Genomic DNA, 72,089 nt, shown 5'->3' with positions numbered 1-72,089 from the left:
GCTATATGCAGCTTCCATTATGTGGCAGGGGTACACAGGCAGTATTGGTGTGGTCAGTGGAGGACAATTGGAAGGAGGGACCGCAGACAGACTTCCTAGGCCTAAAATAATAAAATAGGCTATATGCAGCTTCCATTATGTGGCAGGGGTACACAGGCAGCATTGGTGTGGTCAGTGGAGGACTATTGGAAGGAGGGACCGCAGACAGACTTCCTAGGCCTAAAATAATAAAATAGGCTCTATGCAGCTTACATTAGGCTACAGGGGTACACAGGCAGCATTGGTGTGGTCAGCGGAGGAAAATTGGAAGGAGGGACCGCAGACAGACTTCCTAGGCCTAAAATAATAAAATAGGCTCTATGCAGCTTACATTAGGCTACAGGGGTACACAGGCAGCATTGGTGTGGTCAGTGGAGGACAATTGGAAGGAGGGACCGCAGACAGACTTCCTAGGCCTAAAATAATAAAATAGGCTATATGCAGCTTCCATTATGTGGCAGGGGTACACAGGCAGCATTGGTGTGGTCAGTGGAGGGCAATTGGAAGGAGGGACCGCAGACAGACTTCCTAGGCCTAAAATAATAAAATAGGCTATATGCAGCTTCCATTATGTGGCAGGGGTACACAGGCAGCATTGGTGTGGTCAGTGGAGGACTATTGGAAGGAGGGACCGCAGACAGACTTCCTAGGCCTAAAATAATAAAATAGGCTATATGCAGCTTCCATTATGTGGCAGGGGTACACAGGCAGCATTGGTGTGGTCAGTGGAGGACTATTGGAAGGAGGGACCGCAGACAGACTTCCTAGGCCTAAAATAATAAAATAGGCTCTATGCAGCTTACATTAGGCTACAGGGGTACACAGGCAGCATTGGTGTGGTCAGCGGAGGAAAATTGGAAGGAGGGACCGCAGACAGACTTCCTAGGCCTAAAATAATAAAATAGGCTCTATGCAGCTTACATTAGGCTACAGGGGTACACAGGCAGCATTGGTGTGGTCAGTGGAGGACAATTGGAAGGAGGGACCGCAGACAGACTTCCTAGGCCTAAAATAATAAAATAGGCTATATGCAGCTTCCATTATGTGGCAGGGGTACACAGGCAGCATTGGTGTGGTCAGTGGAGGGCAATTGGAAGGAGGGACCGCAGACAGACTTCCTAGGCCTAAAATAATAAAATAGGCTATATGCAGCTTCCATTATGTGGCAGGGGTACACAGGCAGCATTGGTGTGGTCAGTGGAGGACTATTGGAAGGAGGGACCGCAGACAGACTTCCTAGGCCTAAAATAATAAAATAGGCTCTATGCAGCTTCCATTATGTGGCAGGGGTACACAGGTAGCATTGGTGTGGTCAGTGGAGGACTATTGGAAGGAGGGACTGCAGACAGACTTCCTAGGCCTAAAATAATAAAATAGGCTCTATGCAGCTTACATTAGGCTACAGGGGTACACAGGCAGCATTGGTGTGGTCAGCGGAGGGCAATTGGAAGGAGGGACCGCAGACAGACTTCCTAGGCCTAAAATAATAAAATAGGCTCTATGCAGCTTACATTAGGCTACAGGGGTACACAGGCAGCATTGGTGTGGTCAGAGGACGACTATTGGAAGGAGGGACCTCAGACAGACTTAGTAGGCCTAAAATAAAAAACATTAGGCTCAATGCAGTTTGAATTATCCTGCAGGGGTACACAGGCAGCATTGGTGTGGTCAGCGGAGGACGATTGGAAGGAGTGTCTGACACAGTTAGTACTCCCCAAAAATAAATAGATGTTAATGTCTCGCAAAAGAACAAAACAAAAAAACAAAAGGGTGGCATACTTAGGTACAGGGGTGGGCTCCTCTACTGAGTTTCAGACATAGTTATTTGGCGCTAAGTATTTACTGGTGTCAATATAGGACACTGACCCTGACTATTTTAACTAGCATCATACATGTCAACAAATTGGTATTGTCAGTGCCAGGCATTGAAGGATGTCAGCGCATAGACTAAACATGGGTGGAGCTGTGAGAGATAATTTTGCACGTGGTAGAGCACAGTTTGAGCTGGGGGGGGGGAAACTCTCTTGTGGCCGGCGGTACAGGCCCAGGGCCTCTCATGTTACAACAGTGTGTCTGACGTTGGGTGCGCGCCACCACCGCCAGAGACACTTTATTGTACTATGAGGGACCCAGTGGCAGTGCCATCGACCAAAAGCGGGCACACCCACCTCTTCAGACAAACGGCACTCTAACGGGTGCTTGTGCCAAGTGGCGAGACCACGGCCCCGTGGGGGGAGTTTTCCCATTTAGGGAGGTGTAAACATGTCGTATGCTGGACAAACAGCTGCTGCAAAGTAAGAGATTGGAACACTCAGTAAGACCAGTCCACAAGCAAGACCTTTTTATAGGAAAGCTAGGTGTCAGCCGGGAAAGGTGGGGCAAAATAATTTGAAATCCAGGAGTGGTTCATTTTAATGAAGGTGAGATCATCCACATTTTGTGTAGCCAGACTAGTCCTTTTTTCGGTTAATATTGAACCAGCAGCACTGAATACTCTTTCAGATAGCACACTAGCTGCTGGGCAAGCAAGCTCCTGCAATGCATATTCTGCCAATTCAGGCCAGGTGTCTAATTTGGATGCCCAGTAATCAAATGGGAATGACGGTTGAGGGAGAACATCGATAAGGGATGAAAAATAGTTAGTAACCATACTGGACAAATGTTGTCTCCTGTCACTTTGAATAGATGCTGCAGTTCCTGTCCTGTCTGCGGTCATTGCGAAATCACTCCACAACCTGGTCAGAAAACCCCTCTGTCCAACGCCACTTCTGATTTGTGCACCTCCAACACCTCTGCCCTGTAGCCCCCTGCAGCTCGTGTGAGAACCATCACCGGCGCTGTGTGCTGGGAATGCCTGAATCAAACGGTCTACAATAGCTGCTTGTTTGGTTGCTAATTGTTGTGGATTCTGTTTGTGGGCTCCCTCTGGTGGTTACTGCTGGTACTGGGTGACTTTGGTGGGTTGCGGCCTTTGGTTTCCACCTGTCCATCAGAGCCTGGGTGTTTCCTATTTTACCTGGCCTTTCTGTCATTTCCTTGCCGGCTATCAATGTATTCAGATGTGCTCTGTTTTGTTCCTGCCTACCTGCTCCCAGATCTTTCAGGATAAGCTAAGTGCTGATTTTCAGTTGTTAGGTTTTTTGTCCAGCTTGTTTATTATGTCTCTATGCTAGCTGGTAGCTCTAGTGGACTGAGGTTCTCCCCATGTGCCATGAGTTGGCACATGGGTTCTTGTAATCTCAGGATGGTTTTTTGATTAGGGTTTTTTGCTGACCGCTCAGACCCCTTTTGTATCGTTCTGCTTTCTAGTTTACAGCGGGCCTCTATTTGCTAAAGCTATATATATCATCTCTATGTGTGTGCCTTCCTCTCATTTCACCGTCAATACATGTGAGGGGGCAACTATATCTTTTGGGGTTCATTCCTCTGGAGGCAAGTGAGGTCTTATTTTCTCTGCAGTACTAGTTAGCTCTTAGGCTGGTGCGTGGCGTCTAGAACCAACGTAGGCACGCTCCCTGGCTATCTCTAGTTGCGTTTGTCAGGCGTAGGGCAGCGGTCAGCCCAGGTTCCATCACCCTAGAGCTCGTCCGTTATATATTTGTACCTTGCTTGTCCTGTGCTATCCCTAGCCATTGGGATTCATGACAGTATAGCCGGCCCACAAAGTGTTAATTGTTTGGGCTGAAGCAGGAGAATAAGAAGTGTTTAAGGGATTTTTTTTTTTTTTTTCCCTTCAGAGTTTTGCTGCCTAGCCCTTAATTGCTGTCTAGCTGCTTCTTACCTCCTCTTAACCCTTGAATGGCTCTGATCTTAGCTGTTTAACATGGATGTCCAGAGTTTGGCTTCCAGCCTGAGTAATCTCGCGGCAAAAGTTCAAAACATACAGGATTTTGTTGTTCACACTCCCATGTCTGAACCTAGAATTCCTATTCCAGAGTTCTTTTCTGGAGATAGATCTACCTTCCTGAATTTCAGGAACAATTGTAAATTGTTTCTTTCTTTAAAATCTCGCTCCTCTGGAGACCCTGCTCAACAGGTCAGGATTGTAATATCTTTCCTGCGGGGCGACCCTCAGAATTGGGCATTTGCATTGGCACCAGGGGATCCTGCATTGCTCAGTGTGGATGCGTTTTTTCTGGCATTGGGATTGCTCTATGAGGAACCCAACCTGGAGATTCAGGCTGAAAAGGCTTTGTTAGCCCTCTCTCAGCATGAGGCATGATGAAGCGGAAATATATTGTCAAAAATTTCGGAAATGGTCGGTGCTTACTCAGTGGAATGAGTGCGCCCTGGCTGCAAACTTCAGAAATGGTCTTTCTGAGGCCATTAAGGATATTATGGTGGGGTTCCCTACGCCTACAGGTCTGAATGAGTCTATGGCTATGGCCATACAGATTGATCGGCGTTTGCGGGAGCGCAAACCCGTGCACCAGTTGGCGGTGTCTTCTGAACAGGCACCTGACACTATGCAATGTGATAGAATTCAGTCCAGAAGTGAACGGCAAAATTATAGGCGGAAAAATGGATTGTGTTTTTATTGTGGTGATTCAGCTCATGTTATATCAGCATGCTCTAAACGCACAAAAAAGCTTGATAAATCTTTTGCCATTGGTACTCTGCAGCCTAAGTTCATTTTGTCTGTGACTCTGATTTTTTCACTGTCTTCCATTTCCGTTGATGCCTATGTGGATTCGGGCGCTGCCCTGAGTCTTATGGATTGGTCATTTGCTAAACGCTGCGGTTTTAGTCTGGAGCCTCTGGAAGTTCCTATTCCTCTGAAGGGAATTGACTCTACACCATTGGCTATGAATAAACCGCAGTATTGGACACAAGTGACCATGCGCATGACTCCCGTTCATCAGGAGGTGATTCGCTTCCTTGTACTGTATAATTTACATGATGTACTAGTGCTGGGGCTGCCATGGTTACAAACTCATAATCCTGTCCTGGACTGGAAAACAATGTCTGTGTTAAGCTGGGGATGTCAGGGGGTTCATGGTGATGCACCTCCGATTTCAATCGCTTCCTCTACTCCTTCTGAGATCCCTGAGTTTTTGTCTGACTATAGGGATGTTTTTGAGGAGCCTAAGCTCAATTCGCTCCCTCCTCATAGAGATTGTGACTGTGCTATAGAATTGATTCCTGGCAGTAAGTTCCCTAAGGGTCGTTTATTTAATCTGTCACTGCCAGAGCATACTGCTATGCGGAATTATATTAAGGAGTCCTTGGAAAAGGGACATATTCGTCCATCTTCGTCCCTTCTGGGAGCAGGTTTTTTTTTCCTGGCAAAAAAAGATGGTTCCCTGAGGCCTTGTATAGATTATCGCCTTCTGAATAAGATTACAGTCAAATATCAGTATCCATTGCCATTATTGACTGACTTGTTTGCTCGCATTAAGGGGGCTAGGTGGTTCACTAAGATAGATCTTCGCGGTGCGTATAACCTGGTGCGGATAAAACAAGGTGATGAGTGGAAAACCGCATTTAATACGCCTGAGGGCCATTTTGAGTATTTGGTAATGCCTTTTGGACTCTCCAATGCTCCGTCAGTCTTTCAGTCCTTTATGCACAATATTTTCAGTGAATATCTGGATAAGTTTATGATTGTGTATTTGGATGATATTTTGGTGTTTTCTGATGACTGGGAGTCTCATGTTCTACAGGTCAGGAAGGTGTTTCAGGTTCTGCGGGCCAATTCTCTGTTTGTGAAGGGCTCAAAGTGTCTCTTCGGAGTCCAGAAGATTTCTTTTTTGGGGTACATTTTTTCTCCTTCTACTATTGAGATGGATCCCGTCAAGGTTCAGGCAATTTGTGACTGGACACAACCTACATCTGTTAAGAGCCTACAGAAGTTCTTGGGGTTTGCTAATTTTTATCGTCGGTTCATTGCAAATTTTTCCAGTATTGTTAAACCTTTGACTGATTTGACTAAAAAGGGTGCTGATGTTGCTAATTGGTCTCCTGCGGCTGCGGGGGCCTTTCAGGAACTTAAGCGCCGGTTTTCTTCTGCTCCTGTGTTGTGTCAACCAGATGTTTCACTTCCTTTTCAGGTTGAGGTTGATGCTTCCGAGATTGGAGCGGGGGCGGTTTTGTCACAGAGAAGTTCTGATGGCTCGGTGATGAAGCCATGTGCATTCTTCTCTAGAAAATTCTCGCCCCCCGAGCGCAATTATGATGTGGGTAATCGGGAGCTTTTGGCCATGAAGTGGGCATTTGAGGAGTGGCGTCATTGGCTTGAGGGTGCTAAACATCGTGTGGTGGTCTTGACTGATCACAAGAATCTCATTTACCTTGAGTCTGCCAGGCGTTTGAATCCTAGACAGGCTCGTTGGTCGTTGTTTTTTTCTCGTTTCAATTTCGTGGTTTCATACCTGCCAGGTTCAAAGAATGTGAAGGCAGATGCTCTTTCCAGGAGTTTTGTGCCTGACTCTCCTGGAGATTCTGGGCCTACTGGTATCCTTAGGGATGGGGTAATATTGTCCGCCGTATCCCCAGACTTGCGACGTGCATTACAGGAGTTTCAGGTGGATAAACCGGATCGTTGTCCACCAGAAAGACTGTTTGTTCCGGATGATTGGACCAGTAGAGTCATCTCCGAGGTCCATTCTTCTGTGTTGGCTGGTCATCCGGGAATATTTGGTACTAGAGACTTGGTGGCCAGGTCTTTTTGGTGGCCTTCCTTGTCTAGGGATGTGCGTGCCTTTGTGCAGTCTTGTGAAGTGTGTGCTCGAGCTAAGCCTTGCTGTTCTCAGGCCAGTGGGTTGTTGTTATCCTTGCCCATCCCGAAGAGGCCTTGGACGCACATTTCCATGGATTTTATTTCTGATCTCCCGGTTTCACAGAAAATGTCCGTTATCTGGGTTGTGTGTGACCGCTTTTCTAAGATGGTTCATTTGGTGCCCTTGCCTAAGTTGCCTTCCTCCTCTGAGTTGGTCCCTTTATTTTTTCAGAACGTGGTTCGTTTGCATGGGATTCCGGAGAATATCGTTTCTGACAGGGGATCCCAGTTTGTGTCTAGATTTTGGCGGACATTTTGTGCCAAGATGGGCATTGATTTGTCTTTCTCGTCTGCATTCCATCCTCAGACGAATGGCCAGACGGAGCGAACTAATCAGACCTTGGAAACTTATTTGAGGTGTTTTGTTTCTGCTGACCAAGATGACTGGGTTGCTTTTTTGCCACTGGCCGAATTTGCTCTTAATAATCGGGCTAGTTCTGCCACGTTGGTCTCTCCTTTTTTTTGTAATTCGGGGTTTCATCCTCGTTTTTCCTCTGGTCAGGTGGAGTCTTCGGATTGTCCTGGAGTGGACGTGGTGGTGGACAGGCTACATCAAATTTGGAATCAGGTGGTGGACAATTTGGGGTTGTCTCAGGAGAAGACTCAGCAGTTTGCTAATCGCCGTCGCCGCGTGGGTCCCCGACTTCTTGTTGGGGATTTGGTGTGGTTGTCTTCTCGTTTTGTCCCTATGAAGGTCTCTTCTCCTAAGTTCAAGCCTCGGTTCATCGGTCCTTATAGGATCTCGGAGATTCTTAACCCTGTATCTTTTCGTTTGGATCTCCCAGCATCGTTTGCTATTCATAATGTGTTCCATCGGTCGTTGTTGCGGAGGTATGAGGTGCCCGTTGTTCCTTCGGTTGAGCCTCCTGCTCCGGTGCTGGTGGAGGGAGAATTGGAGTATGTTGTTGAGAAGATCTTGGATTCTCGTGTTTCCAGACGCAAACTCCAGTATTTGGTTAAGTGGAAGGGTTATGGTCAGGAGGATAATTCCTGGGTGGTCGCCTCCGATGTTCATGCGACTGATTTGGTCCGCGCCTTCCATAAAGCTCACCCTGATCGCCCTGGGGGTTCTCGTGAGGGTTCGGTGACACCTCCTCAAGGGGGGGGTACTGTTGTGGATTCTGTTTGTGGGCTCCCTCTGGTGGTTACTGCTGGTACTGGGTGACTTTGGTGGGTTGCGGCCTTTAGTTTCCACCTGTCCATCAAAGGCTGGGTGTTTCCTATTTTACCTGGCCTTTCTGTCATTTCCTTGCCGGCTATCAATGTATTCAGATGTGCTCTGTTTTGTTCCTGCCTACCTGCTCCCAGATCTTTCAGGATAAGCTAAGTGCTGATTTTCAGTTGTTAGGTTTTTTGTCCAGCTTGTTTATTATGTCTCTATGCTAGCTGGTAGCTCTAGTGGACTGAGGTTCTCCCCATGTGCCATGAGTTGGCACATGGGTTCTTGTAATCTCAGGATGGTTTTTTGATTAGGGTTTTTTGCTGACCGCTCAGACCCCTTTTGTATCATTCTGCTTTCTAGTTTACAGCGGGCCTCTATTTGCTAAAGCTATATATATCATCTCTATGTGTGTGCCTTCCTCTCATTTCACCGTCAATACATGTGAGGGGGCAACTATATCTTTTGGGGTTCATTCCTCTGGAGGCAAGTGAGGTCTTATTTTCTCTGCAGTACTAGTTAGCTCTTAGGCTGGTGCGTGGCGTCTAGAACCAACGTAGGCACGCTCCCTGGCTATCTCTAGTTGCGTTTGTCAGGCGTAGGGCAGCGGTCAGCCCAGGTTCCATCACCCTAGAGCTCGTCCGTTATATATTTGTACCTTGCTTGTCCTGTGCTATCCCTAGCCATTGGGATTCATGACAGCTAATATTAGTTCGAGGTTCTCATGTGGCATAATATTTTGCAATTTGCCTTTATAGCGAGGATCAAGGAGGCAGGCCAACCAGTAATCGTCATCGGTCATCATTTTAATAATGCGTGGGTCACTTTTGAGGATACGTAAGGCATAATCCGCCATGTGGGCCAAAGTTCCAGTTGTCAAATCTGCAGTTGTGCTGGGTTGAGGGGCAGTTACAGGCAAATCTACGTCACTTGTCTCCCTCAAAAAACCAGAACCCGGCCTTGCAACGCCACCAATTTCTAATGGCCCAGGAGAAGCTTCCTCATTAAAAAAATACTCATCCCCATCATCCTCCTCATCCTCCTCCTCCTCTTCGCCCGCTAACGCGTCCTCTACACGGCCCTGACCAGACAATGGCTGACTGTCATCAAGGCTTTCCTCTTCCTCGGCTGCAGACGCCTGCTCCTTTATGTGCGTCAAACTTTGCATCAGCAGACGCATCAGGGGGATGCTCATGCTTATTATGGCGTTGTCTGCACTAACCAGCCGTGTGCATTCCTCAAAACACTGAAGGACTTGACACAGGTCTTGTACCTTTGACCACTGCACACCTGACAACTCCATGTCTGCCATCCAACTGCCTGCCCGTGTATGTGTATCCTCCCACAAATACATAACAGCACGCCTCTGTTCGCACAGTCTCTGAAGCATGTGCAGTGTGGAGTTCCACCTTGTTGCAACGTCGATAATTAGGCGATGGTGGGGAAGGTTCAAAGACCGCTGATAGTTTAGCATACGGCTGGAGTGTACGGGCGAACGGTGGATATGCGAGCAAAGTCTGCGCACTTTGAGGAGCAGGTCGGGTAACCCCGGATAACTTTTCAGGGAGCACTGCACCACCAGGTTTAAGGTGTGAGCCAGACAAGGAATGTGTTTCAGTTGGGAAAGGGCTATGGCAGCCATGAAATTCCTTCCGTTATCACTCACTACCTTGCCTGCCTCAAGATGTACAGTGCCCAGCCATGACTGAGTTTCTTTCTGCAAGAACTCGGACAGAACTTCCGCGGTGTGTCTGTTGTCACCCAAACACTTCATTGACAATACTGCCTGCTGACGCTTGCCAATAGCTGTCCCATAATGGGACACCTGGTGTGCAACAGTGGCAGCTGCGGATGGAGTGATTGTGCGACTGCGGTCTGTGGACGACCTCTCGCTTCTGCAGGAGGATGATGAGGAGGAGGAGGGGGGGCGAACGCCAACAGCCAACTGTTTCCTAGACCGTGGGCTAGGCAGAACTGTCCCAATATTGCTGTCCCCTGTGGACCCTGCATCCACCACACTAACCCAGTGTGCCGTGATGGACACGTAACGTCCCTGCCCATGCCTACTGGTCCATGCATCTGTTGTCAGGTGCACCTTTGTACTCACAGATTGGTGGAGTGCATGGACGATGCTGTCTTTAACATGCTGTTGGAGGGCTGGGATGGCTTTTCTCGAAAAGAAGTGTCGACTGGGTAGCTCGTAGCGTGGTACAGCGTAGTCCATCAGGGCTTTGAAAGCTTTGCTTTCAACTAACCGGTAGGGCATCATCTCTAATGAGATTAGTCAAGCAATGTGGGCGTTCAAACCCTGTGTACGCGGATGCGAGGATGAGTACTTCCTTTTCCTAACAAGAGTCTCATGTAGGGTGAGCTGGACTGGAGAGCTGGAGATCGTGGAACTAGCGGTGGTGCCGGTGGACATGGCAGACTGAGAGAGGGTTGGAGATGGTATTCTTGCCAGTGCCCTACATGCAGTGTTTCCTACTACGAACCTGGTGATTCCCTGACTGTTTTGGCCTGGCGACAAAAGCTGCACAGATACTGCAGGTGGTGCGGGAAATGGTGGGTTTACAGTGAGGGAAGGGATGTAGCGTTGCTGACTAGCTTCATTGGCCGAGGGTGCTGCAACCTTTAGGGACGTTTGGTAGTTAGTCCAGGCTTGCAAATGCATGGTGGTTAAATGTCTATGCATGCAACTTGTATTTAGACTTTTAAGATTCTGACCTCTGCTTAAGGTAGTTGAACATTTTTGACAGATGACTTTGCGCTGATCATTTGGATGTTGTTTAAAAAAATGCCAGACTGCACTCTTTCTACTATCGGATACCTTTTCAGGCATTGCAGACTGCTTCTTTAACCGGATGGCCACGCTGTCCTCCAACTGGTTTTGGTTTTGCCAGATTTTTTGCCAGCGTTTTTGGCCAGATACGGGCCCGGCAGATGGAACCTGTTGCGATGTTGATGCCTGCTGCGGCTCCTCCTCCGCTTCAGAACTACTGCCGCCTGCACCCTGTTCCCCCAATGGCTGCCAATCGGGGTCAACAACTGGGTCATCTATGACCTCCTCTTCTATCTCGAGTGCAACTTCGTCGTCGTTCGAGGCCTTGTGTAGCCAGACGACGAACCTGGCTCAACAACTCGAGACTTAAGGTACCTTCACACGAAACGACTTTGTAACGATATCGCTAGCGATCCGTGACGTTGCAGCGTCCTCGCTAGCGATATCGTTTCGTTTGACACGCAGCAGCGATCAGGATCCTGCTGTGATGTCGCTGGTCGCTGAATAAAGTCCAGAACTTTATTTGGTCGTCCGATCGCCGTGTATCGTTGTGTTTGAAAGCAAAAGCAACGATACCAGCGATATTTTACACTGGTAACCAGGGTAAACATCGGGTTACCAAGCGCAGGGCCGCGCTTAGTAACCTGATGTTTACCCTGGTTACCAGCGTAAAAGTAAAAAAAACAAACAGTACATGCTCACCTGCGCGTCCCCCAGCGTCTGCTTCCTGACACTTACTGAGCGCCGGCCCTAAAGTGAAAGTGAAAGCACAGCGGTGACGTCACCGCTGTGCTGTTAGGGCCGGAGCTCAGTCAGTGTCAGGAAGCAGACGCTGGGGGACGCGAAGGTGAGTATGTACTGTTTGTTTTTTTTACTTTTACGCTGGTAACCAGGGTAAACATCGGGTTACTAAGCGCGGCCCTGCGCTTAGCAACCCGATGTTTACCCTGGTTACCCGGGGACCTCGGCATCGTTGGTCGCTGGAGAGCGGTCTGTGTGACAGCTCCCCAGCGATCAAACAGCGACGCTGCAGCGATCGGCATCGTTGTCGCTATCGCTGCAGCGTCGCTTCGTGTGAAGGTACCTTTAGGTGCTATATTGCTTTTCCCACGACCACCTGATGCTCCACCACCACTACCATCATTACCAGCTGACAATGACCGCCCACGGCCACGACCTCTTCCACCAGACTTCCTCATTGTTTGCAAAACGTAACCAAAGCAACGGTATTTGTTACTGTAAAACCAGTTACAAAGGTGAACTCAAACTTATGTAGGATTTATATATCCCTTTGTAGGTGGGTGAGACTGCAGGGAAAATCAGGCCCAATGTATAACAGTACACAGCTTCTGTGGCAGACAGATATGCCACTAACAGGACTGACGCTGATGCAGACACTACCAATAAAAATCTCCCCCTTTTTAGTTTTTCTGGGAGAATATTTAAGAAATGTGGGCCACTCTTATACAGTATACGTTCTGTGGCATAAAATGAAAGACAGATGCCACACACACGATTTGCATTGAGGCAGAATTGCCAATCTTAATCTCCCCCTTTTTTTGAACTTTATTGTGGGAGAATTGTCGAGAAATCAGGCCCAGTATTACACACTAGGTTTTCTGTGGCACAAAATGAGAGACAGATGCCACACACAGCACTGGCACAGAGGCAGAATTGCCAATCTTTATCTCCCACTATTTTTTTTTAATTTATGGGAGAATTGGCAAGAAATCAGGCCCACTGTTAGACTGTATGTTTTCTGTGCCAGAAAATGAGACACAGATGCCACACACAGGACTGCCACTGATGCAGATTTGCCAATTTTAATCTGCACCCTTTTTTTTTTTTTCTTCAGGGAGACTAGTGAATAAATCTGGGCCACTGTATTACAGTATATTTTATGTGGCAGAAAGTGGCTTGAAGAGATATAACGAAAAAAAAAAAAAAAAAAAAAGGGACTGTCCTACAATTACAATCTCCCTGCAGTAATCTCAGAAAAGTATGGCAGGCTGCTATAAAAAGGACTGCTGCACACAAAAGTGTGGACAAACAAACAAGATAGCTGTGCAGAAAGGAAGGAGCAACAGGATTTGTGCTTTGAAAAAAGCAGTTGGTTTGCACAGCGGCGTACACACAGCAATACAGCTATCAGGGAGCCTTCTAGGGCAGCCCAATGAGCTACAGCGCTGAGGGAAAAAAAATGTAGCTTCCACTGTCCCTGCAAACAAAAGGTGGTGTTGCACAGTGGAAATCACTACAGCACAAGCGGATTGGGGGTTAATGTACCCTGCCTAACGCTATCCCTGCTTCTGACGAAGCGTCAGCAACCTCTCCCTATGCTCAGATCAGCAGCAGTAAGATGGCGGTCGGCGGGAACGCCCCTTTATAGCCCCTGTGACGCCGCAGAAAGCAAGCCAATCACTGCAATGCCCTTCTCTAAGATGGTGGGGACTGAGATCTATGTCATCATGCTGCCCACACTCTGCGTCCACCTTCATTGGCTGAGAAATGGCAGTTTTAGCATCATTGAAATGCGACTTTGGCGTGAAAGTCGCGTACCGCGTGGCCGACCCCACACAGGGATCGGGTCGGGTTTCATGAAACCCGACTTTGCCAAAAGTCGGCGACTTATGAAAATGACCGATCCGTTTCGCTCAACCCTAGTGACTATGTCTGTCAGAGCACAAAATGTCCACGACTGGGCATATTTTGGTGACAAACCCCCTCTCTCCCAAATGTTTAACCTGCTACATCTGCAGCCCAGCCCAGATAGTCGAGCATGTAGTCATGGACAGATTTATCCACTCACTTTCTAGGATGTGCAGACATGGGCTGCCCAGGGAGATCCCCGGAATGCGGATTACCTAGTTGGGATAGTGTAAAGGTAATAGGTGTTGGAGAAGTCCTTAAGGAAACCCGGCCTTGTTGCATACTGGGGTACCTGGAAGGAGCCTGACTCTCTAAAGAAGGGTAATTGAGGCATAACTGGGTGGAGTCCCAGGTCCCAATGGGTTACTGAGAGGCTGTGAAAGGCGGCTGGTAAAGACTTAATTTGTTGGAGCTGTCACGGTCCTAGGCACATAGACGTCAGTTATCCTATCTCCACCGAACAGATGGATTGCAGCATAGGGAGGCACTGTTCGTATTATGTCTATCTGGCCTGCAGCGTGGAAAATCAGCTCTGTGATGGGCCATAGGCATGTCCCGTGACAATAAATGGAGTTCTGGCATCTGGACTCTTGCACTCGGGGAACCTGGTGACCCTGGTAAAGGCCACACTCCCCCACAAGTTGATCCCCGGAAGCTTGCGGGCATCTGCTGTATTTACGGGGATACCAAGGACTACCCTGTTGCCAAATTGACTATAGAAATGAACTGTGGACTGAGTCCCATGAGGTCGGAGTAGTTAAAGACCTGCTGCACGCAGTTATAATAGGGCAGGAATAACGGCGATCACATGATCGGGGACCGGAAAATCTGGCTCTGATTATGTTCTCCAGGATCTCAGCTACCTCTGGTAGCTGAAACCCCTGAGATTTTCCAACTCTGGTGGTGTTCCCTGATCGCTGTTTTAAAACTGCAATGGGGGAATAGGGCCCCTTTACGGGCACCGTTTTAATGCATATCGGCAGTCGTTCAGGGGTTAATAGCCTGTCTACACAGGAAGACCACAGTAAAGCATCTGTAAAATAGATCTGTCAGTGTGTATAGGCTGCCATTGTTCTTGGCTGTACGAGTCCTGTTTAGGTAGGACATTTCACTCTCAGGAACATTGTTTTTTAAGCTTGCTTAAGGGGAATCTGTCACCAGAGTTTTGCTACTCTATCTGAGAGCAGCATGATGTAGAGGCAAAGACCCTGATTCAAGGGATGTGTCACTTCCTTGACTGCTTGCTGTAGTTTTGATAAATTCACTGTTTTATTGACTGCAGATCTACCAATTCACTGAATGTTGAGCTCTGTATAACACCATCCACACCACTTATTGGCAGTTTTCTGTGTATACTGTGCATAGGCAGAAAGCTGCTAATCAGTGGTGGGGGTGGGTCATGCAGAACTCAATAATTTGGAGGACTACAATGACCGCAAACTACTAGTCCTGAAGTGATAATCTCCTGCTTATAAACAATGATTTCATCAAAACTGCAATAAGCAGTCCAGTAAGTGATACATCTCTGGAATCAGGCTTTTTGCCCCTGCATCAGGCTACTCTCAGAATAGGTGGCAAAAACCTGGTAGCAGATTCCCTTTAAAAATAATTTCAACCAATGAGCGTTTTGCTGGTACACCGAGTGTTTACACTGGAAGATTATGGTGAACCAAGTGTTCTCAGGAATGCTCGTTGATGATAATCTTGCAGTGTAAATGAACTTTTACAGGTGAGTCTGATATTGGCTAAACAATAGGGTGAGTATTTGCCACTTGCCAGTGTACTTTACTCCTGCAAGCCAAGATGGTACGAGTGTTACCATGCAGTTTAAACAATAACTGTGCCAAGTGCAAATTGAAGGGAACATGTCAGGTGATTTACACTTTCCTGTCTGAGAGTGGCATATTAAAGAGGAAGAAGTAGTAGCATCGCAAGTTTTTAAAATAAAATACTGGAATGAAGTCTTACATATTTAGGATAGTAAATACTATAGGCAAAACACTAAATGTATTTAAATACCTGTAATACATGTTCTAGAGAATATTAAAATGATAATAATAATAATTTATTATTATTATTATTATTATTATTATTTAGGAGGCATCATGAAAGATTCGGAACAGACTCACTAGCCATAGAGTACATGTTAAGTTCTCTTATGCCAAAAATCTGTCATATAAGTGTAATGACAAAATATAACAAGATGTCTCCAATGACTCTACCAGAATGTTACAGCGTATACAAGCCGAGCTCATTCATTCAATCACCTGGTATTATAGTCTTTCCAGATGGTGCTTATAATGATTTATGGATTTACAGTAGGAAAACATGTTTGGCATTGAACTTTTTCTTTTATAAAGAATACATTATGGGAGGCACATCAATAGTATGGATTAGATTATTGTTTCAAATGGTTGCTTTCTTCTTACTCTGCGTGCATATTTCTCAGAATGGTGCACAATAGCTAGCAATATGGAGGGCACACTGTGATATTTCCATGCAGAAGTAATTACAGGACATATCCATCTACCAACCATTAGGGATAAGTATACACAGGGCCGGACTGGCCATCTGGCAATTCCGGCAAATGCCAGAAGGGCCTGTCTGGTCATGGGCTGCCTTGTCTGCTACGTTGTTAACAGAATCGGTGTTCTCAAGATACCCATACTGTTGTTAAGAGTTGTGATGGAGCACAAAGTTGTTGACTCACTTACCCCAGCAGGCCACGGGTATCATTAGAAATATTTGGTCTTGTAGAAAATCTTCCTTTCCTCCATCCAGGGCAATATTAGTAATATATCCCATCTGGTTCATGGGGACGGAGGCAACACGGGCCTGTGTGATTTCAAATGCCAGGTCTGAATTTCAGCCCCAGTCCGTACCTGAGTATATGGGTACATTGGTTCCAACAGCAACAGTGCATGATGCGGGAGGGTGAAGCAGGACAATTGCTAGAACATGGTGAGAAGGTAACTGTACATTGAAGTGTCAAGGGCTGAAGGACCAATATTTAAACCTCTACCAATCACCCTTTTGTGATATACCTTGTTACGGCTAAACTACATAAAAAAGACTTAAAAACCAAACAAACTGTTCTTTAGTCATCCTCCCCAAGTCCGGCGCTCAGTCTGCCACACTGCTCCCAATGTCTGATATTGTCTGCACATAGAGAGCGCTGCAGCCAGTCACTGAGCTCAGTGTCTCTGCCTAACACTTTAAGTCACTGAGCTCAAAGACTGGCTGCAGCCCTGTCGACATGATATCAGCGCAGCAGACAAAAGACAAATGGAGCCAGATACTAGGTGATGGACCTCGGGATGGTAAGAAAGAACAGTTTACTTCTTTTTTTTTAAGGGGGCAAGGGAATTGCCCGAAACGTGAAAACCTCTGTAAGCCAGGACTAGTTCAGACAAATCCAATTTAGACAAATGTTATTCAAAGCTAGTACATAGAGCTACATGCATGAAAACTGTAGAGCAGAGATAGATATACTAAGTTATTTATCATGGACTTGTACAAACTAAATAAAAACTGAAGACAATAGACCCCTTGGTATAACTCCGTAGAAAATCAAAGTCATAGGCAGATCCAGTAGTGGCTCCAGGCACTCTGTGGGAGCCCGATTAAGACTCTGTACAAGATAGAGGTGTAATATGACAGTGTGCATGAGGCATATGCCTTGGACATGTCTATCCTAGTCCTGGCCTGCTTAGGTGACAGGAAATAATTTTGTATCCTAGACACAATTGTAACAAACTCCCAAGAAATATTAGTTCAATATGTTTTGCTATTACAGGGCAAGAACTCCGACGAGAACACTCTACAATGAATGTTTATGTCATAAAGCTGCACATGTATCCCAGTGTGAAGAAAAAGTAAGAATGTGCTCAGACATGATAAGGATTGGAGGGCACAGGCATCAATAAAGAGAGTTGGCCAAACTAATTTGGTGGTGGGTGAGGGGAGATAAAGAACACTTTTTTTGGGAGATGTTAGGAAGATGGGGTAAAGTCATGGGTACCTATTAAGGAGGAGGTTGAATTGCTGATTCTAGGTTTGAGTCCTAGACCAGGTTGCAATATGTCTTTGCTTAAAATATTTTTTGGGTAAGTGGTTGGCATGTTCAACTGACTTCCGTAGGTGCTGTGGTCAATAAATGTGTTGCTCCCTCAGGGATGGTCCACAGGAATAACCGTCATGTGAGAATTTGCCTTGGACAGATTTTTCATCTCCAAGACTGAGATGTTGTGACTGGGGCTCTGGTACTTTGGTACTTCTGGTAAAAAAGGCCATCCATAACTATAACCTCCTCAGTTCAACAGAGCTTCTTGACAGTTTTGTGAATGTTATTTATGTTCATTATATTATCGATAAAGATAAAGAAAAAGATTCGCCTTACCGCTTCAGTATTCTGTGCAACTGGACCAGGGCAAGGTGAACTTCCTCAGGCGGCATTTGAACACTGTGATCTTGGGCACCTGTCGCAATTACTAGGTGCCTACAGCGACAAGATGTTATGTCATGCCTGGTAATCGCAAGAAGTGAAATCGAGTGACTGCTATGAAAGTTCATTTTCAGCCCCACTGAGTCGATACTTTGTAGGACCAACTTTTGCTGCAATTACTACTGCCAGTCTTTTGGGGTATGTCTATACCAGCTTTGCACAGCTAAAGTTTTAAATGTTTTCTCATTTTTCTTAGCAAACTAGCTCTAGCTCAGTGATATTGGATGAAGGCGTCTGCGAACAGCAATTTTCAAATCTTGCCACAGATTCTCAATGGGAGCTAAGTCTAGACTGTGACTGGGCCATTCACACACATGAATATGCTATGATCTAAACCATTCCATTGTATCTCTGGTAGTATGTTGTCCTGTCAGAAGGTATAAATCATATGCGTGCTACCTGATTTTTGACAGGATAACACTTGGACAGCACATTGACCCATGTTATTCAACACAGCTGTTCAGACAAATAATTTTTCTCTCGCTCTGACCAACTGTGAGAAACAAATTGCAGCATGCACTACTTTGATGGATTTATCGGATGAGACTTCACATTTATGGTACATCAATGGGTAGGCAAAAAATAATGGATCCCAGTTTGTACATCCGTATGGCATCCAATGTTTGTGGATTCAACTTGGAATAACACCTGCAATTGTCTCAGGAAGTAATGCAGCCATGCCAAAGCCACTGGATGTGGAGCAATTGATTATTTTGGCCCAGGAGACGTGTGTCCTGTGTGACATACATGATCCCTCTTACAATGAGAAGCATAAAAAAGATGCAGCTTGGTCAGAAATTTGTTAGAACCCATAATATGCCAGCAGCAATTCAGAAATTAAAGCAACTCTTGAAATGGGCTTCTTTTATTTGGTCTATGTAAGTCCAAATACATTTCATTTTCATATCTGCATAAAAAACTTGCACTTTTTTGAACTTTTAATTTTAACATGATTTTTTATTTCCAAACTCAGTTGCTTACGTTTCCAAACATTGATGCAGGTGCCACGAGCCATATCCCTACGAGAAAGAGCAGCACACCAAAAGTGGCCCCATCCCACCCAAAATTATGCCTACATGTACATGCTGAGTTTTGTTTTGCAAGTAATGGACATTCATAGGTAGGTATCTTGGCGTGGGCCAACTCGGCTTGCTCCGACTTCTTTTTATTTGTATTGTAATTCCATTTTTTTCTCTCTTTTTGACAAATTTACATTTTTCAAAGCAGCAAAAACAACAAATCGAGATCATAATCACGTTGTGTCAGCCTCTGCATACTAGTTTAATGTGCATTTGTTATATTTTCTGTGATGATACAAAGACAATGGGCCCGATTCATCAAGACTGGCATTGTTCATTACTAGCTTGATGATGAGATGTGCTGGAGTCAGACACTCCTGATTCATGAAGAGGCAGCGTTGGATGAGTGGTGTGCACCTCTGTGTGCACCTCATTACAAATTCTACTCCAGGCTCTGCTAGAGTAAAGGTACCGTTACACTAAACGACTTACCAACGATCACGACCAGCGATATGACCTGGCCGTGATCGTTGGTAAGTCGTTGTGTGGTCGCTGGGGAGCTGTCACACAGACAGCTCTCTCCAGTGACCAACGATCAGGGGAACGACTTTGGCATCATTGAAACTGTCTTCAATGATGTCGAAGTCCCCCTGCAGCACCCGGGTAACCAGGGTAAACATCGGGTTACTAAGTGCAGGGCCGCGCTTAGTAACCCGATATTTACCCTGGTTTCCATTGTAAAAGTTCAAAAAAAAAAACACTACATACTCACATTCCGATGCCTGTCACGTCCCCCGCCGTCAGCTTCCCGCACTGACTGTGTCAGCGCCGGCCGTAAAGCAGAGCACAGCGGTGACGTCACCGCTGTGCTCTTCTTTACGGCCGGCACTGACAGTCAGCGACCAAAAAAAGGTCCTGATCATTCCCTACGACCAACGACCTCCCAGCAGGGGCCTGATCGTTGGTCGCTGTCACACATAATGAGATCGTTAGCGGGATCGTTGCTACGTCACAAAAAAGCGTGACGCTGCAACCATATCATTAACGAAATCGTTATGTGTGAAGGTACCTTAAGATTTGTAGCATAGTGAATTCTGCCATTTGTCATGAATTTGATAAGCGGTGGTCACAACACCCCGGTCCTGCACCAGCTCTGCCCACTGGGAGCATAGCAAAAAATTATGTGAAAATGCCAAAAGTCACAAAATTTTAGTGCATCATTATGTTAAGCCAAAGTTACGTAACCTTTCAAAGCATTTTATGCCAGAATACTTTTCTAATTGACTTTTTGATGTTTTTTTTGGACAGAGACAAATGTCCACAGGAAGGGACAACAACTGAAGCTATTGTTTCCATCAAGTCTGCAAACCCTGTGAGTCTTGAGGAAGAATCCGCCGTGTTTACACACCAATGTGCTGGCCAAAGTACCACACCTCATGTTGAAGTCAACACCACATTGAAATCGCCAACACCAGCATTCTGGATACAATGGAGAAAGAAAGGAAGCACAATTGTTCATATCGACACTCGGGTTACAATATCTCAGCATCAATGCTAAGGAATATGTGGAGGACACCTTAGCACATAGTTTGGGGCCATATCTACGTAAGGTCCTGGAAAATGTAAGACTATGCACACATTAAGCAATTCTCATATTGTTGGAAGCAGCTACTCTACCCATCGATTCACAAGATTGTTATTTAGCTGTGGAGTTTTGGAAGAAGACAGGACACACTGGTGTGAAACCATATCTGCCCCCCATCAGCTTCTAGTCCTCCAGCTCCTCACATGTTGTATTAAGCGATAAACCCACTATTGTATACACCAATCCATGATCAAGGACATTCTTATCATGTCCAGCACCATGAATCACCTTTTAGTCAACCAAACCTGGGTCCCTCTTATGCCACCCTTCATCCTCTTTACACCCATCAATGCTCATACTCCAAGTACATGAATTCTACATATGGTGGGCCTTCTAATTTACAGCATATCAAGCCCCTAAAATATCCAGCAGACCAAACACTACTCCCCTCTCCCCACCTAGATATTATCATTATTTCTTGTCTGGGTTTTTGGCCCAGATGTTCTTTCATTGTTGTTTGTTATAGTAAAGGACTATGTTTTATTTATGTTGATGATGGTGTGTTCAGTTGTTGTTCAAACCGGAAAAAAACAAGATGGACCTTTTATTTTTTTCACCAATTTTTTGGATAAAGTGGAGTGCCTTGGTCTGACTGAGACCTGCACATAAACATAACAAACAGATGATTGCAATGTGCTTTTATTTAAATTTATCCAAAATTCTGCTCAACTGAGCCAACCAAGAAATACTCATATACAAATAACATATGTACATAGAATATACCAAACAATGAAACATAATTATGCTTGGAAAAAGCGGCATCCTGCCATTGCACTCTGCCTTCAGGGATGAAAAATAATCTGCATACTTTTTTTTTGAACCCTCAAACCAGAGGCTCCAGGTTTAGCTGAGCTGTCCCCAATGATATTTGTGAATGTAAATAACCCAGGAATCGCCATGGCTTCATCCAAGAATATGTCATTTATCCTGACAAAGTTGTGAAGAATGACACAGGCTTGGATAACTGCGTTAATGCTCGTCAAACTGAATTGTTCACATCAATACCTGCCATTTGGCACAAGGAAGCCCGAGGGAACATTCCACAAATCTTCAGCCTCTTGTCAGCCTGTAGTTATAAATGAGCCTCCGGTTGTCCACGCCTCTATGAGGACAAAGCCACAGATCATGTTTGGACAAGTCAGATGCCTCATAGGCCACTGTAAAAAATGGGGCAAGTGGTCCAGGATCTGGGCACAACCCGAGGTTGCAGGATGGCCAGTTGACTGTTCAGAAACTGCTGATGCATTTTGGAACCTGTGAAGATGTGTGAAATCCGCAAATTTTCCAGAAGCCCTAATATCGACAGTTCTAAAGTGGTAGTTGCCAGTATCCACCAAAGCTAACAGCACTACAAAAAAAATAGTTTCTAATTGTAGCCTGAACATGAAGGCATGGTCAGCAGGCATCATGGTGTAATTAGGAATTTTACTGCTAACAGAAAAGCACAATATTAAGAAGCTGAGCACATCTATAATACTCTGTTCACAACTAATTTTGTTTCTTTAGTTAAAAACCTTTTAAAATACAATGGTCACTGATGTATCACTTGCCCAAATTACAGTTTTCTTGTACTTAAAGAGAACCTGTCAGCAGGATTTTGCTAAGCAAACTACAGACACTGTTAGGTTGGTGCAGTTAAACTGATTAAAATTATACCTGGGGTGAAGAAATCCATCTTGTGGTTCTGGTGTAATCAGTGTTAGAATTTTTTAGCTAATGATACGCCCGTGCTCTGGGGCGATACTGAAGGCGGAGTTTTGTCTTATTGCTCTAAGCCATAGAAACCAAGGAAAGACCTGCCCACAGGCCGCCCCAAAGCACAAACATGTTCCTCATCATAAAGAAAGAGCGAGACAGACTGTTTGTGCATTGAGGTGGGCCTATGGGCAGGGGTTTCCTTGGTTTCTTGGTTGCCGATAGGTAAAGGATTATATGGCAATTCACATATCATTAACTGAAAACTTTTAACTGATTACGCAACAACCACAAGATGGATTTCGTCACCCCAGGTATCATTTTAATCAGTTTTACAGCGGGAACCTGACAGTGTCTGTAGTTTACTTAGCAAAATCCTGCCTACAGGTTTGCTTTAACCATTTCTCACTAAGATCCTCTCTTTAAATGCTGGGTGAGATTTATGTGTAGGTTATAGCGGGATAATATGTTGCATTGCACTATACTTGTAGTCAATACTGATCTTTATTTTACATTAGTATATCTGAAAACTGTGCTGCTTTAGTTTTGTGAAATATCAGCTGTTTGTGGGCTAAAGGCGAGCATCCAACAGATTCAGGGTCAATGAACAATTTGAGCTGCATGACACAATGTACCAGCTCTGCGAGAGATTCCTGTGCACCATGACCAGAAACTTTATATTCCCAGCTCAGAACTTTTATAAATGGCCATTACTCTGCAGCTTGCTTGATGGCTAATATTGTCTGTAACACGAGATAAGGAACTGTCTGTGCAAGATATACCTCTGGCTTCTGAAGACATCAGTTCCCTTTGCTGTATACTTTATGGATTCTATTTGCTATTAATACTATATTGGTATATCTGGCTCTATCATCTATTTTCCTGCTTGGATTTATCCCGAAGTAAATAATTCATCCAAGGTAGTGTGATTATCTTTGAAAATTGGATGTGGAGTGTTACAACGATCCGTAAAGAGCTCGATTCCTTTCTTCAAGTTTTGTTTTCTTCACAATTGGCCTTGAAATCTGAATTTTTTTTATTCTTTGAGATAGTGTATTTTCTGCACTTTTGCTACTTTTGTTACACTCCTTATAATTTGGAATTGATGCATCTGTCTCTGCTGACTTCTGCAATCTAAGCGCTGCATCTTCATTTCTACCTTTTTTTCTGGTATATTTAGAGAGATTGTTTAGAGTTAGTTCTTTTTGCATTTATTACCCATGGGTTTTACAGTTTTCCCAGCCAGCTGGTGATCATTCTACTGAACTCTCTTATCTTATTTATTCTGAAAAATAATACATGCAATATTATATTACATTGAACTGTATAAAATCTGCCGCTTTAAACTCAATGCTATCTGCATAAGTACAATTATCCCAATTATCCCAAAGTGTATAAGTACTCTAGAACAGCATGCTATAATGACAGAGCTGATTCTAATAGAAATGCAGTTCATTTTCTCTGTCTCCTCAGTGATACGGGTCATCTTTGCTTGCAATTGTCTTTTAGCAAAGGTAAATGAAACTAATAAAAATCATTATCTACCTTTTTCTAAAGCATGTTATTCTATCATGCACACAATGGCTCCTGCGACCTCATACATACTATGCCCAGAGCGTATATATTGCACATAGCCAGTCCCGTGCCGTGAGACTCCCCAGTGTTCTCCAGCCTACGGATCTTACAAAATTACTTCTTACATCCTGCAGATGTCAGGGCATGCCGTTACTGTTACTGTTTTAATACTGATGGAGAGCCGCAAGATTGTTTGATAAATATACATTGATGGTAAAAATGGACTAAAGTGCAAACTATGAGAAACAGATCATCACATGAAAGATGGTCTGCGTTTTTGCATTAACATGTGAATAATGGTTATGAATAATAAATGGAAAGGTAAAAGCCCCATAGGTAAAAAAGTAAAAAAAATGCAAGAAAGAGATTTTTTTTCTGTTCAGACATACATATACATTTCAAACAATTGTTGAAAACATATAAAATAATGCACCAAAGTGACCATACAGGCAGCCAATAGAGCAGCTGATGAAAGAGATAACAGTTAAAGGGTTATTATTATCATCAAAATTGCACATAGGGGATAAGGATAACTTATTGCTGGGGTCTTACTGTTGGAATCCACAGCCATCCCGAGAATGAGAGTCCGGAACAACGAGAATACGGTTCTACAGTGCCCCATCTTCAAGAGAGAGGAGGTGCACATGCTGAACCTCCATTTTGTGTTTGTGGGACTGCGAGAAAATGCCAAGTTTATTGATTTTGCTTTTTCTAGCAGTCGCACAGACCATGAATGTAGCACGTGTGCTTCTGGTTCATTCAAGACGGGTGTTCTCCAAATGGTACCCTTGGATATAATACATCAGCGCATAACTCACTGTGAAATAAGTGTATGGACAACCTGATGTATAAGAAAAAACAAACAAACATCTGTATGCTCACGTCTGGATTGACCATCTGCCCTAGCGGGCAAATTCCTGATATGCTGCTGATGACACAATGGGCCGCATACAGTGTCGGACTGGGGTGCCAAGGGCCCACCAGTAACCAACTCCAGGGTCCCACTTTTTAGCTAATGTAACATTATGCTCAATCTCAAATGTATATAACAATGAATTTGGTAGATTGTTAAATGCATAAGTACTGCTCATATAAGAGGGTGATGGCTCACTTCTGCATTGGGACCCACCAGAGGAGTCTCCTGTTCTCCTGTGGGCCAGTCCAAGCCTGGTCGCATTACTCATTCGTGAATTGTCTGACTTTTATATCCACTGTGGATATAGCAAGGATACTATGAAAGGGGGAGAGCTGATATAAGGGTTTGTAATGCAACACAACTATACTCAGCTGCACTGCGTCCATGCCCCAACACTGTCTCATGCAGGAGGTTAGACCAGGAGATCAGAACTGTATCATTACATCTCACACACTGAAACCTACTCTTCACAATGGTGAGGGTGTGTTCTTCTCAGGGGCGGATTATAAGAGGGTCAATCTGGGCGGTAGCCCAGGGCCCAGTGGTGTGGGGGGGCCCTGGGCTACCGCACAGATTGCCCGCCGGCCGCCGCCATCAGGGCATTACTGCCCATGCCCCTGTCAGACTGGCGTATCATTTATGGGCCCGGTGGGTAGAGAGAGGGGGCCCGCATCGGGCCCTGTCTCATCTGCTCACCGGGCCCCTACCGGCGCTGCGGCGGTTTCCTATTGACGTGCGGGCGCGCGCCCACACGTCAATAGTTAACAACAGCCGCCAGCCAATTGGAGGTTGGCAGCTGAAGTCGGCCACAGGCGCAGCAGCGCACACGTCACCGGCGTCTGACATCATTGTCAGTCGCCTGCGAGTGCGCGCTGCAGGAGGGAGCTCGCCGCCTGGAGTGCTTGTCAGGTGAGGAGAACTCGGTTTGTTTTTTTTTTGTTTTTTTTATAACCTTGGCTAACGACAATCCAGGCGGGCCAGAATGCTGGACAGTCAGTGACACTGTCTGACTGGGGGCAATATGCTGGAGATGGAGGAGACACTGGGGCAATGCTGGAGACACTGGGGCAATGCTGGAGACACTGGGGCAGATTGCTGGACACACTGGGGGAAATGCTGGAGGACACACTGGGGCAGATGATTGCTGGAGACACCGGGGCAATGCTGGAGAGACACTGGGACAATGCTGGAGAGACACTGGGGCAGATTGCTGGACACGCTGGGGCAGATGATTGCTGGACACACTGGGGCAATGCTGGAGACACTTGGGCAGATTGCTGGACACACTGGGGGCAATGCTGGAGGACACACTGGGGCAGATGATTGCGGGAGACACTGGGGCAATGCTGGAGACACTGGGGCAGATTGCTGGACACACTGGGGGCAATGCTGGAGGACACACTGGGGCAGATGATTGCTGGACACACTGGGGCAATGCTGGACACACTGGGGCAGATTGCTGGACACACTGGGGGCAATGCTGGACAATTGGACATACTGGGGCAGATTGCTGGACACACTGGGGGCAATGCTGGACATACTGGGGCAGATTGCTGGACACACTGGTGGTAATATGCTGGACACACTGGGGGTAATATGCTGGACACACTGGGGGTAATATGCTGGACACACTGGGGCAGATTGCTGGACACACTGGGGGCAATGCTGGAGGACACACTGGGGCAGATGATTGCTGGACACACTGGGGCAATGCTGGACACACTGGGGCAGATTGCTGGACACACTGGGGGCAATGCTGGAGGACACACTGGGGCAGATGATTGCTGGACACACTGGGGCAATGCTGGACACACTGGGGCAGATTGCTGGACACACTGGGGGCAATGCTGGACAATTGGACATACTGGGGCAGATTGCTGGACACACTGGGGGCAATGCTGGACATACTGGGGCAGATTGCTGGACACACTGGTGGTAATATCTGGACACACTGGGGGTAATATGCTGCACACACTGGGGCAATGCTGGACACACTGGGGCAGATTGCTGGACACACTGGGGGCAATGCTGGAGGACACACTGGGTCAGATGATTGCTGGAGACACCGGGGCAATGCTGGAGAGACACTGGGACAATACTGGAGAGACACTGGGGCAGATTGCTGGACACACTGGGGCAGATGATTGCTGGACACACTGGGGCAATGCTGGAGACACTTGGGCAGATTGCTGGACACACTGGGGGCAATGCTGGAGGACACACTGGGGCAGATGATTGCGGGAGACACTGGGGCAATGCTGGAGACACTGGGGCAGATTGCTGGACACACTGGGGGCAATGCTGGAGGACACACTGGGGCAGATGATTGCTGGACACACTGGGGCAATGCTGGACACACTGGGGCAGATTGCTGGACACACTGGGGGCAATGCTGGACAATTGGACATACTGGGGCAGATTGCTGGACACACTGGGGGCAATGCTGGACATACTGGGGCAGATTGCTGGACACACTGGTGGTAATATGCTGGACACACTGGGGGTAATATGCTGGACACACTGGGGGTAATATGCTGGACACACTGGGGCAGATTGCTGGACACACTGGGGGCAATGCTGGAGGACACACTGGGGCAGATGATTGCTGGACACACTGGGGCAATGCTGGACACACTGGGGCAGATTGCTGGACACACTGGGGGCAATGCTGGACACTCTGTGGCAGATTGCTGGACACACTGGTGGTAATATGCTGGACACACTGGGGGTAATATGCTGGACACACTGGGGCAGATTGCTGGACACACTGGGGCAGATTGCTGGACACTCTGGGGCAATATGCTGGACTTACTGGGTTAGATTGCTGGACATACTGTCTGGGGGCAATGCTGGACACTCTGTGGCAGATTGCTGGACACACTGGGGGTAATATGCTGGACAACCTGGGGGTAATATGCTGGACACACTGGGGGTAATATGCTGGACACACTGGGGCAGATTGCTGGGCAGATTGCTGGACACACTGTCTGGGGGCAATGCTGGACACTCTGGGGCAATATGCTGGACATGCTGGGGCAGATTGTTGAACACACTGTCTGGGGGCAATGCTGGACAAACTGGGGCAATATGCTGGACATACTGCGGCAGATTGCTGGACACACTGGGGGTAATATGCTGGACACACTGGGGCAGGTTGCTGGACACACTGGGGGCGGGACTGGAGGCATGCGCAGATTGTAGATACAGGGCATGATTGGAGACACGGGGCAGAATGAAAGACATGGGGCAGGATGGAGATAGATGGGGCAGGATGGGGAAATCATATGGGGTAGAATGGATACTCATGAGTGCAGGATGCGAGAACATATTGCAGGAGCCAGGAATGAGATACAAGGGGCCAGGATTGGGAATATTATTACCATAGAGGCTAATTAAGGGATATTATTACTGCAGTGATGTATTTATTTTATTTTTTGAGTATACTGTTTTAAATGGGGGGGCGGTCCTGTTACTGTGTAGAGTGACACTATGTCGCCTTTTTTTCTTCATGTGGTGTAATGTAGAAGTCGTGAAAAATTAAGTAATGTGTTCTGCAAGCGGAGCTCGAGATAACTGTGTTATTTCCTGCAGAAACGAGTCCTGGCTGGAAGAAATGATGGCGGTCTGTGATGGATGAAAGATGAAGGACTTCACCTAGAGACGTCACTGGTGAGTCAGTGTTACCTATACACTGACACTATACACTGTATACTATATACAGAGATCCTGTGTACAATGTCACCAGTGATCACTGTATTACCTATACATTATATACAGAGCTCCTGTGTATAATACCATCAGTGATCTCTGTATTACCTCTACACAGACACTGCATACTAAGTACAGATCTCCTGTGAATACTGGCACTTATGGTGGTGGTATTGTGTTTTTTTTTAATTACTGATCAGTATTGTAGTATTCAGTCACTATGTGGTGGTAATATGTGGTCTGGAAATGGTGTTGTGGTATTTGTCCCTTGTATGTGCTATTTGGTCACCAAGTGGTTGTAATTTGTGGTCTGGTCATGGTGCGGTGGTATTTGTTCCTTGTATGTAATATTGGTCATTTTAAAAATTGAAAAATAAATCAAAATATACCTAAATTGTATTGCATATTTTAACAAATATTTAATAGGTTACAGTAGAGTAGGGCCCGGCCATTTTTTTGGAATAATCTGGTTCAGGTATCACATGACCCCCGTCACATGACCGGGGGGCCCACAGTGTCTGAACAGCCCGGGGCCCTGGCTACCCTTAATCCACCCCTGGTTCTTCTTTCCTTTGAGTGTTACTCCCTGCTTATGTTTAGTCAGCATTATCCTGGGAGGAGTACATGCCTCCAGTTAAAACTCCCATAACACCCACTTGGACCTAATGAAAATTAACTCATTAGGGGCCAACTACTTTAATTGATAATATCTCAGCAAGGAGAATTGAAAACAAGACTTTTATTCTGTTCTGCAGCCACTATTCCTTCATGTTTCTAGTTCAAAATGCAATTAAAAAAATGGTAAAGGTCCTCTTTTAATTTTCTAGCTAGCCACTGCAAAAATATTCAGTCAGTCTGCACCCATGAAAGCTATAAATCACTATGATGAAACGGGCTCTCATGGGAACCACACCAGGAAATAAAAATAAAAATGGCTACTGCTGCCAAAGATAAATTCGTCAGACTTACAATCTTCGGAAATGACAAATTGATAGCATCTCAGATAACAGTGAGGTGAATGCGAGAAGTGGCCATTTATGGTTGAATTGCTCTAAAAGGAAAAAAACTACTGAAGACCACAAATGAGAAGAAGAGATTCATTTGGGCCAAGCAATACAACAACTGGACATTAGATCAGTGTAAATCTGTACTGTGATCTGATGAGTCAAAATCTGAGATTTGGTATAACTTGCCATGTTTTTTTGAGAGGCAGAAAAGGTGAGCGCATGGCTTCTACATGTGCGGTACCCACTGTAAAGTATGCAGGGGATGGATGGGGAGGTGTGATGGTGTGGCTGGTGGGGCAGCTTTGCTGGTGAGACTGATGGTGATTTATTCCAAATTCAAGGCACTCTTACCAATTATGTGTGCCACACCATTCTGCAATGACATGCCATACCATCTGGTTTGCACTTAGTGGGATCCTTTGTGTTGCAACAGAATAATGACTAGTGTTGAGCGATACCTTCCGATATCGGAAAGTATCGGTATCGGAAAGTATCGGCCGATACCGTCAAAGTATCGGATCTCGCCGATTCCGATACCCGATCCCAATGCAAGTCAATGGGACAAAAATATCGGAATTAAAATAAACCCTTTCTTTCCTTGTAGGTTCATTCTACATGAAGGAAAACAACTAAGAATAATGTAGGATGTATTGGGGGAGGTGGCGGAGACATTAAAGGCATAGAGGTTTAGCCCAATCAAATAGAATAGCAGAAATTTTAATTTTTTTTTAAAGACGTTCGGAGTTACAAAGATATTGACTATGTTAAGATTTTTTTTATTTTGTCAGATATTGATGTTTCACTACTTCCACGCCCTTCACCCTCTTTTTTACTTCTCCCACACTTTCTTCTTCATCATCATCAGCATCTTTGACATCAACTTCTTCTTCACCTTATTCATCTTCTTCATCTTCTACCTATAATTTTTTTTTTTACATTGTTCATATTCTTTTTATTTAACTCTTATTCTTCTTCATATTCAACTTCTTCATCATATTCTTATTTGTGACAGGCATTCCCGTAGTTGTTATCTATAAAAGTTTGAAGATTACACCTTCCGTTCTGCCTGTCACAAAAGAGTTACATTTGTCCGTGTTCAGTTTGGCCTGCAGCATCAGGCTTTATCCAGGGGCACCACGAGGAGGAACGGACTCACCCCCATACACTGCTTAGTCTTCTTCTGCTTATAATTTAGATAATATCTTTTGCTCTGATATTTAGTGTTATGCTTAATGTTCTTCTGCTCTTTGTTCTTCAGCCTCTTGTTCTTCTGCTTCTCGGTCTCCCATGTCGTCGTTGTCTCCAGGGTCGTCGTCTCCGGGGTCGTCGTCATCGGGGTGGTCTTCAGGGTCATCGTCTCCAGGGTCGTCATCATCTCAGTGGTTGTCGTCTCTGGTGTCGTCGTCATCTTAGGGGTGGTCTTCCGGGTCGTCGTCTTTAGGGTCTTGAACTTGGAAATGTAGCAGAAGGTACAAGAAGGCTGAGAAAATGCCGAGAAACAGCTGATGGAACTGGAACTCGGATGGCTACCCGAAGGTCCAAGAGCCAATGGAACTACCGAGGACCAGCTGACGTTACTGGAACCCGGTTACTAAGCAGGAGGTACCCGTGCCTGAAAGCACTACCAAGGACCACCTGACGTTGGTGGAACTCGGATACCCAGAGGGAGGCACCTAAGCCAAAGGCTCTGCCCGGAACCAGCTGACGGTACTGGAACCAGGATGGGGAGCAGAAGGTACAAGAGCAAAAGACACTGCCGAGAACCAGCTGACGGTACTGGAACCCAGATGGGTAGCCGAAGGTCCAAAAGCCAATGGAACTACCGAGGACCAGCTGACGTTACTGGAACCCAGTTACTAAGCAGGAGGTACCTGTGCCTGAAAGCACTACCAAGGACCACCTGACGTTGGTGGAACTCGGATACCCAGAAGGAGGCACCTAAGCCAAAGGCTCTGCCCGGAACCAGCTGACGGTGCTGGAACCAGGATGGGGACCTATTCAAGCTTGTCTTCCTAGAGCCCCAACTAGCGGTGTTGGAGCAAAGGGTCAGCAGGGGGAGCAGAGTGTAGGCCGAAGCCTGCACTGGAGGCATTTGTAGGTCTGTTGTGTCTGCGTGGCGTTTGCAGGACACGTTGCCGGCTACACAGCAGGGGAACAGCTGGCGGTGCTGAACCCCACTGACACATTGGCGAGGTGTTTTTCTCTGTGCAGCCAGCACTTCGGGGCACCAACTGGCGGTGTTAGAGCCCAGGCTCTGCAGGGGGAGCAGAGTGTAGGCCGAAGCCTAATTGAACCAATTTTAAAGGTAACCTTTAACCCCTCCTCAGGGGTTACAAACTAGAAGAGCCACACCTTATGCAGCAGTAGTGCTGCACAAGTCAAAGGTTGCTCTTTTAATTTTGTTCCTTGCACAAGCTGAATGAAACACGTACAACATTTTGCCCCTTATACAGTCAATCTGTCTTGGAGGCGGGAGTTCCCTTCGTAATGAGACGCAGCCCAGCTGGCAAAAATACCACCTTGGTGCTTGGCGCGGCCTCCTGAGCATTGCATTTTGCTGTACAGGAGTCTGCGTTGTTGCGTTATCCCTTGGCCATGCGCTGCCCGTCTTCTGACATTTCATGTCGGCCGGTGCAGTTCGCGATGCCCATGAATCCCAGCCCCGCAGTGTCTTTACAGTGTTTCACACTGCGGGGCTGGGATTCATGGCCTGGCGCAGTACATATGTTCGCCTCTCGCTCGTGTCCTTACACCTGCTACAGACTGTGCGGCGTCAGCTGATCCCTTATCGCATGCCACGGCCATGAAACCACACAGTCTGAAGAAGGCGGAAGGAGCTGAGTGACAGCCTGGCGAAGATATGCACTGCTCATGCCCGTCAATCACACCCTCGCAGTCAAAATAAATAAAACACCGAGGGGCGTTGTGTCGGGCAGGGCGGCCGCAGAGGCGCAGCCAGCCAAAGCCAAACAATGATGTCAGAAGACGGGCAGCGCTACCAAGGGGGTTGCAGCGTGTCATTACAAAGGAAAGTCACACCTCAGGGACGTTTTAATGGTCTCAGGGGACACATTGTAGACGTGTTCTGTTCCATGTGTGCAAGGAGAATAAGTTTATGAACCACCTTGCACACATGCAGCATTACTGCTGTACAAGGTGGCTGTAAAACATACAAACACCTGGGGGAGGGGCGACAGGTTCCCTTCAATTTCAGTTCTTGTGTCTGCGTGGCTTTTGCAGGACACGATGCCGGCTACACAGCAGGGGAACAGCTGGCGGTGCTGCACCCCACTGACACATTGGCTGGTGTTTTTCTCTGTGCAGCTAGCAGTACCAGGCGCCAACTGGCGGTGTTAGAGCCCAGGGTCAGCAGGAGGAGAGGGAGCAGAGTGTAGGCCGAAGCCTGCACTGGCGGCAGCTTTGTGTCTGCATGGCTGTTGCAGGACACGTTGCAGGCTACACAGCAGGGGAACAGCTGGCGGTGCTGAACCCCACTGACACATTGGCGAGGTGTTTTTCTCTGTGCAGCCAGCACTTCAGGGCACCAACTGGCGGTGTTAGAGCCCAGGCTCTGCAGGGGGAGCAGAGTGTAGGCTGAAGCCTAATTGAACCAATTTTAAAGGTAACCTTTAACCCCCCCTCAGGGATTACAAACTAGAAGAGCCACACCTTATGCAGCAGTAGTGCTGCACAAGTCAAAGGTTGCTCTTTTAATTTTGTTCCTTGCACAAGCTGAATGAAACACGTACAACATTTTGCCCCTTATACAGTCAATCTGTCTTGGAGGCGGGAGTTCCCTTCGTAATGAGACGCAGCCCAGCTGGCAAAAATACCACCTTGGTGCTTGGCGCGGCCTCCTGAGCATTGCATTTTGCTGTACAGGAGTCTGCGTTGTTGCGTTATCCCTTGGCCATGCGCTGCCCATCTTCTGACATCATTTCATGTCGGCCGGTGCGGTTCGCGATGCCCATGAATCCCAGCCCCGCATTGTCTTTACAGTGTTTCACACTGCGGGGCTGGGATTCATGGCCTGGCGCAGTACATATGTTCGCCTCTCGCTCGTGTCCTTACACCTGCTACAGACTGTGCGGCGTCAGCTGATCCCTTATCGCATGCCACGGCCATAAAGCCGCACAGTCTGAAGAAGGCGGAAGGAGCTGAGTGACAGCCTGGCGAAGATATGCACTGCTCATGCCCGTCAATCACACCCTCGCAGTCAAAATAAATAAGACACCGAGTGGCGTTGTGTCGGGCAGGGCGGCCGCAGAGGCGCAGCCAGCCAAACAATGATGTCAGAAGACGGGCAGCGCTACCAATGGGGGTGCAGCGTGTCATTACAAAGGAAAGTCACACCTCAGGGACGGTTTAATGGTCTCAGATGACACATTTTAGATGTGTTTCGTTCAGCGTGTGCAAGGAGAGTAACTTAATGAGCCACCTTGTACAAATGCAGCAATACTGCTGTACAAGGTGGCTGTTATACATGCCAACGCCTGGGGTAGGGGGACAGGTTTCCTTCAATTTCAGTTCTTGTGTCTGCGTGGCGTTTGCAGGACATGATGCCGGCTACACAGCAGGGGAATAGCTGGCGTTACTGAACCCCAGTGACACATTGGCTGGTGTTTTTCTCTGTGCAGCTAACACTCCCGGGCGCCAACTGGCGGTGTTAGAGCCCAGGGTCAGCAGGAGGAGTAGAGGGAGCAGAGTGTAGGCCGAAGCCTGCACTGGCAGCATCTTTGTGTCTGCGTGGCTTTTGCTGGACACGTTGCCGGCTACACAGCAGGGCATATCTTAACATCCGCCTCTCACTCATCTCGCTACGCCTTCTTCAGACTGTGCAACGTCAGCTGATCCCTAATTGCATGCCACGGCCGTGACGCCGCACAATCTGAAGAAGCCATAGGGAGGGGAGTGAGAGGCGAGGATATGCACTGCTCATGCCCATGGATCACAGGTCCGCAGAGTGATTACATTAGATGACACAGCGAGGCGGGATCTTGGCCAGCGCGGCCGCACAGGCGCAGCCAGCCTGACACCAAATAATGTCAGAAGACGGGCAGCGCTAAGTGTGCATGTCCAAGGGCTAACATAACAGCGCAGGCTCCGGGACAGATTCAAACAACGCTGAGGAGGCGGCGCACGGCGCCAAGGGGGTAAGAATGATGGCTGTGCTGCGTCACATTACGAAGGAAAGTTCCACCTACCGGACGGTTTAACGGTGTGAGGGGACACATTTCATAAGTGTTAGGTTCAGCATGTGCAAGGAGCACCACGAAAAGAGGCACTTTTTCCTTTTGCATCATTACTGCTGCACAAGGTGGCTCTTTCAGTAAGAAATGCCTGGGGGGGAGGGACAGGTTCCCTTAAATTTAAGTTGTTGTGCCTGCGTGGCGGTCGCATGACACGTTGCCGTATACACAGCAGGGGAGCAGCAGGCATTACTGAACCCCACTAACACATTGGCGAGGTGTTTGGCTCTGTGCGGACAGCACTTCCGGACAAAAACTAGCGGTGTTGTAGCCCAGGGACAGCAGGAGGAGCAGATAGGAGGTATTGCAGCACACACAGCAAGGGAGCAACTGACGTTACTGAACCCCAATAACAGAGGAGCGACTGTTGACTGTGCGGACAGCACTACCAGGCAACAACTAGCGTTGTTGGAGCACAGGGACAGAAGGAGGAGGAGGTGGAGGAGAGAGGAGGGATTGCCACACACACAGCTGGGGAACAGCTGACGTTACTGAACCCCAATAACAGAGGAGCGACTGTTGACTGTGCGGACAGCACTTCCAGACAACAACTAGCGGTGTTGGAGCCCAGGGACAGAAGGAGGAGGAGGTGGAGGAGAGAGGAGGGATTGCCACACACACAGCTGGGGAACAGCTGACGTTACTGAACCCCAATAACAGAGGAGCGACTGTTGACTGTGCGGACAGCACTACCAGGCAACAACTAGCGGTGTTGGAGCCCAGGGACAGAAGGAGGAGGAGGTGGAGGAGAGAGGAGGGATTGCCACACACACAGCTGGGGAACAGCTGACGTTACTGAACCCCAATAACAGAGGAGCGACTGTTGACTGTGCGGACAGCACTACCAGGCAACAACTAGCGGTGTTGGAGCCCAGGGACAGAAGGAGGAGGAGGTGGAGGAGAGAGGAGGGATTGCCACACACACAGCTGGGGAACAGCTGACGTTACTGAACCCCAATAACAGAGGAGCGACTGTTGACTGTGAGGACAGCACTACCAGGCAACAACTAGCGGTGTTGGAGCCCAGGGACAGAAGGAGGAGGAGGTGGAGGAGAGAGGAGGGATTGCCCCACACACCGCTGGGGAACAGCTGACGTTACTGAACCCCAATAACAGAGGAGCGACTGTTGACTGTGCGGACAGCACTTCCAGACAACAACTAGCGGTGTTGGAGCCCAGGGACAGCAGGAGGAGGAGGTGGAGGAGAGAGGAGGGATTGCCACACACACAGCTGGGGAACAGCTGACGTTACTGAACCCCAATAACAGAGGAGCGACTGTTGACTGTGCGGACAGCACTACCAGGCAACAACTAGCGGTGTTGGAGCCCAGGGACAGAAGGAGGAGGAGGTGGAGGAGAGAGGAGGGATTGCCACACACACAGCTGGGGAACAGCTGACGTTACTGAACCCCAATAACAGAGGAGCGACTGTTGACTGTGCGGACAGCACTACCAGGCAACAACTAGCGGTGTTGGAGCCCAGGGACAGAAGGAGGAGGAGGTGGAGGAGAGAGGAGGGATTGCCACAGACACAGCTGGGGAACAGCTGACGTTACTGAACCCCAATAACAGAGGAGCGACTGTTGACTGTGCGGACAGCACTACCAGGCAACAACTAGCGGTGTTGGAGCCCAGGGACAGAAGGAGGAGGAGGTGGAGGAGAGAGGAGGGATTGCCACACACACAGCTGGGGAACAGCTGACGTTACTGAACCCCAATAACAGAGGAGCAACTGTTGACTGTGTGGACAGCACTACCAGGCAACAACTAGCGGTGTTGGAGCCCAGGCACAGAAGGAGGAGGAGGTGGAGGAGAGAGGAGGGATTGCCACACACACAGCTGGGGAACAGCTGACGTTACTGAACCCCAATAACAGAGGAGTGACTGTTGACTGTGAGGACAGCACTACCAGGCAACAACTAGCGGTGTTGGAGCCCAGGGACAGAAGGAGGAGGAGGTGGAGGAGAGAGGAGGGATTGCCACACACACAGCTGGGGAACAGCTGACATTACTGAACCCCAATAACAGAGGAGCGACTGTTGACTGTGCGGACAGCACTACCAGGCAACAACTAGCGGTGTTGGAGCCCAGGGACAGAAGGAGGAGGAGGTGGAGGAGAGAGGAGGGATTGCCACAGACACAGCTGGGGAACAGCTGACGTTACTGAACCCCAATAACAGAGGAGCGACTGTTGACTGTGCGGACAGCACTACCAGGCAACAACTAGCGGTGTTGGAGCCCAGGGACAGAAGGAGGAGGAGGTGGAGGAGAGAGGAGGGATTGCCACACACACAGCTGGGGAACAGCTGACGTTACTGAACCCCAATAACAGAGGAGCAACTGTTGACTGTGCGGACAGCACTACCAGGCAACAACTAGCGGTGTTGGAGCCCAGGCACAGAAGGAGGAGGAGGTGGAGGAGAGAGGAGGGATTGCCACACACACAGCTGGGGAACAGCTGACGTTACTGAACCCCAATAACAGAGGAGTGACTGTTGACTGTGAGGACAGCACTACCAGGCAACAACTAGCGGTGTTGGAGCCCAGGGACAGAAGGAGGAGGAGGTGGAGGAGAGAGGAGGGATTGCCACACACACAGCTGGGGAACAGCTGACGTTACTGAACCCCAATAACAGAGGAGCGACTGTTGACTGTGCGGACAGCACTTCCAGACAACAACTAGCGGTGTTGGAGCCCAGGGACAGCAGGAGGAGGAGGTGGAGGAGAGAGGAGGGATTGCCACACACACAGCTGGGGAACAGCTGACGTTACTGAACCCCAATAACAGAGGAGCGACTGTTGACTGTGCGGACAGCACTACCAGGCAACAACTAGCGGTGTTGGATCTGTTGTGAATTTGGATTCTGGGCTCCCCCGGTGGCTACTGGTGGAATTGAACTTGTGACATCATCTTCCCTGTTCACCTGTTCTGATTAGATCTGGGTGTCGCTATATAACCTGGCTTCTCTGTTAGATGCTTGCCGGTCAACAATGTTATCAGAAGCCTCTCTGTGCTTGTTCCTGCTCCCAGACATCTACTAGATAAGTTGGACATTCGTCCATGTTTTGTTTTTGTATTTTGGTTCCAGTTCACAGCTGCAGTTTCGTTACTGTGTCTGGAAAGCTCTTGTTGATCAGGAATTGCCACTCTGGTATTATGAGTTAATGCCAGAGTCCTAAAGTAATTTCTGGATGTGTTTTGTTAGGGTTTTCTACTGACCATGAAAGTATGCTTTCTGTCTTCTGCTATCTAGAAAGCGGACCTCAAATTTGCTAAAACTATTTTCCTGCTGCGTTTGTTGTTTCATCTCATATCACCGCCAATATATGTGGGGGGCTTCTGTCTCTTTTTTTTTGGGCATTTCTCTAGAGGTGAGTCAGGTCTTATATTTCCCTCTGCTAGCATTATTTAGTTCTCCGGCCGGCGCTGGGCATATAGGGATAAAAAGTAGGACATGCTACCTGGCTACTTCTAGATGATGCGGTAGGTTTAGTTCATGGTCAGTATAGTTACATCTTCCAAGAGCTTGTTCCTATAGAGGCTTATGCTAGTTCTCTGGCCATGGAGATCTTGACAGTTTGACCGGCCCACTAAAGGGTTAAAATCCTTGGCTGAGAAAGGAGAGAAATAAGAAGTCTGCTGAGAGTTTTTTTTTTTTTTTTTTTTTTTTTTTCTGTGCTCTTAATTGGATCACTTGCCAGTCTGTCTATGCTGCAGTCTTTTTTTTTTTTCTCTCTCCTTATAATCTTTGAATGGCTTTGTGTTCACCTGTTAATAATGGATCTTCAGAGTGTAACTGCAGGTTTGAATAATCTCACCACGAAAGTACAAAATTTGCAAGATTTTATTATTCATGCTCCGGTATCTGAGCCGAGAATTCCTTTGCCGGAATTCTTCTCAGGGAATAGATCTAGCTTTCAGAATTTTAGAAATAATTGTAAGCTATTTTTGTCCCTGAAATCTCGTTCTGCTGGAGACCCTGCACAGCAGGTTGGGATTGTGATTTCCTTGCTCCGCGGCGACCCTCAAGACTGGGCTTTTGCATTGGCACCAGGGGATCCTGCGTTGCGCAATGTGGATGCGTTTTTTTTGGCCTTGGGCTTGCTGTATGAGGAACCTCATTTGGAACTTCAGGCAGAAAAAACTTTGATGTCCCTATCGCAGGGGCAAGATGAAGCTGAAATTTACTGCCAAAGATTCCGTAAATGGTCTGTGCTTACTCAGTGGAATGAGTGTGCCTTGGCGGCTACTTTCAGAGAGGGTCTCTCTGATGCCATTAAGGATGTTATGGTGGGGTTCCCTGTGCCTGCGGGTCTGAATGAGTCCATGACAATGGCCATTCAGATCGATAGGCGTCTGCGGGAGCGCAAACCAGTGCACCATCTGGCGGTGTCCACTGAGAAGACGCCAGAAAGCATGCAGTGTGATAGAATTCTGTCCAGAAGCGAGCGGCAGAATTTTAGACGGAAAAATGGGTTGTGTTTCTATTGTGGGGATTCTACTCATGTTATATCAGCATGCTCTAAACGTACTAAAAAGCTTGATAAATCTGTTTCCATTGGCACTTTACAGTCTAAATTTATTTTGTCTGTGACCCTGATTTGCTCTTTGTCATCTATTACTACTGACGCCTATATCGACTCTGGCGCCGCTTTGAGTCTTATGGATTGGTCCTTTGCCAATCGTTGTGGGTATGATTTAGAGCCTTTGGAAACTCTTATTCCTCTGAAGGGGATTGACTCCACCCCATTGGCTAATAATAAACCACAATACTGGACACAAGTGACTATGTGTATTAATCCGGATCACCAGGAGACTATTCGTTTTCTAGTGCTGTATAATCTACATGAGGATTTGGTGCTGGGATTGCCATGGCTGCAGTCTCACAACCCAGTCCTTGACTGGAGAGCTATGTCTGTGTTGAGCTGGGGATGTAAGGGGACTCATGGGGACGTACCTTTGGTGTCCATTTCATCATCTATCCCCTCTGAAATCCCTGAGTTCCTGTCTGACTATCGTGACGTCTTTGAAGAACCCAAGCTTGGTTCACTACCTCCGCACCGTGAGTGCGATTGTGCTATAGATTTAATTCCGGGTAGTAAATACCCAAAGGGTCGTTTATTTAATCTGTCTGTGCCTGAACATACTGCTATGCGAGAATATATAAAGGAGTCCTTGGAAAAGGGACATATTCGTCCATCGTCATCTCCCTTAGGAGCCGGTTTTTTCTTTGTGTCAAAAAAAGACGGCTCTTTGAGACCATGTATTGATTATCGGCTTTTGAATAAAATCACGGTTAAATATCAATACCCATTGCCGTTGCTGACTGATTTGTTTGCTCGCATAAAGGGGGCCAAGTGGTTCTCTAAGATTGATCTCCGTGGGGCGTATAATTTGGTGCGGATCAGGCAGGGGGATGAGTGGAAAACCGCATTTAATACGCCCGAGGGCCACTTTGAGTATTTGGTGATGCCTTTTGGTCTTTCTAATGCCCCTTCAGTCTTCCAGTCCTTTATGCATGATATTTTCCGCGATTTTTTGGATAAATTTATGATAGTGTGTCTGGATGATATTCTGATTTTTTCGGATGACTGGGACTCTCATGTCCGGCAAGTTAAGAGGGTTTTTCAGGTTTTGCGGTCTAATTCTCTGTGTGTCAAGGGTTCTAAGTGCGTTTTTGGGGTTCAGAGAATTTCCTTTTTGGGATATATTTTTTCTCCCTCTTCCATTGAGATGGATCCTGTCAAGGTTCAAGCTATTTGTGATTGGACGCAGCCCTCTTCTCTTAAAAGTCTTCAGAAATTTTTGGGCTTTGCCAACTTTTATCGTCGATTTATTTCTGGTTTTTCGGATGTCGTTAAGCCATTGACCGATTTGACTAGACAGGGTGCTGATGTTGCTAATTGGTCCCCTGATGCTGTGGAGGCCTTTCAGGAGCTTAAGCGCTGTTTTTCTTCTGCCCCTGTGTTGCGTCAGCCTGATGTGACTCTTCCTTTTCAGGTTGAGGTCGACGCTTCTGAGATCGGAGCTGGGGCAGTGTTGTCGCAGAAAAGTTCTGACTGCGCCGTGATGAGGCCTTGTGCCTTCTTTTCCCGTAAATTTTCGCCCGCTGAGCGGAATTATGATGTTGGGAATCGGGAGCTTTTGGCCATGAAGTGGGCGTTTGAGGAGTGGCGCCATTGGCTCGAGGGGGCCAGACATCAGGTGGTGGTATTGACTGACCACAAAAATTTGATTTATCTTGAGACCGCCAGGCGCCTGAATCCTAGACAGGCGCGCTGGTCATTATTTTTTTCTCGGTTTAATTTTGTGGTATCGTACCTACCAGGTTCTAAGAATGTTAAGGCGGATGCCCTTTCTAGGAGTTTTGAGCCTGATTCACCTGGCAACTCTGACCCCACAGGTATTCTTAAGGAGGGAGTTATCTTGTCAGCCGTTTCTCCAGACCTGCGGCGGGCCTTGCAGGAGTTTCAGGCGGATAGACCGGATCGTTGTCCGCCTGATAGGCTGTTTGTTCCTGATGATTGGACCAGTGGAGTCATCTCTGAGGTGCATTCTTCTGCGTTGGCAGGTCATCCTGGAATTTTTGGTACCAGGGATTTGGTGGCAAGATCCTTCTGGTGGCCTTCCCTGTCACGAGATGTGCGAGGCTTTGTGCAGTCTTGTGACGTTTGTGCTCGGGCCAAGCCTTGTTGTTCTCGGGCTAGTGGATTATTGTTGCCCTTGCCTATTCCTAAGAGGCCTTGGACACACATCTCGATGGATTTTATTTCAGATCTGCCTGTTTCTCAGAAGATGTCTGTCATCTGGGTGGTGTGTGACCGTTTTTCTAAGATGGTTCATTTGGTTCCCCTGCCCAAATTGCCTTCTTCTTCCGAGTTGGTGCCCCTGTTTTTTCAAAATGTTGTTCGTTTGCATGGTATTCCTGAGAATATCGTTTCTGACAGAGGAACCCAATTTGTGTCTAGATTTTGGCGGGCATTTTGTGCTAGGATGGGCATAGATTTGTCTTTTTCGTCTGCTTTTCACCCTCAGACTAATGGCCAGACCGAGCGGACTAATCAGACCCTGGAGACATATCTGAGGTGTTTTGTGTCTGCTGACCAGGATGATTGGGTTGCTTTTTTGCCATTGGCGGAGTTCGCCCTCAATAATCGGGCCAGCTCTGCCACCTTGGTTTCCCCGTTTTTCTGTAATTCGGGGTTCCATCCTCGATTTTCCTCCGGTCAGATGGAATCCTCGGATTGTCCTGGAGTGGATGCGGTGGTGGAGAGATTGCATTATATCTGGGGGCAGGTGATGGACAATTTAAAGTTGTCCCAGGAGAAGACTCAGCTTTTTGCCAACCGTCACCGTCGTGTTGGTCCTCGGCTTTGTGTTGGAGATTTGGTGTGGTTGTCTTCTCGTTTTGTCCCTATGAGGGTCTCATCTCCTAAGTTTAAGCCTCGGTTCATCGGTCCGTATAAAATATTGGAGATTCTTAACCCTGTTTCCTTCCGTTTGGACCTCCCTGCATCCTTTTCTATTCATAACGTTTTTCATCGGTCGTTATTGCGCAGGTATGAGGCACCGGTTGTGCCTTCCGTTGAGCCTCCTGCTCCGGTGTTGGTTGAGGGTGAGTTGGAGTACGTTGTGGAAAAAATCCTAGACTCCCGTGTTTCCAGACGGAGACTCCAGTATCTGGTCAAGTGGAAGGGATATGGCCAGGAGGATAATTCTTGGGTCACTGCATCTGATGTTCATGCCTCTGATCTGGTTCGTGCCTTTCATAGGGCCCATCCTGATCGCCCTGGTGGTTCTGGTGAGGGTTCGGTGCCCCCTCCTTGAGGGGGGGGTACTGTTGTGAATTTGGATTCTGGGCTCCCCCGGTGGCTACTGGTGGAATTGAACTTGTGACATCATCTTCCCTGTTCACCTGTTCTGATTAGATCTGGGTGTCGCTATATAACCTGGCTTCTCTGTTAGATGCTTGCCGGTCAACAATGTTATCAGAAGCCTCTCTGTGCTTGTTCCTGCTCCCAGACATCTACTAGATAAGTTGGACATTCGTCCATGTTTTGTTTTTGTATTTTGGTTCCAGTTCACAGCTGCAGTTTCGTTACTGTGTCTGGAAAGCTCTTGTTGATCAGGAATTGCCACTCTGGTATTATGAGTTAATGCCAGAGTCCTAAAGTAATTTCTGGATGTGTTTTGTTAGGGTTTTCTACTGACCATGAAAGTATGCTTTCTGTCTTCTGCTATCTAGAAAGCGGACCTCAAATTTGCTAAAACTATTTTCCTGCTGCGTTTGTTGTTTCATCTCATATCACCGCCAATATATGTGGGGGGCTTCTGTCTCTTTTTTTTTGGGCATTTCTCTAGAGGTGAGTCAGGTCTTATATTTCCCTCTGCTAGCATTATTTAGTTCTCCGGCCGGCGCTGGGCATATAGGGATAAAAAGTAGGACATGCTACCTGGCTACTTCTAGATGATGCGGTAGGTTTAGTTCATGGTCAGTATAGTTACATCTTCCAAGAGCTTGTTCCTATAGAGGCTTATGCTAGTTCTCTGGCCATGGAGATCATGACATGGATCCCAGGGACAGAAGGAGGTGGAGGAGAGAGGAGGGATTGCCACACACACAGCTGGGGAACAGCTGACGTTACTGAACCCCAATAACAGAGGAGCGACTGTTGACTGTGCGGACAGCACTACCAGGCAACAACTAGCGGTGTTGGAGCCCAGGGACAGAAGGAGGAGGAGGTGGAGGAGAGAGGAGGGATTGCCACACACACAGCTGGGGAACAGCTGACGTTACTGAACCCCAATAACAGAGGAGCGACTTGACTGTGCGGACAGCACTACCAGGCAACAACTAGCGGTGTTGGAGCCCAGGGACAGAAGGAGGAGGAGGTGGAGGAGAGAGGAGGGATTGCCACACACACAGCTGGGGAACAGCTGACGTTACTGAACCCCAATAACAGAGGAGCGACTGTTGACTGTGCGGACAGCACTACCAGGCAACAACTAGCGGTGTTGGAGCCCAGGGACAGAAGGAGGAGGAGGTGGAGGAGAGAGGAGGGATTGCCACACACACAGCTGGGGAACAGCTGACGTTACTGAACCCCAATAACAGAGGAGCGACTGTTGACTGTGCGGACAGCACTACCAGGCAACAACTAGCAGTGTTGGAGCCCAGGGACAGAAGGAGGAGGAGGTGGAGGAGAGAGGAGGGATTGCCACACACACAGCTGGGGAACAGCTGACGTTACTGAACCCCAATAACAGAGGAGCGACTGTTGACTGTGCGGACAGCACTACCAGGCAACAACTAGCAGTGTTGGAGCCCAGGGACAGAAGGAGGAGGAGGTGGAGGAGAGAGGAGGGATTGCCACACACACAGCTGGGGAACAGCTGACGTTACTGAACCCCAATAACAGAGGAGCGACTGTTGACTGTGCGGACAGCACTTCCAGACAACAACTAGCGGTGTTGGAGCCCAGGGACAGAAGGAGGAGGAGGTGGAGGAGAGAGGAGGGATTGCCACACACACAGCTGGGGAACAGCTGACGTTACTGAACCCCAATAACAGAGGAGCGACTGTTGACTGTGCGGACAGCACTAGCAGGCAGCAACTAGCGGTGTTGGAGCCCAGGGACAGCAGGAGGAGGAGGTGGAGGAGAGAGGAGGGATTGCCACACACACAGCTGGGGAACAGCTGACGTTACTGAACCCCAATAACACGGCAGCAAGTGTTGACTGTGAGGACAGCACTTCCAGGCACCAACTAGCGGTGTTGGAGCCCAGGGACAGCAGGAGGAGCAGAGGAACACAGTGTAGGCCGAAGCCTGATTGGAGAAAGTCGAAAGGGAACCTTTAACCCCCCCCCAAGGCGTTTGTAGCTGAAAGAGCCAGCTTGTGCAGCACAAAGGATGCAAAAGGAAAAGGTGGCTCTTTTCATTATGCTCCTTGCAAACACAGAACTAAACACTTATAAAATGGGTCCCCTGATACCGTGAGACCGTCCCGGAGGTGGGACTTTCCTTCGTAATATGACGCAGCACAGCCGTCATTCCTACCCCCTTGGCGCCGTGCCCCGGCTCCTCAGCGTTGTTTAATTCCGTCCCGGAGCCTGCGCTGTTATGTTATCCCTTGGCCAGGCACACTTAGCGCTGCCCATCTTCTGACATCATTTGGTGTCAGTCTGGCTGCGCCTGTGTGGACGCGCTGGCCGAGATCCCGCCTCGCAGTGTCGTCTAATGTAATCCCACCGCGGGCCTGGGATCCGTGGCCATGCGCAGTGCATATCCTCGCCTCTCACTCCTCTCCCTCCGGCTTCTTCAGACTGTGCGGTGTCACGGCCGTGGCATGCTATTAGGGATCAGCTGACGGCGCACAGTCTAAAGAAGGCGAAGGGAGATGAGTGAGAGGCGGAGGTGAAGATATGCACTGTGCATGCCAATGGATCCCAGGCCCGCAGTGTGATTAAATCAGAAGACACTGCGAGGCGGGATCTCGGCCAGCGCAGCCGCACAGGCGCAGTCAGCATGACACCAAATGATGTCAGAAGAGGGGCAGCGCTAAGTGTGCCTGGCCAAGGGATAACATAACAGCGCAGGCTTCGAGACAGAATCAAACAACGCTGAGGAGCCGGGGCACGGCGCCAAGGGTGTAAGAATGACGGCTGTGCTGCGTCACATTACGAAGGAAAGTCCCACCTCCGGGACGGTTTTACGGTATCAGTGAACACATTTTATAAGTGTTAAGTTCTGCGTGTGCAAGGAGCTAAACAAAAATAGCTACCTTTTCCTTGTGAGGCATTACTGCTGCACAAGGTGGCTCTTTCAGTAACAAACGACTTGGGGGGGGGGGACAGGTTCCCTTACATTTCAGTTGTTGTGTCAGCGTGGCGGTCGCAGGACACATTGCCGGCTACACAGCTGGGGATCAGCTGACGTTACTGACACCCAATAACACTGGGTCGTATGTTTTGACTGTGCAGACGGCACTTCTGAGCCTCAACTGGCGGTGTTGGAGCCCAGGAATTAAAGTTCAGGTGGTAGAAAGATGAACACAACTGGAGACCTGGATACTGTAGACAGTCACCTAATTATTTAATCAGGAAGAGGAGTGGCAAATTCCTGCGAGATCCAGGCCTTGTTCATTTTCAGGAAAGTAAGCCGGTCAACGTTATCGGAGGATAGTCGCATGCGACGGTCAATTAGTACACCACCTGCAGCACTAAAGACACGTTCCGATAGTACACTAGCCGCAGGGCAAGCCAGCACCTCCAATGCATACTGGCTTAGCTCTGGCCATGTATCCAGCTTTGAGACCCAAAACTTGAAAGGGGAAGAGCCGTCTGGGAGTACAGCAAGAGGGCAAGACATGTAGTCTGTCACCATCTGACGGAACCGTTGCCTCCTGCTGACTGGAGCCGTCTGTGATGGTGTAGACTTTTGTGGCGGGCACACAAAACTGTGCCACAGTTGGGCCATACTGGTCTTGCCTTGGGCAGAGGCACTGCTTCTGCTCCCTCTTTGTGCAGTGCCTCCTCCACTGCCTGGACGCACTGAGCTGCTTTGTAATGCACTAGCAGCACTTCTCTCAGTTGGAATGGAGAAGATGATGGAATTCACCAGTGTCTCTTGGTACTCCCGCATTTTTCGCTCCCGGTTCAACGGTGTGATGAGGCTTTCTACGTTGTCCCGGTAGCGAGGATTGAGGAGGATGAACACCCAATAATCAGACATGTTGAGAATGTGGGTGATGCGGCGGTCGTTTCTCAGGCACTGCAGCATGTAATCCACCATGTGCTGCAGACTGCCAACTGGCCAAGAAACGCTGTCCCCTGCTTGAGGCGTGATCTCTGCCCGCTCGTCATCACCCCACCCTCGCTGTACACACTGACTACTGGACAATTATGTAACTCCCTCCTCTGGACGGATGTCTTCCTCCTCCATTGACTCCTCCTCATCCTCCTCACAAAGTGTCCCCTGCCTACGCGTTTGTGAGGAACCACGTGGCGCTGACTGTCCAGAAGATGATGGAAATGGTGAATCCTCATCCTCCACCTCTTCCACAACATCATCCCTTAGCGCTTGCAGTGATTTTTCAAGCAGGCAGATAAGGGGGACAGTCATGCTGACTAGTGCATCATCTGCACTCGCCATCCGCGTGGAATAATCGAAGGGACGCAAAACCTGGCAGACGTCCTTCATAGTGGCCCACTCTGTGGTTGTGAAGTCTGAATGGCGCGGAGTGCGACTTCTTTGCGCCTGATGCAGCTGGTACTCCATTACTGCTTGCTGCTGCTCACACAACCGCTCCAACATATGTAACGTGGAATTCCACCTGGTAGGTAGGTCACATATGATGCGATGTTCCGGAAGGCGGAATCGGCGCTGCAGAGCCGCAATGCGCGATTTTGCCGTGCTGGAACGCCGCAAGTGAGCACACTCTAGGCGGACCTTGTGCAGCAGTGCATCAAGATCCGGATAGTCCCTCAAAAAACTCTGCATGACCAAATTGAGCACATGTGCCAGACATGGGATGTGAGTGAGGTTGCCGAGGCCCAGAGCTGCCACCAGATTTCGGCCATTATCACACACTACCATGCCTGGCTGGAGATTCGCTGCCACAAACCACACATCGCTCTCCTGCTTGATGGCATTCCAGAGCTCCTGCGCTGTGAGGCTTCGATTCCCCAAAGAAATTAATTTCAAGACGGCCTGTTGACGTTTGGCCACGGCTGTGCTCATGTCGGTCGTAACAGGTAAACGTTCACGGGTCCATGTGGAGGTGGACTGTGACGGCTCCTGCAGCGATGATTCTGAGGAACTGGTGTAAGAGGAGGAGTCAATGCGTACAGACTGGATTCCTGCAATCCTTGGAGTGGGCAGGACACGTCCTGCGCCACTCGCACGATCTGTACCCGGCTCAACAGCATTAACCCAATGGGCTGTGAGGGAAAGGTATCGCCCCTGTCCATGTTGACTGGTCCACGCATCGGTGGTGAGGTGGACCTTGCTACTGACGGCGTTCAGTAGCGCGTGTTTTATGTGTCCCTCCACATGCTTGTGCAGGGCAGGGACAGCTTGCCTGCTGAAGTAAAAGCGGCTGGGCACATTGTACTGTGGGACTGCCAATGACATCAAGTCACGGAAGCTGTCAGTCTCCACCAGCCTGAATGACAGCATTTCCAGTGACAGAAGTTTGGCAATGCCTGCAGTCAGAGCCTGTGCTCGTGGGTGGTTTGACGAGAAAGGCCGCCTTTTCTCCCATGCCTGTACTACCGATGGCTGTAGACTGGGCTGGGAGTGTGAGGATGCCTGGGAACGTGGTGCTGCGGGTGGAATTACAGTGGGTCTCTGGACAACAGGGCCAGAGGTTCTTCCATGGCGATCCTGGGAGGAAGCCGAACCAGCTGCGTGTGAGCTGGAGGAAGAGGCAACACGAGCTGAAGAGGTGGTAGCTGCCGCTGTTGGTTGGCCTAGCTCTTCAGTGTGTTTTTCTAACTCCGCCACGTGCCTGGTCCGCACATGTTTCCACATGTTGGAGGTATTGAGGTTGCTGACATTTCGACCTCTTTTGACTTTGTGATGACACACCTTGCATTTGACATAGCAAATGTCATCTGCAACTGTGTCAAAAATGGACCAGGCACTGCAAGTCTTGGGAGCGCCCTTTTTGGCTTTTGAAAGAGACATGCTCCTAATGGGTGCCAAAGTGGAGGCTGCAGGATCCGCAGTCTTCCCCCTCCCTCTCCCTCTTTGGCCCGTTCGGGGAATCTCTTCCTCAGAGCTGCTCCCACCACCTTCCTGTCCCTCACGCCAAGATGGGTCAAGGACCTCATCATCTACACTACCCTCTGCCACCAACTGCTCCTCCTGGGTAGTCTCAGCAGCAGAGCATGCACCAGAAAGTGGCACCTGAGTGTCATCAGCGAATGCGTCCTGCGATGTGGTGACCGGAGGCACTGGCCCACCCGCCTCTTCAGACTCAGAGAGAAAAAGCTGTTGGGCATCACTGCACCCTGCCTCTTCTTCCATTTCTCCAATGCTGCTTGGCTGGCCCCCTGTTTCCAAGCCAAGAGATTCAGAGAACAGAAGTAGAGACGGCTCCTGTCCTGGGCTCTCTGTCTGCCTGGGCAATTTGGCAGGTGGTGAAGAGACAGATGGCTGCTCTCCAGTGCTCTGTATCTGAGAGGATGTGGCACTAATTGAAGTCGATGCATTAGCTGCCATCCATCCAACAACGGCTTCAATTTGGTCTTCACGCAGCAGCGGTGTATGGCGCTCTCCGACAAAGCTGCGCATGAACGACTGTTCCCTGCTGAAAGTGGGTGCTGATGAGTCACCGGTGCCCACAGCAGGCACAGAATCCCCACGTCCGCTCCCTGCTCCGCGCCCACGCCCACGTGCCTTACTCCCTGCCTTCTTCATCTTGGTTGACTGATAAAGATAAGCAGAAAAGTACTAACGGCTTTGTGTGCTTATTCCTGAACAGCTCCTAACAGGTATAAGAAACACTAATTTTCTAAAGTGTGGACTAGACTTTAATATGAGCTAATGTGGCCTACACAAATGTAAAGTGGTGTGTTTGGTGAACTTTATAATTTATTTATTTTTTTTGGGCTGAACTGACAACAGGGAGAGCTGCAGTCACACGGAGACCGTGCAGACAGCCGTATTAGCTGGATACGGGTGGAAAGACACTAATAGGAATTTTTTGAAAAAATGTGCAGCAGCCTGCACTACTTAAAACAAAAGGAAAATTGATTTTACGGTATGACGCAGTGATTTACCCTGAGCTGGATACAACCGGCTATGGCTGCACACAGACTACAGGGCAAGCTGCAGTCACACGGAGACCGTGCAGACAGCCGTAAACGGCGCTGCAAGGCCCAAAAACACTCCTCTACGTTATCCTATGTAGTGTTTTTCCACAAGTTAGCTGGATACGGGTGGAAAGACACTAATAGGAATTTTTTGAAAAAATGTGCAGCAGCCTGCACTACTTAAAACAAAAGGAAAATTGATTTTACGGTATGACGCAGTGATTTACCCTGAGCTGGATACAACCGGCTATGGCTGCACACAGACTACAGGGCGAGCTGCAGTCACACGGAGACCGTGCAGACAGCCGTAAACGGCGCTGCAAGGCCCAAAAACACTCCTCTACGTTGTCCTATGTAGTGTTTTTCCGCAATTAGCTGGATATGGGTGGAAAGACACTAATAGGAATTTTTTAAAAAAATGTGCAGCAGCCTGCACTACTTAAAACAAAAGGAAAATTGATTTTACGGTATGACGCAGTGAAGATCCCTGAGCTGGATACAACCGGCTATGGCTGCACACAGACTACAGGGCAAGCTGCAGTCACACGGAGACCGTGCAGACAGCCGTAAACGGCGCTGCAAGGCCCAAAAACACTCCTCTACGTTATCCTATGTAGTGTTTTTCCACAAGTTAGCTGGATACGGGTGGAAAGACACTAATAGGAATTTTTTGAAAAAATGTGCAGCAGCCTGCACTACTTAAAACAAAAGGAAAATTGATTTTACGGTATGACGCAGTGATTTACCCTGAGCTGGATACAACCGGCTATGGCTGCACACAGACTACAGGGCGAGCTGCAGTCACACGGAGACCGTGCAGACAGCCGTAAACGGCGCTGCAAGGCCCCAAAACACTCCTCTACATTGTCCTATGTAGTGTTTTTCCACAAGTTAGCTGGATACGGGTGGAAAGACACTAATAGGAATTTTTTGAAAAAATGTGCAGCAGCCTGCACTACTTAAAACAAAAGGAAAATTGATTTTACGGTATGACGCAGTGATTTACCCTGAGCTGGATACAACCGGCTATGGCTGCACACAGACTACAGGGCGAGCTGCAGTCACACGGAGACCGTGCAGACAGCCGTAAACGGCGCTGCAAGGCCCAAAAACACTCCTCTACGTTGTCCTAGGTAGTGTTTTTCCACAAGTTAGCTGGATACGGGTGGAAAGACACTAATAGGAATTTTTTGAAAAAATGTGCAGCAGCCTGCACTACTTAAAACAAAAGGAAAATTGATTTTACGGTATGACGCAGTGAAGAACCCTGAGCTGGATACAACCGGTTATGCCTGCTCACAAACTACAGGGAGAGCTGCAGTCACACGGAGACCGTGCAGACAGCCGTAAACGGCACTGCAAGGCCCCAAAACACTCCTCTACGTTGTCCTATGTAGTGTTTTTCCACAAGTTAGCTGGATATGGGTGGAAAGACACTAATAGGAATTTTTTGAAAAAATGTGCAGCAGCCTGCACTACTTAAAACAAAAGGAAAATTGATTTTACGGTATGACGCAGTGATTTTCCCTGAGCTGGATACAACCGGCTATGGGTGCACACAGACTACAGGGCGAGCTGCAGTCACACGGAGACCGTGCAGACAGCCGTAAACGGTGCTGCAAGGCCCAAAAACACTCCTCTACGTTGTCCTATGTAGTGTTTTTCCACAAGTTAGCTGGATACGGGTGGAAAGACACTAATAGGAATTTTTTGAAAAAATGTGCAGCAGCCTGCACTACTTAAAACAAAAGGAAAATTGATTTTACGGTATGACGCAGTGATTTACCCTGAGCTGGATACAACCGGCTATGGCTGCACACAGACTACAGGGCGAGCTGCAGTCACACGGAGACCGTGCAGACAGCCGTAAACGGCGCTGCAAGGCCCAAAAACACTCCTCTACGTTGTCCTAGGTAGTGTTTTTCCACAAGTTAGCTGGATACGGGTGGAAAGACACTAATAGGAATTTTTTGAAAAAATGTGCAGCAGCCTGCACTACTTAAAACAAAAGGAAAATTGATTTTACGGTATGACGCAGTGAAGAACCCTGAGCTGGATACAACCGGTTATGCCTGCTCACAAACTACAGGGAGAGCTGCAGTCACACGGAGACCGTGCAGACAGCCGTAAACGGCACTGCAAGGCCCCAAAACACTCCTCTACGTTGTCCTATGTAGTGTTTTTCCACAAGTTAGCTGGATATGGGTGGAAAGACACTAATAGGAATTTTTTGAAAAAAATGTGCAGCAGCCTGCACTACTTAAAACAAAAGGAAAATTGATTTTACGGTATGACGCAGTGATTTTCCCTGAGCTGGATACAACCGGCTATGGGTGCACACAGACTACAGGGCGAGCTGCAGTCACACGGAGACCGTGCAGACAGCCGTAAACGGTGCTGCAAGGCCCAAAAACACTCCTCTACGTTGTCCTATGTAGTGTTTTTCCACAAGTTAGCTGGATACGGGTGGAAAGACACTAATAGGAATTTTTTTAAAAAATGTGCAGCAGCCTGCACTACTTAAAACAAAAGGAAAATTGATTTTACGGTATGACGCAGTGAAGAACCCTGAGCTGGATACAACCGGCTATGGCTAATCACAAACTACAGGGCGAGCTGCAGTCACACGGAGACCGTGCAGACAGCCGTAAACAGTTCTGCAAGGCCCAAAAACACTCCTCTACGTTGTCCTATGTAGTGTTTTTCCACAAGTTAGCTGGATACGGGTGGAAAGACACTAATAGGAATTTTTTGAAAAAATGTGCAGCAGCCTGCACTACTTAAAACAAAAGGAAAATTGATTTTATGGTATGACGCAGTGAAGAACCCTGAGCTGGATACAACCGGCTATGGCTGCACACAGACTACAGGGCGAGCTGCAGTCACACAGAGACCGTGCAGACAGCCGTAAACGGCGCTGCAAGGCCCAAAAACACTCCTCTACGTTATCCTATGTAGTGTTTTTCCACAAGTTAGCTGGATACGGGTGAAAAGACTCTAATAGGAATTTTTTGAAAAATGTGCAGCAGCCTGCACTACTTAAAACAAAAGGAAAATTGATTTTACGGTATGACGCAGTGAAGAACCCTGAGCTGGATACAACCGGCTATGGCTGCTCACAAACTACAGGGCGAGCTGCAGTCACACGGAGACCGTGCAGACAGTCGTAAACAGCGCTGCAAGGCCCAAAAACACTCCTCTACATTGTCCTATGTAGTGTTTTTCCACAAGTTAGCTGGATACGGGTGGAAAGACACTAATAGGAATTTTTTAAAAAAATGTGCAGCAGCCTGCACTACTTAAAACAAAAGGAAAATTGATTTTATGGTATGACGCAGTGAAGAACCCTGAGCTGGATACAACCGGCTATGGCTGCACACAGACTACAGGGCGAGCTGCAGTCACACGGAGACCGTGCAGACAGCCGTAAACGGCGCTGCAAGGCCCCAAAACACTCCTCTACGTTATCCTATGTAGTGTTTTTCCACAAGTTAGCTGGATACGGGTGGAAAGACACTAATAGGAATTTTTTGAAAAAATGTGCAGCAGCCTGCACTACTTAAAACAAAAGGAAAATTGATTTTACGGTATGACGCAGTGAAGATCCCTGAGCTGGATACAACCGGCTATGGCTGCTCACAAACTACAGGGCGAGCTGCAGTCACACGGAGACCATGCAGACAGCCGTAAACGGTGCTGCAAGGCCCAAAAACACTCCTCTACGTTGTCCTATGTAGTGTTTTTCCACAAGTTAGCTGGATACGGGTGGAAAGACACTAATAGGAATTTTTTGAAAATATGTGCAGCAGCCTGCACTACTTGAAAAAAAAAAAAATAGAACAGTATGAGGCAGTGAACCACCCTCTCTGAACTGAATACAACCAGCTATGGCCTATGGCTGCACACAGACTAGAGAGTGGGCTGCACACACACACACACACACACACACACACACACACAGAGACCTTGCAGATCGCTGTGAAAACAGCGCTGCAAGGCAAAAGCAAGGTGATTAGTAGGTGAACACAGCGGTTGCTAAATTAGCCTTGGAAAAGAACAATGAAGCAAATCGCTATCTCTAAACTGGCCCTCAGTCAGCAAACAGCATCCTGTGACTAACTGAATTCACAGCAGAGTGAGCGCAAAATGGCGCCAGCGACTTTTAAACTGCAGCATGACATCATTTCTGCAGCCAATCACAGCCTTGCCAGTAGTTTCATGCCCACCATGCTGAACAGGATGTGCCCACACTCAGAATCATTCCTCATTGGCTGAATTCGTGCAGTTTGAATCCTGGGAACTTCCGATTCCGGTATCCGATATGCTGCAAGTATCGGATCTCGGTATCGGAATTCCGATACCGCAAGTATCGGCCGATACCCGATACTTGCGGTATCGGAATGCTCAACACTAATAATGACCCAAAATACACATCCAGGCTATGTAAGAAATATGTAACCATGAAGGAGAGGTATGGAGTGATGTGTTATATGATATGTCCTCAACAATCATGTGACCTCAACTCAATTATTCAAACATCTTAAAGAATTTCACAGAGGTCCTGAGCCTGAGCACTGAGTTTTGTTTGTTTAGACATTCATTGGCTATCCAACTGATCCCAAACCATCTTAGTTGGATTGAGGACAGGTGATTGTGGTAGGCATGTCATCTGACTTAGTACTCCATCCATTTCCTTCTTGGTCACACAGCCCTCACATAGCCTGGAGCTGTGTTTTGGGTTATTCAACAAACACTGTATGGCTAAGTTCACATTTGCGTTGGGTAGAGCTGCGGAGGGCTGCGTACTTCCTCCAATAAGCCCCGCCCACTGCCGCACCTCTTCCATTCAGCTCTGCCTATGTCTACATGCATCCGGCGTACCTATCTTTAACATTGGGTACACAGGACATGCAGATGTATGCGGATGCGTCCGCATGCTTCGTTTTGATGCTGCACCAAACTGCGTCGAACACAACATGTTGCATTTTGTTGCTTTTTTTGAATGCACAAAGCATGGGCAACAAGCAAGGAGAATTGGAACTACTAACTCAAGAAAAAAAATATGATACCATTGTAATCACTGAAACTTGGTGGGACGATACACATGATTGGAAAACAAGGGTAGAAGGATACAACTTATTTCCAAGAAACAGACTTGATAAACGTGGAGGAGGTTTCGCATTGTATGTGTCACGCTGTTCTGTCTGTATCTGGTTTTCGGTGTGACAATGCATGTCTTTGCTTTAACCCTTTGCTCCTTTCCCCGTAATTGAGATGGGATACTGTTGGCTGTTACCTGTATGGAGCCTTCTCAGTTCCCTGCTTTCCTGCTTAGCCGTACATGGGTGGTTAGGTCTTTGCTCTGCTGCATGACCATCTGCTTGTGCGGTCCCTGGTTGCCACTGTGGAAGCTGTCGGCGGGTTGCGAGGTCATTTGCAGCTGGTGCATGACTTTCCACATGTGTCAGGGCATGCAGTCACAGTCAGGTGCCCTGAGCCTCAATTCCTGCACTGATTGTAGTGTAATGGTTTCTGTTTGTGCTAGGGGCGTGCGCGGCCACACCTCCCCTGCTTTTATTAGGGTTAGTGTGTGTACTTGAAATGCTGTCCACAGCCAATTGCTAAGGGGCAGCTCTTATATAAAGTTCCCCTGCCCTATGGGCAGGGCCTGAGCTACTCTCGCGCGTGCCCCACGCCTTCTGAGGTCGGTCGGCGTGGGGGCATCTATGGGTTGGGCCGCACCAGCGGCTGCAGCTTGCTGTGGCAGAAGCTCAGGCCTTGATATAACGCCTCCAGGACAGGCGCCAGAGCAGGACATAACAGGAATCAAGGCGAGGACTTTAGTACCAAAACATAGACAGGAGAGATGCATGAACACAAACACACATAGCAAAGTTCAGGAGCTTTGTAAGTAGCTCAGGCCCTGCCCATAGGGCAGGGGAACTTTATATAAGAGCTGCCCCTTAGCAATTGGCTGTGGACAGCATTTCAAGTACACGCACTAACCCTGATAAAAGCAGGGGAGGTGTGGCTGCTCACTCCCTTAGCACAAACAGAAAACATTACACTACAATCAGTGCAGGAACTGAGGCTCAGGGAACCTGGCTGTGACTGCATGCCCTGACACTTGTGGAAAGTCATGCATCAGCTGAAAATGACCTCGCAACCCGCGGACAGCTTCCACAGTGGCAACCAGGTACCGCACAAGCAGATGGTCATGCAGCGGAGCAAAGACCTAACCACCCATGTACGGCTAAGCAGGAAAGCAGGGAACTGAGAAGGCTCCATACAGGTAACAGCCAACAGTATCCCAGCTCAATTATGGGGAAAGGAGCAAAGGGTTAAAGCAAAGACATGCATTGTCAGGCCGAAAACCAGATACAGACAGAACAGCGTGACAGTATGTTAGAAAAGCAAATATCTGCACAGAGATTGAAGCTTCACATACTGGGAGTTCTGTGGAAACTGGGTAAGAATACAAGGAGAGAACAACGGAAAGGACACCATTGTAGGCATTTACTACAGGCCGCCTGTGCAAGCTGAAGATAGGGATGAACTCTTTATGCATCAAATGGCCAAGTTCTCCAAAAAATAAGACATAGTTGTCATGGGAGATTTTAACTATCCAGACATTTGTTGGGAATCTCTCTCAGGTAAAACTAACAGGTCAAACAAATTCTTACCCTCTCTTGCTGACAATTTTATCCTCCAAAAGGTAGGAGAGAAAACAAGGGGATGTGCTACCTTGGATCTAATCCTTATCAACAGGGAGGAAATGGTTGAGGAGTGAAGAGTAGCTGGAACCCTAGGAGGTAGGGACCATACTATTTTAGAATTTTGGATAATTAGAGGAAGACCTGTGAAGACTCAGACGTCAAGGTTAGATTTCAGAAAGGCAGATTTTAGGGGACTCAGAAAGAGAATCGGAGGGATCCAATGGCTGGATATCCTTAAGGACAAAAATGTCCAGGAAGGATGGGAAATCTTGAAAAATTAGATTCTCAAAGCACAAATATTAACAATTCCAAAAAGAGGGAAAAATAGGAAGCATTTAAGGAAACCAGGATGGATGAACCCAGAACTTAAACACGTGCTATAAAGGAAGAAAGAAATGTTTAGCAAATAGAAAGAGGGAGGCATATCTAAAGAAGAATATAATGCTGTCTGCAGAACCTGCAGGGCACAAATCAGATTGGCTAAAGCTAACAATGAATTAAGGCTTGCAAGAGACGTCAAAAGCAATAAAAAGGATTTTGGGGATATGTCAAAAGTAAAAGAAAAGTCAAAGATGCTATAGGATTTTTACAGGATGAAAATGATGAAATGGCAGGAAAGGATGTAGAGAAGGCCAAACTTTTAAATTCCTATTTTGCATATGTTTTCTCTCAGAAAGAAAATGTAACATCGACTGATTTTCACTGTCCTGTTAAGGGAATAGAAGAATCCAGGATATCTATAAACAGAAAGATAGTGAGGAAACACTTAGCTAACATAAATGAATTCAAGTCCAGATGAATTACACCCCAAAGTACTGAAGGAGATAGCAGAAGAAATTTTTGAACCTCTCTCCATAATCTTTGAAAATTTTTGGAGAACAGAAGAAGTCCCAGAAGACTGGAGAAGAGCAAATGTTGTTCCTATTTTCAAAAAGTGGAAGAAGGTGGACCGAGGGAACTATAGGCCGGAGAGTCTGACGTCTATACCAGGAAAGATCTTTGAACAAATTATTAGACAACATGTATGTAAGTACCTGGATAAGAATGAAGTGATTAAACAAAGTCAGCATGGGTTTGTAACTAATAGGTCATGTCAAATTAACTTAATTTCCTTCTATGACAGAATCACTGACTGGGTGGATCAGGGAAATGCTGTAGATATAGTATATCTTGACTTCAGCAAAGCATTTGACAAAGTATCTCACACAATCCTTATTGAAAAATGACTAAGTATGAAATGGACAAGGCAACTGTTAGGTGGATTCTTAACTGCCTTAGTGAACGGACCCAAAGTGTGGTCATAAATGGCTCTACATCCAGTTGGAAGAATGTCTCAAGTGGGGTACCACAGGGCTCGGTCCTTGGCCCTGTACTGTTCAACATCTTTATCAATGATTTAGATGAAGGAATTGAGGGTAAGCTGATTAAATTTGCTGATGACACAAAGCTAGGAGGGATAGTTAATTGTTATGATCCCAATGGCAAGGATCTCAGAGATTACAGCAAAGTCTGCAAACATAAATACCAGCTCATAGGGACGTGGTAACTAGGCTGACCATATACCTGATCCTAGCACAAACACTAACAGTAGCCGGGGAACGTGCCTACGTTGATCCTAGACGTCTCGCGCCAGCCGGAGAACTAACTAACCCTATCAGGGAAAATAAGACCTCTCTTGCCTCCAGAGAAAAGACCCCAAAGTAATACAAGCCCCCAACAAATAATAACGGTGAGGTAAGAAGAAAAGACAAACGTAAGAATGAACTAGATTTTAGCAAAGAGAGGCCCACTGACTAATAGCAGAAAATAGTAAGATGACTTATATGGTCAGCAAAAAACCCTGCAAAATATCCACGCTGAATATCCAAGAACCCCCAAACCGACTAACGGTGAGGGGGGAGGATATCAGCCCCCTAGAGCTTCCAGCAATATCAGGAATCACATTTTGTACAAGCTGGACAAAAATATGAACAAGCAAAATAACAAAAAATAAGAAAGCAGGACTTAGCTTATCTTGCAAAGAACCAGGACCTGAAGACAGGAGCAAACAGAAATGAACTGATTACAACGATGCCAGGCACTGGACTGAGAATCCAGGAAGTTTAAATAGCAACACCCCAGGCCTAACGAAGCAGGTGAGTACCAACCTGGTAAAAGACAATCCAAGTGCCAAATCACTAGTGACCACAAGAGGGAGCCAAAAAGTATAGTTCACAACAGTTAATACTAGAGAAGAGAGAGACGATTCAAAAATATATAAATAAACTGGAGCAGTGGGCAGCAACTAACAGAATGATTTTTAACAGGGAAAATGCAAAGTACTACATCTGGGGAATAGGGCTAAGCAACATCACATGTGAAAAGACTAGGGTATACTAATAGATCACGGACTGAACATGAGTCAACAGTGTGATGCAGCAGCAAAAAGGGGCGAATACAATTCTGAGATGTATTAACAGAAGCATACAGTCTAGATCACGTGAAGTCATTATTGCCCTCTACTCCTCTTTGGTCAGACCTCATCTGGAATACTGTGTCCAGTTTTGGGCACCACATTTTAAAAAAGACATCAACAAACTGGAGCAAGTTCAGAGAAGAGCGACCAGAATGGTGACTGGTCTGCAAACCATGTCCTATGAGGAACGTTTACAGGATTTGGGAATGTTTAGCTTGCAAAAAAGAAGACTGAGAAGAGACTTAATAGCTGTCTACAAATATCTCAAGGGCTGTCACATTATAGAAGGATCATCTTTATTCTCATTTGCACAAGAAAAGACTAGAAGCAATGGGATGAAACTGAATGGGAGGAGACACAGACTAGATATTAGAAAAAAACTTTTTGACAATTAGGGTGATCAATGAGTGAAACAGGCTGCTACAAGAGTTTTTGAGTTCTCCTTCAATGGAAATCTTCAAACAGGGGCTGAACAGACATCTGTCTGGTATGATTTAGTGAATCCTGCTTTGAGCAGGGGGTTGGACCAGATGACCCAGGAGGTCCCTTCCAGCTCTAACATTCTATGATTCTATGATTCAAGTCTGTGATTCTAATGAATTGCTCATAATGCTTTGTAAAATTTATACAACATTTTGTGTTGCCTTTGGCTTACTGATGTGATATATTTATTATCAGTACCTTGCTGCCTACTATTCATAGGAGTATAAAGGTGTCCAAATACATTACTCTAAATTTGTCATTTCAATATCAGAGGGTTCGCTGTATGTGTACAGAAGACTTCTGACTATTCCCAACAGAGGTTATTGGGGGAAAAAAAGAATCAAGCTTGCTGAATTTTTTTGCAGACTTCCTTGTTGAAATAGTTTAAAATTAGACTTGTACATCGGAATACAGCAGCTTGTTGAAGGTGCTTGCCTTTGGAACATGAAGCCACCTAACATCATTCCTTGTGAAAACAATTGTGTATTTTTCCATTTGCCCCACCCGTGTTTAAACACCAACAGGTAGGCATCTGTTTTGCAAAAATGGATAATTTTTGGACTGTTTTGCAATTTAAGTAACCTAAAACATCTGTTGTTGCAGTGAGTTGTTAAATAGGCTGATGGGTTTCCCCTGGCCAGTCAGGCTAAGGTCCCTTGGGCATTGCCCAGGCTGTGTTTGGGTTGAATGGCTCAAAAGATCTTCAGTACTGTCCTATGAGACCTCCTACGATCCCATTCAATAAAGATTTTATGTCAGAAAATTTTAAAAGCTGCAAAAATTTGGCGCAGCACAAGGCTGCATTAATATTTAGCAAGTTATATCATTCTCACCATTTTCACCCAGCTCCATCAAAGTGAGTGGAGCTTGGGCAGAATGGGACCGTTGCAACTCCTGCTTGTCAAATTCATTAAATTCTCTCCTGACTGGAGTGTCTGATTTTCAGCACGCCTCCTTGTCAAGACCAGTGTGAAAAATGCTGATCTAGATGAATTTCCACCTCGTTTCTGTTTCTTTTATACTAGGCAATCGGAGGATTTGCAGCATTTACATTAATGGTGAATTTACTCATTGTGATTCAAATTTTTTGGGGAAAACTCGTCAGTGCTCGCAAATTAGAATTATAAGCCTTCAAGAGGTTTAGTTTATAACTGTAACATTCACTACATTATTATTATTTTATTTATTTATATAGCACCATTAATTCCATGGTGCTGTACATGAGAAGGGGTTACACACAGGGTTATAGTTATCATTTACAGTACACAAATTTATGATGACAGACTGGTACAGAGGGGAGAGGACCCTGTCCTTGCAGACTTACATTCTACATTGACAAATATATTCTTGACTTTGTTTTCAGCTATCTATGTGGCAATTAAAGTGATTTTCCATGGGCCAGAAAGTAATTGTTACTGAGAAGGGTTTGAAAGGTTTTATTGACTTTGATATAGCTATTTCTCCAGCAAATTATATAAGAAACTCCTGCACTGTCTAAATCATTGGCAGGGGAGTAATTGAAGCTTCCCAATAATAAATCTTGTACAGGAACCCACATGCCATGTATTATGTACTGTATATTCCTACTTGCCACATCTCCTTTACCTTTTGAGGACCAGGGAATGTTTAATTTTTCTGCTTTCGGTTTTCCCTTACTAACTTCCAAGGGTCTTAACTAGTGATGAGCGAATATACTCTTTACTCGAGATTTCTGGAGCATTCTCGGGGGTCCTCCGAGTATTTATTAGTGCTCGTAGTTTTAGCTTTTCTTGCCGCAGCTGTATGATTTACATCTGTTAGCCAGCATAAGTGCATGTTTTATTATGATAAAACCCCTTTAACATGAGAGCACCCCCGCTGGACTCCGCAATTTTATCTGATCTGGTTTTACACCCTTCTGTTGCTTTAGTCCCTTGATTTTTGTACATTTATAGCACTTTTTAAAACAACAAAGTTACCACAGATATTCTGATAAGTGTGGTAGAATGTAGAATTATCCCAGCTCACCAATAAAAATTGAACATGTTTTATTTATCGTCCATTAGTGATGAGCGAGTATACTCGTTGCTCGGGTTTTCGACCACCCACCCGAGCGTGCTCGGGAAAACCCGAGCAACGAGTATACTCGTTCATCACTATCCTCCATTAGAAAAAACTTTTTCTTAGGCTTTATTTATTCACATACTAAGAAAAAAGGAATGCATTTTGAAAGCAATTCGGCCTTCTTTGGTGAAAGCCACATTCACACATTTAGTATTTGGTCAGTATTTTACAACAGTATCTGTAAGCCAAATGTAGAAGTGGGTGAAAAATGCAGAAGTGGTGACGTTTTTCTATTATACATTTCCTCTGATTGTTCCACTCCTGGAACATTACTGATTACTGATGTAATATACTGACCAAATACTGAATGTGTGAACGTGGCTTGAAATAAACAAAGACTTAGCTTAGATAAAGAATGTCTGATTGCAAGCATAGTTTTTTTCACTATGTGAATAAATGAAGCATATAAAGTTTTTATCTGTGGAATAAGAACATTTTTACATTCTTTCTGCAATTATACGATCTAATTTGTCTTTAAATGTCTTTAATAGTTTTACCTGTTAACTTACTGCATTGTATTATGTGTTAGCTGAAGAAATGCGACATCTCTATTTAAATGCATTGGATTATTTTTGCATGTGTAAGTCGAGTCCCGGGGAGTGTTCTTCAGGATACAGCAGAGTCACGGGCAAGAAAACCAATTCCTACACAGTTAACATAATGTAACTATTTTATTTGGTTATATGCGTAATTTAACCAGACAGTAGAAAACATTGAAAACATTGTACAGACATTTAGCCAGAAGGCTGAAACCCCTGTCCTGCACAGCACGGCACCCAAATAATCTGGACCTATTGTAATTACCATAAATCAATCTACTGGCTTAACTGTCTAAAATGACCACCCGTTACTTGTTTACACGCCAGAAATTGGATCGATTATATGAGTGTAACGCATTGGCTAGCCTGCGGTTCAGCAGAGCAGTTTACCATGTTAAAAGCAATTACTCCTCTTCTCCAACCAAATATCCCTCTCCCATCCTGATGTGACCTCAACGAATTCAGAGAAATAGTCCGTCCTTAAGTCTATTGAAAATACTCCAAAACCTAGCCATCTGTGTTGGCTAATTAGCCGTAAACAAAGTCTATCGAAGTTGAATAATTTTCTCATATTATAATGTTCCACAGAAACTCTCTCCTGAAACAAAAGGAAGTTCAAGTGTGGTATGGAGTCCACTGCGTGCCATGTTGGCACCTAAGTGTGGATTAGGATTCTTAGTTACTAAACATATAGAAAACATGGCAACAAATACGAAAGATATTTTCAAAAACAGTCAATATACCTAACTATCTAACTACAGGCTCCATCTCAGCCTATTGTCTTTTGGCGCCAGAATGTAGTGTGGTGAGTGTACAGTTGCCTACTGTGGCAATACAGTGGGCCTTGTTCTTCCAGACAAACAATCGGTGTACAGATGGATCTGGGGTCCCTCCAACAGGTGGGTGGTACAGTTAATGCTTGCGGCTTAACTCCTCAGCAGCGTCTAACACCTCTCATGCTAAGTCTCAGCCTTTTCTGCCTCTTAGCAGCATTTCTGGCAGAACATTCCTCACATCTGGGGAGGTTTTGGTCATGGACAAGATCTGCTCCAAATTGCCGCTGCTCTGGTCTCGATGAGGTGCTTCCACAAGAGGATGTTGTTGGATTCCTTTCCAGCACATCCTCTTCCTGTTTTCAGTAGCTGAAGACTGCCCTTAAGATGGCACCACTTCCTCTTCCTGTGTTTCACATCAGTCACATTGTAGTCCCACCTCTGACATTTTGCAAGCATCTCACAGTCTTTCAGCAATGCTTAGGCAATAGTGACATCTTGTGACTGAATAACAATAATAATAATTTTTATTTATATAGCGCCAACATATTCCACAGCACTCTCCAATTAAGCGGGGATATGTACAGACAATAAATTCAATACAAGTTAAGACAATTTAAAGAGTGACATTAGGAGTGAGGTCCCTGCTCACAAGCTTACAATCTACAAGGAAATGGGGGGACACAATAGGTGAAAAGTGCTTGTTATTTCAGGTCTGGCAATTATAATAAATAGGGATTTTCATATAAAGCTGCATGATCCGGTCATCAGCCCGTGTGTTTAAGTGCAATAGTCAAGTATCAAGTGCAGTTATCATGTGCATGGAGGGTGTGGAGACAGATGAATAGTATGGTGCAGATTCAGAATAATATTTGGAAGGAGGGAACAGGGCAAAGTTAGTTTACTGAGTAGTTGATGTGGTAGGCTTGTTTGAAGAGATGGGTTTTTAAAGCGCGCTTGAATAGGTCGGGGCTAGGTATCAGCCTGATCGTCTGGGGAAGTGCATTCCATAGAGCTGGCACAGCACGAGAGAAGTCTTGGAGATGGAAATGCGAGGTTTGGATTATGGGTAGTGTTGAGCGATACCTTCCGATACTCAAAGGTATTGGTATCGGATGGGATCGGCCGATATCCAAAAAATATCGGATATCGCCGATACCGATACCAGATACCAATGCAAGTCAATGGGACACAAGTATCGGAAGCTATCCTGGATGGTTCCCAGGGTCTGAAGGAGAGGAAACTCTCCTTCAGGCCCTGGGATCCATATTCATGTAAAAAATAAAGAATTAAAATAAAAAATATGGATATACTCACCCCTCCGGCGGCCCCTGGACCTTAGCGATGTAACCGGCAGCCTCCGTTCCTAAGAATGAGGAGTGAAGGACCTTCGATGACGTCGCGGCTTGTGATTGGTCGCGTGACCGCTCATGTGACCGCTCACGCGACCAATCACAAGCCGCGACGTCATCGCAGGTCCTAAACTCACTGCATTCTTAGGAACGGAGGCTGCCGGTTACATCGCTAAGGTCCAGGGGCCGCCGGAGGGGTGACTATATCCATATTTTTTATTTTAATTCTTTATTTTTTACATGATTATGGATCCCAGGGCCTGAAGGAGAGTCTCCTCTCCTCCAGACCCTGGGAACCATACACTGGGAACTTCAGATTCCGATTTCCGATATCTCAAAAATATCGGAACTCGGTATCGGAATTCCCGGTATCGGAAAACCCGGTATCGGAATGTTCAACACTAATTACGGGGGATGTTAGTCTTAGGTCATTTGTAAAATGGAGGGCACATGTAGAGGGATAGACAGAGATGAGAGAGGAGATATAAGGCGGTGCAGAACTGTGGAGAGCTTTGTGGGTGAGAGAGATGAGTTTATACTGGACCTTGTAGCAAATGGGTAGCCAGTGTAATGACTGGCACAAGATGGAGGCATCGGTGAAGCGGCTGGACAGAAATATGACCCTGGCTGCCGCATTCAAGATGGATTGGAGAGGAGAAAGTTTGGTAAGAGGGTGTCACGGGGATACAAGGAGGGTGAGAGCTAATAACCCAGGCCCCTTCAATTTCCCTCAGACTAGGGAAACCCTGTCTGACCCTCTACCTGAAGTTTACACTGAAGGTGTGCATGTTCAGGCCTCCACCCTCACCCTCACTCCTGATTCAGCCCTAGACTGAACACCACCGCCCACCACCCAGTGAATGCAATAGACCAATACCCACAGTTATAACAAACAAGGATAAAGGAAAATATACACCATGCCGCAGTCAATCAGGAATACACTATAAAGGTGCAGGGCAAAATAAATACAAATATAGGAAGGAGTAAATAAGACAAAGGAAAATACACCACCAGCAACGATTCTCCAACAACCAGCTCTCCACTCCGGACCGAGATAACTACGGATAAGACAGAAGCTATAATCGGCGACGCCCAAAGATCAGGAGAACCATTTAAAGGAAATGGGCATGGCCCAGCTTCCAATCCGAGGATCAGATAAATTAACCCCGGAGCAGCCAGATGAAAACTAGCCGACGCCAATGAGCAAACAGTGGTCAAACGCGGAATTACCGCTGTCTGTCAGACGACCTGGTCTGGACAGTGTCCGACATGACAGAGGGAGACCAATCAGAAGAGAGTTGCAGTCGTCCAGATGGGAATGAATAAGAGTGACTGTAAGAGTCTTAGGAGTTTCAAAGGTTAGAAAAGGTCGGATTCTGGAGATGTTTTTAAGATGCAGGTGACAAGAGCGAGTGAGTGATCGGATATAGGGAGTAAAGGAAAGTTCGGTGTCGAATATGACCCCAAGACAGCGGGCATGCTGCTTGGGAGTTATGGTTGAACCCTCAAGGGTAGTTTCAATGTTAGGGAAAAGTGAGGTTAGTAGAAGGGAGAAACACAAGAAGTTCCGTTTTGGAGAGATTTAGTTTCAGATAGAGGGAGGACATGATGTTAGAGACAGCAGACAGACAATCCTTGGTATTTTGAATTAGGGTAGGGGTGATGTCAGGGGAAGAAGTGTATAATTGGGTGTCGTCAACATAGAGATGATACTGGAACCCAAATCTGCTGATTGTTTGTCCAATAGGGGCAGTGTATAGAGAGAAGAGGAGGGGGCCTAGGACTGAGCCCTGCGGAACCCCGATAGTAAGGGGACGAGGAGAGGAAGAGGAGCTGGCAAAAGATACAGTGAAGGAGCGGTCAGAGAGGTAGGAGGAGAACCAGGAGAGGGCTGTGTCCTTAAGGCCTATAGAATGGAGCATAGAGAGGAGGAGCTGATGATCCACAGTGTCAAATGCGGCAGAGAGATCCAGGAGAATCAGCAGAGAGCAGTGACCTTTGGATTTAGCTGTTATTAGATCATTAGAGACTTAGTGAGGGCAGTTTCAGTGGAGTGTAAAGAGCGGAAACCAGATTGTAAGGGGTCGAGAATAGAGTTATCCGAGAGATAGTGGATTGGATGGGAGTGGACCAAGCGTTCCAGGAGTTTAGAGATGAAGGAAAGGTTAGAGACCGGTCTGTAGTTAGCAGTGCAGTTCTGGTCCAGGGATGGCTTTTTAAGTAAATGGGTTATGATTGCATGTGTAAATGAGGAGGAAAAGATACGTGAAGAAAGAGAGAGGTTAAATATTTTAGTCAGGTGAGTGGTGACCACTGGTGAGAGAGACTGCAGGAGATGTGAAGGAATGGGGTCACTGTTGCAGGTTGTAGGCTGAGCAGAAGCGAGGAGCTTGGAAACTTCTTCTGAAACAGGCTCAAAGATGTCTAGTGAGCTTGAGGTGTGGCAGGGAAGGGGATCCAGGCACTGAGGAGATTGGGCTGAGATATCCTAATGGATGTGGTTGATTTTTTTTAGGAAATAAGTGGCCAGATCCTCACCGCTAAGGTTGGTGATGGGGGCCTGTACTTTAGGTTTCAGGAGGGAGTTTAAGGTTTTAAAAAGTCGTTTTGGGTTGTTGGATAGTGAGGTGATGAGGGTGGTGAAGTAGGATTGTTTGGCCAGATGAAGGGCAGCGTAATAGGTTTTGAGCATGAACTTATAGTGGATGATGTCTTCTGCTAAGAGAGATTTTGTCCACTGCCACTCTGTACACCTTGAGCAACGCTGAAGAAAGCGTGTTTGCATAGTGTGCCAGGGCTGCCATTGTCGGTGTCGGGTCTTTCTGCGTGTAGAAGGTGCTGCTTCATCTAGGGCATTCTTCAGTGTATTATTGAAGTGTGACAATGCTAAGTCTGGACAGGAGAGGGAGGAGATGGGGGCTAAAGATGTGTGCAGATTGCCCATAAGCTGCTGGGTATTAATGGTACGTGTATTCCGATAAGTGTGGTAAGTGGGGGTGTCCTGGGTGAGGAGACAATTCTTGACAGAGAAGGAAAGAAGGTTGTGGTCTGAGACCAGGAGAGGCGAGTTAGTAAAGTCATGCAGCGAGCCGGGACGGGAGAAAACCAGGTCCAGAGTATTCCCGTCCACATGCATAGGAGAATTAGTAAACTGTGAGAGGCCGAATGAAGAAGTTAGACAAAGAAGATGAGAGGCAGATTGGGAGAGGGGATCATTGATGAGGATGTTAAAGTATCCCATGATGAGGGCGGGGATGTCACAGGATAGAAAGTGTGTAAGCCAGGTGGCAAAGTGGTCTAGAAACTGGAGGGAGGAGCCTGGAGGGTGATAAACAACCGCCACTCACAAGGAGAAGGGCTTAAAGAGTCTGGCGGCGTGGACTTCGAAGGAAGGAAATGTAAGTGAGGGAACCAGGGGGATGATCTGGAAAGCACATTGTGATGAAAGGAGCAAACCAACACCTCCACCCTACAGTAATAACATTACTGTAGAGAAGCAAATCTATTTTCAACAGGTACAGAGGTTATACTGGTGTGGATACAGTTATACACAAATATACCACTCTGGCGAGCCAACACGCATCTCACACATGCTTTATGTATTACATTGATTCTATTTAATCTCTGCTATTGTTATTTGTTTAACATAGGAAGAGATCTCTGTCATATACATATTTATAATATATCCATTTATATTTGCTCTACTCCTAAATTACATTTTAAAACTTTTTAACGGCGTAGAGAAATAAGGGTATAGCACCCCCAGCATTGGAAAATCTTTGGTGTCTCGGCTACCTCCGGTAGCCGAGACCCCGGAGAACATGATTCAGGTAGATTTTTAGCATCCCCAGTGTTGCAATCGAATAACGGCGTTCCTAAAAAATAGGCCGACTTTCCATTCATTTAAAGGGAACCTGTCACCCCCAAAATCGATGGTGAGGTAAGTTCTCCGTCATCAGGGGCTTATCTACAGCATTCTGTAATGCTGTAGATAAGCCGCCAATGTTACCTGAAAGAGGAGAAAAAGACATTAGATTATACTCACCCAGGGGCGGTCCCGCTCCGATGGGCGTCTCAGGTCCGGTACAGCTCCTCCCATCTTCATTCCATGACGTGCTCTTCTGGTCTTCACGCCGCAGCTCTGGCGCAGGCGTACTTTGTCTGCCCTGTTGAGGGCAGAGCAAAGTACTGCAGTGCGCAGGCGCCGAAAAGGTCAGAGAGGCCCGGCGCCTGTGCACTACAGTACTTTGCTCTGCCCTCAACAGGGCAGACAAAGTACACCTGCGCCAGAGCCACGGCGTGAAGACCAGAAGAGAACGTCATGGATTGAAGATAGGAGGCGCCGGAGCGGACCTGAGACACCCATCAGATCGGACCGCAGCGGGACCGCCCCTGGGTGAGTATAATATAACCTCTTTTTCTCCTCTTTCAGGAAACATCGGGGGCTTATCTACAGCATTACAGAATGCTGTAGATAAGCCCCTGAAGACGGCGAGCTTACCTCACCATCGATTTTGGGGGTGACAGGTTCCCTTTAACTCTCCTCTGATATTATACCAGAGGAGAGAGAAATGGAGTCCTCCAAGCTACCCTGGTACCACCATCATCCCCAGACTTCCATGTCTTCTTCCTGGAAGAAAATGGTGGGTGCATGCGCATTGCACACGCCGAGAACGGCTGGCTGGTACTTTGCAACAATAGGAAATTTTTCCTATTGGTTCATTTTGATCACTGTGATAGACCCAGTCACAGTGATCAAAATAAAAAAAATAGTAAATCAAACCCCTCTTTGTCACCCCCTTTGTTAGGTAAAATAATAAAATAAAAAAATATATTTTTTTCCATTCTTTGCCATTAGGGTTAGGGTTGTGCTAAGGTTTGGGATGGGGTTACAGCTAGGGTTAGGGTTGGCCTATGCTTAGGGTTGGGGTTAGAGCTAGGTTTAGGGTTAAGCTAGGGTTGGGCTTAGGGTTGTGGCTAGGGTTGACGATGGGGCTAGGGTTGGGGTTAGGGTTGTGGTGGGGTTAGGGTTATGTTGGGTTTAGGGTTGTGGTGTTGGGGTTAAGGCGCTCGCCATTGATTTCAGCCAATTTTGCGTCAAATGTTGCTCCCTCACTTCTGAGCCCTGCTGTGTGCCCAAACAGTTGCTTTCCCCCACATATGGGGTATCGGTGTCCTCAGGAGAAATTGCACAACAAATTTTATGGTCCATTTTCTCCTTATACCCTTGTGAAAATAAAAAAATTTAGGTCTAAAGTAAATTTTTTGTGAAATAAGTTAATTTTTTCCTTCTACACTGCTTTAAATCTCGTGAAGCACCTGAAGGGTTAATGAACTTCTTGAATGTGGTTTTGCGCACCTTGATGGTTGCAGTTTTTAGAATGGTGTCACTTTTGGATATTTTATGTCATATTGACCCCAAAAAGTCACTTCAAATGTGAGGTGGTCCTTAACCCCTTTCTGACCTCGGACGGTATAGTACGTTGGAGGTCAGAAGCCCCTCTTTGATGCGGGCTCCGGCGGTGAGCCCTCATCAAAGCCGGGACATGTCAGCTGTTTTGAACAGCTGACATGCGCCCGCAATAGTAGCGGGCAGAATCACGATCTGCCCGCACCTATTAACTAGTTAAATGCCGCTGTCAAACGCAGACAGCAGCAATTAACTACCGCATCTGTCCGGGCGGCCGGAAATGACAGCATCGCCGACCCCCGTCACATGATCGGAGGTCGGCGATGCTTCAGTATTGTAACCATAGAGGTCCTTGAGACCTCTATGGTTACAGATCCCCGGCAGCTGTGAGCACCACCCTGTGGTCGGCGCTCACAGCAAACCTGATTCTCTGCTACATAGCAGCGAACAGCCGATCGCTGCTATGTAGCAGAGGCAATCGTGCTGTGCCTGCTTCTAGCCTCCCATGGAGGCTATTGAAGCATGGCAAAAGTAAAAAAAAAAGTGAAAAAAAAGTGAAAAAAATAAAAAAAATATAGAAGTTTAAATCACCCCCATTTCACCCCAATCAAAATAAATCAATAAAAAAAAAATCAAACCTACACATATTTGGTATCGCCGCATTCAGAATCACCCGATCTATCAATAAAAAAAGCATTAACCTGATCGCTAAACAGCGTAGCGAGAAAAAAATTAGAAACGCCAGAATTACGATTTTTTGGTCGCTGCGACATTGCATTAAAATGCAATAACGGGCGATCAAAAGAACATATCTGCACCAAAATGGTATCATTAAAAACGCCAGCTCAGCACGCAAAAAATAAGCCCTCAACCGACCCCAGATCATGAAAAATGGAGACGCTACAAGTATCGGAAAATGGCACAATTTTTTTTTTTTTTTAGCAAAGTTTGGAATTTTTTTTCACCACTTAGGTAAAAAAGAACCTAGTCATGTTAGGTGTCTATGAACTCGTAGTGACCTGGAGAATCATAATGGTAGGTCAGTTTTAGCATTTAGTGAACCTAGCAAAAAAGCCAACCAAAAAACAAGTGTGGGACTGCACTTTTTTTTGCAATTTCACTGCACTTGGAATTTTTTTCCCGTTTTCTAGTACATGACATGCTAAAACCAATCATGTCTTTCAAAAGTACAAATCTTCCCGCAAAAAAAAAAACCCTCACATGGCGAAATTGAAAAATAAAAAAGTTATTGCTCTGGGAAGGAGGGGAGTGAAAAACGAACACGGAAAAACGAAAAATCCCAAGGTCATGAAGGGGTTAAAAAAATGGTTTTGTCAATTTTTCCTGGAAAAATTAGAAATTGCTGGTCAACTTTTAACCCTTATAACTTCCTAACAAAAAAAAATTTGTTTCCAAAATTGTGCTGATGTAAAATTGACATGTGGGAAATGTTATGTATTAACTATTTTATATAACACACGTTGTCCGCTGGTATTCAAAAATGCCCATAAAGAGTGGGCTGCACTTCACATAATATTAGACTCAAAAAGACAATTTTGCTCCTGATCTGGTGCAAAAATGGAAGTGAGCAACAAGTTTTTGTAGTTTAAAAAACTTAACAAATTAGATGAAAATTGTAAAAAACATAAAAATTTCAGAAATAGGTGCTGGAATAGGAAGGACAAGTAAAAATAATTAATAAGTAACAGCTGAATATACAATGTTATTTAACTCTAATTCCATTAAAAATCATTTAACATCCGGTAAAACCGGAAAATCATCGAATATTTTATAAAGTGCCCTTGCCAAAAACCAAATAAATAAGAATAATACAATGCTAATAGTGGTCAAAAGCTGATTGACTTCAGGCTACAGTGGGGAAAAAAGAAATTAGTCAGCCACCAATTCTGCAAGTTCTCCCACTTAAAAAGATAAGAGAGGCCTGTAATTGACATAATAGGTAGACCACAACTATGAGGGTATGTGCACACGTTGCGGATTTCTTGCAGAAATTTCCTGAAGAAAACCGGAAATTTTCTGCAAGAAATCCGCATTTTTTTTTTTGCGTTTTTTTTGCGTTTTTTTCGCGTTTTTTAGCATTCTGCAAGCGTAATTAGCTTGCAGAATGCTAAAGTTTTCCAAGCGATCTGTAGCATCGCTTGGAAAACTGACTGACAAGTTGGTCACACTTGTCAAACATACTGTTTGACAAGTGTGACCAACTTTTTACTATAGATGCAGCTTATGCAGCATCTATAGTAAAAGATAGAATGTTTAAAAATAATAAAAAAAATAAAAAAATGCTTGTACTTACCCAGACATCTCATCAGCGGCGTCCGTTCGTCTTCCTATAGCTGGTCTGTGCGCACAGGACCTTCCGTGACGTCACGGTCACGTGAGCGGTCACATGACCGCTCACGACCAATCACAGGACAGTGACGTCATCGGCAAGGTCCTTCGCCGCACATCAGCTACAGGAACTGAAGCGGCAGCATGCAGTGGAGGCGGGAAGACATCGAGGGTGAGTATATCGCTATTTTTTATTTTAATTCTTATTTTTTGACCACTTATATGGTGCCCAGTGCGTGGAGGAGAGTCTCCTCTCCTCCACCCTGGGTACCAACCGCACATAATCTGCTTACTTCCCGCATCGTGGGCACAGCCCCGTGCGGGAAGTAAGCAGATCAATGGACCCCTAGGTGTGCGGAATCCCCTGC

Source organism: Ranitomeya variabilis, chromosome 5 (genome assembly GCF_051348905.1).
Source record: "Ranitomeya variabilis isolate aRanVar5 chromosome 5, aRanVar5.hap1, whole genome shotgun sequence".
NCBI classification, from domain to species: domain Eukaryota; kingdom Metazoa; phylum Chordata; class Amphibia; order Anura; family Dendrobatidae; genus Ranitomeya; species Ranitomeya variabilis.
The sequence above is the reverse complement of the archived record's forward strand: the minus strand, read 5'-3'. Positions refer to the sequence as shown.